Source organism: Amphiura filiformis, chromosome 3 (genome assembly GCF_039555335.1).
Source record: "Amphiura filiformis chromosome 3, Afil_fr2py, whole genome shotgun sequence".
NCBI classification, from domain to species: domain Eukaryota; kingdom Metazoa; phylum Echinodermata; class Ophiuroidea; order Amphilepidida; family Amphiuridae; genus Amphiura; species Amphiura filiformis.
The window spans coordinates 19,313,295-19,385,383 of record NC_092630.1 but is presented as its reverse complement, the minus strand read 5'-3'; the positions used below and the strand labels follow the sequence as shown (position 1 = coordinate 19,385,383).

Here is a 72,089-nt window from a genome sequence, read left to right as displayed (position 1 = left end):
TTTTAAGTCATGTTAGAGAAATATATTTGCTAGAAGTTTGGAGAATAGCTAAAATATTGGCTGGTTATTTTTCACACAGTGATGTTAACTAGGCAAGTGCCCATTCTTCCAACATACATCATTTGTAGAGGTCACGCGTCAATGGTGAGAGCACTGTGTATTGTGTATAGGAAAATGAACAGTAACTGCAGTATGACTGATTGGAAACATCGTTACAGTTGAGTTGTGTGCAAAAGCGAGCAACGGATCTTCCAGTGACATGGGTGTTTCATTCAGAGATTCAAAGATGGTTATAAACCACCTGTTCGACTACCGGGTTACATGTTGCTATAATGATCGGTCCTACACTTCAAGAAATCGGCTGCAGTTGCAGGCGCTGTTGCTATTAGTCGTCAAGGAATCAAAGATGATCAGGAAGGATTTTGATACAGATATCAGTTCAAATCAGATCATAGTGCAGTTATACTGCACAGCAAACATGATTCGACCTTTGCAGTACTTAAACCTGGTTAACAGGAAACTATACCAGCAAAATCAATCGATAAAGTCTAGTCTATCCTACACATTGAATGGTAGACTACACTTATGCCCAAATATGGCACTTGCCAATCAATAATCACCCACTTGAAATCCCCTGGCTCGCTGCAGTGACCAAAGTTATGAACAGATATGGGATTTGTTTTTGCTGTTATCTGTCAATAATATTGACCAGTTATTTTTCACACAGTATTGTTAACTAGGAAATGCCCTATACCTCTAACATACACAGTTTGTAGAGGTCACACCTCAATGGTGAGAGCACTGTGTATTGTGTATAGGAAAATGAACAGTAACTGCAGTATGTATCCTCAAATCACCAAATGGTAAGCTGTCAACACACTCCACACGTCATAGGGGCACGTGTCGAAAAACGGTTTGTGTCCTCAATCAAACCCGGTGCCCCAATCATAGCTAATCATGGTCGGCCCATATGTCACGCTACGACACTGACACTCCTGATCATGGGTAATGCAACATTCACCTGAAGCCGACAAGGGTTTAGATGAAACAATCACACGACTTACGAGGGAAGATATGTTACAGCAAATTGATGATGACCTCGATGGGCAAAATCTGCAAAATAACTTTACCTTGAAACTAATGGTTTTAGCGACCATTTTGAATTTCTTGAATTGTGAGAGTGTCACATTTAAAACTTTATTTAGTTTATATTTAAAGCATCCAAAAGGCAAAGTTTCTACAAAATACTTTAAAGTTGCCCGTTCAAAATCCCGTTTAAAATTTATTGAAAGTCCATAGTCTATTTTTAACATGGAATTTCGTGATTAATAAACTGGCAGATTCTAAAACCAGAATTGTTCAGTATTAAAGTGCCAATACAATTATGACATTATGATATGTTGCATTCAATAATATAAGCCTACGTACACTTATTTTTACTGTCACTAATATAATTATATAAACTTTTTCATAACAATTTTAAACTAGTATTTTGATGTAATAATTATCAGTATAATTTCGAGTTCAACTAAATGCTTTCATCATGATTAACATTAATAACATGCTTTTATCTATCAAAAATCGACTATGGCATAGTCTAACCAGTTTCTAGAACCATATCTACTGGCAGGACCTTCATTCACACTGCAGTTCATGTTTGGAATAGCCTGCCAGATGGAGTAGTCGGGGACATATCTGACAACGGCGCACCATCCTTCAAGAGAAGAGTGCATAAGCATCTTATTTCATGTGTCAGACGTGAACCACTGATTGGCCTGTGTGGTTGTCTTTTATAGTGCCTCTGTGTCACTCCTCATGGGCTATTGTTCACTCTAGCATTTTATTTAAAAAAAGGTGCAATTTGTTCAGCAGCCAGCTTTAATGCTCTGTTTGGGATTCTGTCAGGTCCAGTGGCCTTTGAGATGTCTACGTCTTTTAGCAGTTTCGTGATTCCATTCCCAGAAAATATCAGGCATGTCCAAGAATGGGCTTTGATGCATACTAGGAATATTATTGTCCTCCCTTGTAAAGACACATTGGAATTGATTGAATTGATTCGCTAAGGCTTCAGCTTTCCCTTGGTCGTCAGTCAGTCTGATTGTTAATCTTCAAGCTTTTAACACCAACATTATCTTTGTGACGGGTCTTGATGTATTTCCAAAATTCTTTGTTTCCTGCTTCAGAAATATCTGCGATATGTGCACGCTTGGCTTTCCTTAGTTCTTTGTTAACGTCAGTTTTGATCTTCTCGTATTTATCCCATCTTCCAACACGTCCAAGTTTCTTTGCTTTATTATAATACCTCTCTTTCCTCATGCAAAGTTTCAGGAGTCTTGTTATAAGCCATGGGACACGATGATTACTAGACACCATTTTCATTTTCATTAATCAAGCTGCACTTAAGAGTCTCTGAAGGTACACTAATTTTCCTTATCGGACTTGGACTCAGGTTGAGAATTCAGAAATATGTCTGCAAAGTCTTGGGCGTCCTTCTGAATTTTTCTTCAACCATTTTCTTCCACAGATGTATCTCTCTTGGTGGTTTTGGTGGAATGGGTGCCTTAATATTGAATTCAGCAACGACTGCACCATGATCAGACAACTTGAGTGCAGCTGGATATTCCTGACAAGTGACGGGTGCTTGTTGAAACAGAGATCTAAATAAAATGTTTTCAGTTCCATTTGCAGCATGCAGCACGATATGTGGGGAACATAACCATTTGTTCCAGTCCATGAGTCATCAGCTACGTTCATGATCTCTTGTTGCTGGGAATTGGTTGGAATGATCATGCAGTGGCGTAACCAGGGTTTGTAGCGCCCGGAGCAAGAAAAATTGAGGGTAAAATTCCGGGGTAAAATGTACGAGAAGGCATGTACATTCCAAAATTTCTGCGCGCGTATTAAAGTGTTCAATTTTGTAATCTCAAGCTACAAATCAACAAAACGTGTGCACTTTACAATTTGGGTGTAACACTATGAATCCAATGAGTAATAACTCCAGTAATTTTTAGCTAATGAGTTAATGACCATAGGGTAGGTCCTGGGGATGGGGATAAATCTCCCCCTTTTGATAGGGGGATGGTCCATACAATCATCCCCCAATGTTGACGCCTGTATATGGGTTTCTAACCAAAATGAACCCCATATTTGGTCATTTTAAAATAAAAAGTGCAAATTCCAGTTTTGTACTGTATTTCACCAGTTTAGCTTCAATATGGCAAACAATTTTGCGCGCTTCTCGCGCATTTGTACCATAAACTTATTTTGTCGGCAAAAGGTGCTGGATTCACTTGACTAAGAAATTTTATCCAACCCCAATGTCAAAAATAAATCTATGCCACTATTAATAATGATGAATATTTTTGGTTTCTTTTTTTAAGGACATGAAGGGGGGGATGAAAAAAAATTTAGACCATAAAAAGGGGGGATCAAAAAAATCCACCCTTTTTTATGGGGGATCAAAAAATTTTTGACGTCCGAGGTTCCAACTTTTCCAACCCTCCCCCACCAAAGTATTTATGAACACTCCCAATATCATGCTTATATAATTTTTCATATTATTTTTCTTTTTCAGAGGCATTTCAAGTTGTATCACAGATCTGTCAAACATTCTGGTCCCACGATGAAAACTAGTACAAACACGAAGGTTTGTCTGAGCACACGTGTTTTGATACAATGCAGTATTTTACTGCTTGGAAGTGCTATGGTGATACCAAGGCCTGGATCTCAGTGCTATTTTAACACAGAGCCGTTACTAGGGTCGATGGAAAGCCCGCGTTTGTGCGGTCAACGTTTGCCAGATATTTCAAGAAATCTTCCAGCTGTAACCCATAATATATCACAGTACTTCATTACTTGTGTCTGTGTAAGTAGAATTATGTTAAATTTAAAAATTAAAGTATACATGTGGATGTGCATATTTTAACTATAAGCTACTATATATTTACGGGTGTAACTCCGGGGGGGGTACTCAACTTTCGAAGAGACGGGTATGTGCCTACCGCAGTCGCGAAGTAGGGGCCTATCGGGTACAAAGCGTTATTTTAAAAAGGGGTCATTGGGTACAAACAAAATAAAAAGGGGTTCATTGGGTACAATATTTTGAAAAAAGGGGTCATCGAGTATAAGATTTTTAAAAAAGGGTCATCGGGTAGAAAATTTTGGAAAAATGGAGCAAAATTTTGAAAATTTCGGCATAATTTTGAAAAAATGGAGCAAAATTTGACAGTTTCGGCATTTTTTTGTTGCATTTTGATGATTTTGGTCATTGGGTAGCCGCAACTAAAAAAAAGGGGGGTCATCGGGTATGGCTTTTAAAAAAGGGGTCATCGGGTATAGTCGACTTCAAAAGGGGGCCTATTGACAGGCACATACCGTCACTTCCAAAGTTGAGTGCCCCCCCCCCCCCGGGGGTGTAACCTACAATCAAGGAAATAGTTGGCACACTTGCACTAAACAATAATGAAATGTGTGCCCTATCATAATATAGGAGTATCAAAATTGGAGAGGCGAGTGAAACATATATGCAGTATAATGAAGCACAGACTACCCCCTATATCTCACCCTTCCCCACTCCCCATCTTTCCATGTTGGAGGGTCTCACGGGCATGTTGACGGCATGGCTTGGTCCAACATTGAATTGGGGGAGCGGGGGCAGAGATATACCAAAAGATAGGCAAAGTGTGCCAACCTTTTTTTCCTGGTTTGTAGGTCCTGTAACGGGACCGAGCTTGCCCCTAATACTTTTGTAAACGACTGATGGAGAAGACTAGCCTTCTAAACATACAAGTGGTAGCGTAGTATCAAAGACTAGAATTCTCCCCAAGATATGTGGAATCAGTGATGCATGAAAGGAGAAGAAACAGGTAAAAATGAGACTTGACAATTCTGTTTTATATTTGCTTCTTTTGTTATATCTTGTAGGCCTAGGCCTATTGTTATTTTGCTCTCATATTTGTCTTATCACATCACAATTCATAAATACAAGTAAACACTGGTAAATACACAATCTCTGTTGGTGATCATGACGATATTTCCTTATTTCTGTTTTAAATCCAAATAAATTACCAATAAATGATGCAGAACAGTAGGCTACATACTATCTGCTTGAATAATCGAGAAGCATAAAAATACAATTTACTCAACAGAATCTCCCATCACATGACATAGTCATAGGCTAGGCCAAGGCCTAGTAGGCCGACTACAGAGTATAGTATCCATGTCTGTACACCTATACGAACTTGCCATGCAACAATGAATCTATAACAAATTACCGAGTTGCAAAACTTTTCGAGATAAAAACTCGAACGGTGGTGATGCAACTGCAAATTTCACTTTTGCAAACCTAATCATTCACCGAGTTACGCTGCATATTCACCTCACTTTTTTCAATCTTAGTGATTAAAGTCTAAAAATGAGCAAAAATACCTTTAAAAAATATCCAGGGACCTCAAAATATTGAGCATCAGTTACTATGTCTGCCTAACAACTACATCGCGTCAAACAAAACAAGAAATGTCTTTAAAAAAGACAATGCCTCCAAGATACCAATGGGCACCTTTTGTTATTAGTTAAGGAGACACTTATAATGCTAGCTTTAAGGTAACGCTATTGGATATAGATTTTTGTCCGATTGAAATATGTGAGCCTATTCTCTCCTGATTACAAGACTGAAAATTTTATTTTAATCGGATATTCGGTTACCAAAATATGGCCTGTCAAAATGGCTTTCTTTTATTTTTGTTATGCAATGTTGTCAGGTAGGCCTTATTTTCTAATTATATATGCAAGAGTTATACAAAGTAAAATGTTCAGATCGGCTACAAAATAAGATATGAAACCCATGGATGCCTTTGGCAAATTTCCATTTGCATAATTAATTTGGGCCCTAATCAACTTTTCTAATAAGTGGCCCTGATTAATTATGCAAATTGAAATTTGCCAAAACGCAACCGTAATTTTGTAGTATAGTGTGTGTTCTACCCATGTAGGCCTACCATGCCTCAGTGCCATAGCTCTTTTAATTGTATCTGATTATCTGAAATCTTTACTTTGCATAATTCATGCATGTAATTAGAAAATCATCTGGCAACTGGACTTCTCAAAATTATAGAAAATAAAAAGAAAGTTGTTGCCAATTTTTTGTTTTGGTTTCGCGCCATTTTGACAGGCCATATCTCAAGAACCGAATGTAATCTACAGGGCATAAGCTTTAACATTATTTAAATAGAAAGAAAATCTAAATTTGTGCATTAGCCAATAGGGCCACGGTCACCTAAAGCCATCTTGCAGATAATTCTGATGTATGAAATAAGACCTTCAAACTTTCAGATATGAAGAGTTCCAGATGCAGGCAGCCGTTTCTGTTTTTTAAAATATAGGCCTAAGTTGTATCAAGAGTCATTTCTTGTGGATTTTTTGACTGAAAATTACAATTGTAACGTTTCAGAGTAACAAATTTTCGTATCAGATTCTTTTATACTTGTTTATTACATTTTGTATTCAGGACTAAAATAATATTAATATTATTATATTTAGGGGGGTCTTTTCATAGGCCATTACTTTTTTGTATGTGTAATTGAATAAAAAATCAAAAACATTATTGTTTTGTTTTCTTTCCTTCATTTGTGCTTTGTTTTGCATCGAAAGGGCTTGTTTGTAAGAAGTATTGTGTGGGGATTGGGGAAAGATGATTCTTGCATTTTATTTTTATTTTTATCTTAACAAACAAAAAGCAAATTTCTCAGTCATAGTCTTGAAACGGTCATGGGTATGCATACAAAAATATTGCAACAGTACTCAGTAGAATGTAAAAAACTGACATACATACCACCAACATGACCAACCACGCATGGGAAGCAAATACTTTAAAACGAATTATTCCGAATTATATCAACGCAATAAAATTGCAATACTTTAGTACATGTATTTGAACAGCAATGAAGCCGGCCATAGGCGCGGCTAGGCGCATCATAGTTGAACACGGCACAGCACATACATCTCGTATGCAGAGAAATCAAATAGCTAGCCGGTCTTTTCAATCCCATCATTTCAACCTATTATTATGATGTAGACACGCATGCACGATGATTGCGGCCTAGTCGAGCCTAGCATGCATGCCAGTCGGCCTGCTGACTCACCGCGTATTAAATGACACAAAAATACCTCAAATTTTGCACAAAACAATCCATGATGTCAAATTATCACATCCAAAGTGTCGCCATGAACGTCAGCTTCAACTTCTCCAGCCAAAGTTTTTGCATTGATAATCAGGTTTCATGTAATCATGAAATTAAACCTTGTTTAATGTGTTTTCCCATTGCCACACACAGCATAACGGTTGTCCGACCTGATTTCTACGATATTGCTGATGTGATGAGGTTTACAACCCATAATTAAATACCGAATTAAAAATACTAGTTTGCGTCTGACGTCATGACAAAGGCGCGCCGTGATTGGTTGCTGACCTGCGCAGTATGGCATTTTTGGTCTGGTTGACAGGACGGCATACGCAAGCTAGTCTTTTTAATTCGGTCTTCAATTATACAACATATGAGTTTGAAAAAATTCTAATGCATAATTCATGAGCTTGATAGACTCGCACCATTGGCGCCACGTGCTAGGTGTTTCTAGAATCCCTATAGAATAAGATTAATTTTAATGCTAATTTATTGCACATGCTGAGGAAGCGTGATTACCTTTTTGAACATTCGGAAATGGCGATAGGCGAATTTATGTATGGCGCAAAGTGGTGGGGGATATATATTGGGCTCTCGATATTGGGCGGAAATTAGAGTACTTGTCAGAATATAAATTTGTACAATCGGCCTACATGCCGCGCAATGTGCGGCATTTTAGGTGTAAATTTGAAATCATACTACCTCCTGGCGGAGGCAGAAAAATCTTGCGTCTTCGCGTACCAACACGCCGCGTCAAATAAAAAAGCGCGTATCATTTAGTCAACACGCTGCCTCTAAAGCAAGTGGGAATAATAAACACGGAAAATCAAAATGAGTGAGAAGAGTGCATGGGTGCCATGGGTTGGCGAAATTATTTAACAATCCGCGATGCACGGGTGACCATCAAATTTTGCGAACATGGCAAAAATACAAATTCATAGCCGTTATAAATTTTTTGAGCATTGGACCTACTTATGCTAACTTATAATTTTCTGTTTCACATTCACAAATGTTTTAGCAGTTGACTAGGAAGAAATACTAAAACCATGATTTATACTAGGGACAAATAAGAGGCCGAGCGGATAAGAGGGAAAAGAGGGATGTGGGCTAAAGGGAGAACAGTGGAAAGAACAAGGAGGATAGGGGACAACACGGGGGGTGTGTGGTAACAAAGAAAAAGTTGATCAAAATGAATTAAATGAAACGACTGATCAATCGGTAACAAATTAGGGAGTTGGTAAAATTGTTCACAATAAAAACTCGGAGGGTGGTGATGCATTCGTAAAATTGCATTTATTTACGAACCGCGAAAGACGGGTGACCACTAGTGCACACAAAACATTACTGGTCGAACACGATAGGATTTCGGTTAATAATAAATAGACGGTTTTCTGATAGCGCTCTCATAGGTCTTTGAACCTGTCTGCAGCCCTCTAGCTTTTGATTCAACAAGTTACTTTTGAGGGGGGGCGGTGTACAACCTTCAAGTAATTATTTTGTGTAAGCTAACCATAAGCCTATTCATAACCCTAATCCTAACCCTAACTCTAACCCTCATCCTAACCCTAAACTAAGCCCAACCAATCAATGACAGTGGCTGTTTCAAGTCTATAAGTCTCCATGCATGATCGCCTGTCGAATTCGACTACCTGCCTCGACCGGAGACTAAGTTCAAACCCCGGGCCTATTGGGTAGCCGTGTTAAGGCGCCTAAGACTGAAATCCTATCGTATTCGACCAGTAATGCGGCGGCGACAAGAATGGAAGAAGATGGCTATGCCGGTCAGCATCATCTTGTTTGCATTTTGGCAACCAGTGTTTATCTGTTATCGATGATGGATCGATTGATAATCGATAATCAATATTCAGTCAATATAATCAATATCAATCAAGATTAGGTCTACTATTCAAATAGCATTAAAAATGATGTGGAGGGGGGTGATTTTCAAATCAGGCTTTTTCCTTACGTACTGTCTATTTGTATGGAGGTGTCAATCAACAATCGATAATCGATAATCAATAATCGATAATCAATAATCGATTATCAATAATCAATTATCAATATCAATCATGATTGGGCCGCTATTCAAATAGCATTAAAAATGATGTGGAGGGGGGGGGTGATTTTCAAATCAGGCTTTTTCCTTACGTACTGTCTATTTGTATGGAGGTGTCAATCAACAATCGATAATCAATAATCGATAATCAATAATCGATTATCAATAATCAATTATCAATATCAATCATGATTGGGCCCGCTATTCAAATAGCATTAAAAATGATTGGGGTGATTTTCAAATCATACCTTTTCCTTACGTAGGCCTACTGGCTATTTGTATGGAGGTGTCAATCAATAATTGATTATCGAAAATCAATAATCGATTATCGATTATCAATAATCGATTATCAGTAATCGATTATCAATCAAGATAATCTCAATTTTCAGAATGCTAAAGAAATAATTTTGAAAAAAAATATTGAAAAAAAACTTGAACTTTTTAAAAATTTCTAAAGTTCCCATTTTCACCTTCATGCGTATAAAATGAACATTTTGTGCAAAATTTTGTTCAAATATTTGTTCTGAACTCGAAAATTGCAGGGCTTGTATGGAGCACATTCCAGTGTTGAAAAAGGGTCAATGCCAGTTTCAATTATATCAATCTCCATGACAACACCCACGTGATCGCAGATTTTCAAGGGTGAAATACATTCGGTTTAGGAGAAACATCAAATTGAAGTTTGCATATAATACAGCATTGAATAGGGATTTCTTTCATAAAATTGCGATTATCTCCAAAACTGTGTCAACAACAAGCAATGAATTTTTGTTAAATTTATTTTTTGAAAGCGTAATATGTGGTTCTTAACTTAAAAAAAAAAAAAAAAAAAAAAGGAAAGAAAATAGAGCTTTGACAAGCGGATAATTTGTTACATTAGAATCCTATGAACACATGATTAGTAATTAAAACGATCAAAATGAAACAAAAGAGGAGAGAAAGGGCCCGCTATGTGGGCCTAGCATGATCTTCTCTGTATATCATTACTGGTCGAACACGATAGGATTTCGGTTAATAATAAATAGACGGTTTTCTGATAGCGCTCTCATAGGTCTTTGAACCTGTCTGCAGCCCTCTAGCTTTTGATTCAACAAGTTACTTTTGGGGGGGGGGGCGGTGTACAACCTTCAAGTAATTATTTTGTGTAAGCTAACCATAAGCCTATTCATAACCCTAACCCTAACCCTAACTCTAACCCTCATCCTAACCCTAAACTAAGCCTAACCAATCAATGACAGTGGCTGTTTCAAGTCTATAAGTCTCCATGCATGATCGCCTGTCGAATTCGACTACCTGCCTCGACCGGAGACTAAGTTCAAACCCCGGGCCTATTGGGTAGCCGTGTTAAGGCGCCTAAGACTGAAATCCTATCGTATTCGACCAGTAATGATACAGTGCATAATTTTCCATTGGACTTGTGCATGTGTGCGGCAAGTCACTTGCACAATAGGCATAGGCGCTAGGCCAAAACACCGGAGTGCATAACCACCCTGGTGTTGCCAGTGCCACTATTGTGGTAGCCAAGCTGCCCCTAGCTCAATCTGAGCTCCAGAGTAGGGCGTATTTGCTTTGGTTGGCAGTGCTTACCTTCAAACTGAGTGAAGGTTTGGGTGGACTCCGAGAAAAATAGGTAGAGAAGCGAGTCTCTGCAAACTGCCTATACCGTGCTATACAGCGGTTGAAGACATGCAATTCGCAAGCGTCATCGCCGGCCAAGTCTTACTACGAACGTGTAATGAGAAGATACCATAGAGTCCTACATATAGAGATCTGAGGAAGAGACGGTCCGAATTGACCTAGTGACCTATAATTTATTCGAGTATCACATTTTTAGAGTATAAGTCCGCCCACCGCTGTCAATCATTCTAATGAACAAATAAACAAGCTCTGACAATGACGTAGCTCCTAATTATAAATGAAAGAATCACATTGTACATGTACTGTCTGCTGTACCATATGTCTTCCAACAAGTGCCGGAGTGTCGCGGGCCTGGTGGACTATTGTCCACCAAGCAATCTGATTAATTTGCGTCGTGCACGGCCTTTTATACTCTCCTGAACGCGTTCATGGAACCTTTTGGCGGCTGCGTTCAAAGCGTAAGCTCCGTTACTATGGATATCGCGCAGTCACTCCGCGTCAGGCGCTCAATTTCGAACAGATTTTGAACATGACGAAATTTAATAACTAGAACTGCTAGTGTTTTTAAATCAGGAATCAAACTGATGACCCCCTTTTTTACCATGTAAAACATAAAAATACTCAAAAATATCTTTAAATTCTACATCCTTAAACAATTACATCTTAAATAATCCAAAGTTTGATCAACAAAAGTCGTTTTTAAGGAAATTTACAATTTTTTAGGAAAACTTGTTTACGTCTCCAGACGACTGATGGCCGGGAAGTTTCAAAATGACAAATCTAAAATTCTTTGAAACAACACATGAAAAACCTGAATTTTGTCCTGAATATTTATTCATAGACGGTATGTAATACCTTATTGTTTTCCTGACAAAATTATTTACACAATATTATAAGATCTCTGTACAACTTCTAGCCGAATAGTGAAATTTTGAAGCCAAATTCGCACGTACGACATGACAAATTTCTCTGCCGTATTTTCAACCCACGGCAAAAACTGACGATCGACAGGTAAACAAATCCAAATATTTACAAAAATATACCTTGTGCAGAGTCATGCAATCATTTTTAAATGCATAATAACGATCAAAAACTACCACGAACACGTGAGCATCGTGACTTTTCTCTAAATATGAATTTGACAAGAGCTAAATTTTCGTATTTCTGCAATGGACAAACACACAGGAGGTAAGCTTAAAAACAGGCCAAAAATCTGAAATCGCATTTTGGCTCTCCGTTTCAGTCCCCACCCGGGGGTCCCCATTGCAAAATGGTTATTAACTGTGGCCTACCAGGGCGTACCCAGGCCGCTTCTACCCGAGTTAATGTGAATTTTGCCGCCCCCGCGCCCCTTAAGGGATCTAAAATGAGCGTTTATTGAGTTTCGACAGTATTTTTTGTGGGACATGAGAGCACCTCAGACCTATCAATTGCATTCTGAATACGAAGCATGTCTTTCTGATATCAAATAATTCATTTTTGAAAATCACAATATAATACAAATTTTATGACAAATTATAAAAATTTGATATTTTTCAAATTTTTGATATATAGCAGTCCTCGAAGTAAATTATATAAATCTAATGATATATTCTTAAAGTGTATGTAGCAGGGAGGAAAATTGAAAATTTTGACCTTTCATTTTGAAGATATGGATTTTTTCCCAAAAAGACCTTATTTTTGTTTGGTGTTTTGGGAAAAAAATCCATATCTTCAATACGAAAGGTCAAAATTTTCAATTGATCGTCGGCTTTTTATCCCACCTACATACACTTTAAGTATAAATCATCAGATTTATAAAGTTTACTTCAAGTACTGTTAAATATCAAAAATATCAATTTTAATGATTTGCCATAAAATGTGTATTAAATTGCGAATTTCAAAAATCAAAAATATTTGATATCAGAATGACATTCTTCGTATTCAGAATGCAATTCGATATGTCTGATGTGCTCCAATGTCCCAAAATAAATACTGTCCAAACGTTCATACCCCAGCCCTTAAACAGCTCGAAAGGGTTGGCTTAAATTTTTCGATGGTTTGAAGAAGTAAAAGGCAAAGAAAAAAGGGATTGACATTCTAATTGGGACACATTGTAAGCTATTGTACAATAGAGAAACATTTATACCGAATGTTCCATTCAGACTCCCGCGATCCCGGGAGTTCAGACTCCACATCACAGCGCTATGCGGGCACTGCGATACTTTTCTTAGGCTACTCATAGTTACCGTGATCCGTGATTGACCCCATCTGTGGTGTTTACTAAGCTGAATTGGGTCACAGATTCTCAACACAGGAGAATCTGTGATTGGGTGCTCCTCGGAAAAAACATAGCAGACGACGGCCAATCTCAGTGCACGTGCGCCCCCATTCATTGTTTTGATTGCGAAATATGCTTTCGGTCAAAGGTTGAAATCAACATGGCTAACGTTCTGAGCAGGTTCTGAGCTGTTCTGGTAGACGCTTTCGCGGCCCGGCTACTGACGGCTATTCTGTTTCAGTGGTTGGTAAATCTAGTTAAACAACAATATTCCAATCGATTAGAAGGGTGGAATTAAACGTTTTGGTCGGAGACTTTGCGCAGAAACTGTGTGATGAATTCCAACACGGATATTTTGTGCAAAGAGCAGGGGCGTCGCTAGACCAAATATGATTCGGGGGTGTAGACAGGGCTGTCAACTCTCACGCATTGGCCGTGAGTCTCACGCATTTGGTCATATTCTCACGGTCTCACGCCAAGGTAGTATAATCTCACGCCTAGGTAGTAAATCTCACGCAAAGAGCTGTCAAATGAGTAAAATCTCACGCATCGTAAATTAATTTTGTTGTCCCTACCCCACCCCCCAAGCGCCGTGGCTCAAATATAAATCATGGGTCAAAATGAACATTGTAGTCGGCAAAAATATCATTCCACTCCGGTACGGCAGTGTCTCACGCCCGGGTATCACGCCTAGCAATTCTAAAAAGTTGACAGCCGGGTGTAGAGTATGTTTTGCCGACTGAAATATTTTGTGAATTGTAGACCCAAATTTGTTTTGTCCCCCACCCAACCCCACCCACCCTCTAGCGGCGGCCCTGGCAAAGAGTCGAGGCAGCGAGGGACGGATTTGACTTGCGGTGGCTTGCGGTCCCCGACCGACATGCAATTGATCGAGCCAATGTAAACCATACATACCGCCATCTGGTATGCAGTTTTGAAGAAGTACAAAGAGTATTATATTTAAGACTCATAGGCAGTGGGTACTTCTAACACAACTAAGAGGAAAAAAACTCGTTCAACATTGTTCAAAATTTAAAACAGTTCCTAACAAAAATCCCTACCTACAGTACGGTAAGTACCTACCCTATTTTTTTGCCTAATGTAGGCTATTGTTATGGGAGCACACTACTAAATAATCGCCCCATTGAAACACGTGTAAAAACGCCGGTTTTCTTTGCTCGTTTTGAGGCCTTTTGGGCGCTTTGAGATATTTTATGATACTCAGTCGATTTCAAATAGTTTCCCTTTTTTACTTTCTCCTGTTTGCAAATAGCTCCCCCTATTTGACTTTCCCCCATTTCCAATAGTTTCAATATGACATACTTAAAGCCATATTATAACATTTTCATTCAAACTAGATAAGTATTTCTTTGCCATAAAATGTTAGCTTTTATTATCAGATATGTCCCCTTTTAATTTTGAGCCAAACAACCGAGGTAAAGCAAAGAAAATTGGAATTTACTACCAGCGCCGATGTCGCCAATGTGTATCACTCCGTCGGTTGTGTTACGGTACTATCCTTTGATGTGTATATCCGTCCCGCACGCAATGCACATACTGTGTTGTCAATATCGTGTACCCGTTCGACTAATATTTCCATCGTAATAATAAAACGCCGAATCCGGCGTTTTATTCAAAATCTCGGATTTTGACAAAACTACAGCACCTATAGTCTTTATTTTTTCAGGGTATGTTAGTTTAATAAAGTACAATATAATCATGTAAAAAAACAGAATTTTGAAAAACTATTGAGGGCGTTCTCCTCAGCAAATGTTATAATATGGCTTTAAGTTTATAAGTTAACTCGTATAAATGTTTATTTTTCATGTAGCAATACAGCCATACGGATGGCGAAGATTGCGATGAATATTTTCGCCACACCAATAGCAGCTGTATTCAGGAGTCGGACGAGGTAGATGTTTTAAATATTTCTTTTCCTTACGTAATGGCGCTATACAACTTCGTCAATTTCTAATTGGGAGTGCTTATAAATTTGCCTCAATCCTGTATTTCTCTTTAAACCACTTGATAGACAATGCCATAGTCGATTTTTCCCGCCATGCGGGTATAATACTGAATTGACACTCAATTTAGGTGTAATTTATCTTGGGTCGAAGCTCTATCATGGAAAGTTTGCTATATCTTTATAAATATAATGATCAGCTATGTTCGATTGTTCTAGATTTGGGTTTTAGCGTTTTATATTTGAAAGAACTAATGTGTAATTGCAATATTGAAACAAACCAAAATTGGGTGCTATGACGTACGAGATTGGGCTACAAGGGTGCATTTTACCAAGTTAGCAATAGGGAATTGCTTCATTTTGCATATGCATGAGTTTCTTGTGATAACCTTCAAAATGTGGTTATTTTCAGAAAAAAGGATGAGGTTTTTCAAGAGTTTAGGTAGATATGAAATGTGCTGAATAAGTTTTTTGTTTATGGATGAAATTTGCTGTAATCAACGAAATCTGGCGAATGGCTCATTTTCAGTCCAGATTGACACCCAACAATATTCAAATTGGTTAAATTTTGACCAAAATAGGATATTTTCTTTTGAATTAATACTTGTCCAATTGTTTTCCACCTATTCCATTATGTTTCAATATTTCGCACCCGGTTAGTTGTACCAAACATTCAAATTTACTAGCATTCAAAGTACTTGCAATGTAAAATTATGAAACACGATCTGCATCCATGGCGTTGTCTTTTTAAAGACATTTCTTGTTGATATTAAAATTAAAAAAATATATTATTAATCATATTAATGAACAGACTGAGAGGTCACTTAGTTCTTCAGGTTGTCCTGCCAAGAGGTCAATATCATCAGCGAATCGCAAGTTGGTAACCCTTCGTCCTCCTGAAATTATACTGATGTTTATCACAAAGTATTCAATAAATTCAATAAATCCAGGATGTCGACGTAACACAGTTCTCTATGATCTTACCACAGATTGTCAACGCATCTCTCCCTGCCATTAATGCGTGTTTCGAGGAAGTTAGAGGATATGAAACTTTCTTCAGACACTTCATTGGAGGATATGGAAACAAACGTCTGAGTCTCCAGGATGAATTGGCACCCGCTACCCCTTTTCAATCTGTCCTTAACTTAACTACCCTGCAGCTCCTCTCCATCCACAGTCAATTCTACGGTGACGAACAGGATTACTCGTCGAGTTCTTCGGAAGAAGAACCGCCAGAATTCCAGGTAAATGAATTTATGTGAATGTGCATGATGATTTCAAATAGCTAAGCCTATTCGCTGTCGTAGTTCACGTTATAATATGACTGTTGCTAGGTCAACTGGATCATGATTTCTTTGTTACGAACCACTGATCGAAATGATCACAATACAAAGCCTATATGGCATATCAAAAGTCTATTCATTTAACCATTGCAGTGATTGCACAGGCTACAATTATTTGCCTATTATATTGCGATTGTTAGCCCTCTGGCTCTAAGGCTGCGATCACATAGAAGTATACGGTATACGATATTCATTATACGCTCGGTATTCGGTATACGCTATAGGGCACGGCGGGTCACATAGAGTAGCACGCGTGCCCTACTCGGTCTTTTGGAGCCGATCAAATGGACCGAAGCTGAGAAGCTACATAGACAAAACAAAGAGAAAGAAAATGGAATGGGTACGACAGCACTTTATAGTGCGACCACTGTTGGTCTTTGGGTAGCCGCAACTAAAACCAAAATGGGGAGGGGGTCATCGGGTATTACTTTTAAAAAAAGTGGTCCTCGGGTATACAACTTCAAAACAGGGGGCCTATTGACAGGCACATACCGTCACGTCCAAAGTTGAGCGACCCTTCCCCGGGGTTTTTATTGGTACAAAATGGTACATTCCAACGGTATACGCTGCACGAAAATCGAACACGTACGATTCCCATACTATACGCTGGTGTGACGGCCTTTTCGTCGATTGTATAATAGGTAGGCCTACATATGAAGGCATGTGATGAAATTGCAATAAAATCAGGGGCTTCGGAAGATGTTAAATATTGGGGGGGGGGGCGCAATGGTACTTGGCTCAAATTATTGGAGCTTATTGGGGGCCGGGCCCAATTTCCATAGCCACCAAAATTATTGGGGGGGGCGGGCAGGGCCGGATTTACCATAGGGCCAGATGGGCCCATGGCCCCAAATTTTGGGGGCCCCCAAAATTGCCCTGTGCAGTGTGCATCTTCCATTTAAGCCGAAAAACACCAGTTTTGGGCCAAAATATTATACAAGAAGTGCCACATTTTGCGCGCTTCGCGCGCTCTGGCCTATTGAAAAGCAAAATTCAGCTTCAATTTGGGCTAAAACAGTCTTAAATTGAAATTTGTCACGCACTTCGCGCGCAAATGTCCTAGTAAAATCTGGCCCTGTAAATCCGGCCCTGGGGGCGGGCCCCCGGGCCCCCTGGTTCCGGAGCCACAGAAAATGAATAGGCGTACAAAGGAGCTATTGGTTCTAACTTACTATTTTCTACGTCAATTGTTTATGTACACCCCCCCAACCCACAAATTACAGGTGCCACATCCGAACAGGACGGTATACTCTGCACGAAAATCGAACACGTACGATTCCCATACCGTATTCACTCGATAGTTAGCACATGTGCTTCCTATCGAGGGCTTTTGAAAACGTGCAAAAACGAAAAAAAATGAACAGCGCCATCCACAAAAGTGACAAAAGTGTAAAGGGTTTTGAGCAAATCATCGATACACATAGCTATATACGAACAATTAAACCTACGAATTTGTGTGTTAACTACATTAGCTCAGTTAGTAAAGCGACATACTTTGAATCATCTTAAGAAGAGCGAACTGAGCAGGAGTTCGAGGCTCGTTATAAACTTTTCCGTTGCTTTATTTTTATTTTGGGGTTTGAGCTTTTCTTGATCAATTTAATCTTTGTTTTTCATTTTGTTTCTTTATTGTTTTTTATTTGCTTTATTTTGTTTTGTTTTGTTTTTGCTTTTCTTTTCTCCTTTTTTTTTTTTTTTCTATTCATACTGGGGTCATGGGTTATTTATTCAAAACATACCTATATACGAACAATTCAACCTGCAAATGTATGTTTGAACCCCATTAGCTCAGTTTGGAAAACGCCGGACTTCGAGACTCGATGAAGTTCAAATCTGTTCACTATTTCACTATTTAGATTTTTTCTCTGCCATGTTTGTTTTACAGGTCTTTTTTTTAACTACGAATATAGGCCTACATTTGACAATTCTTGAAGGTTTTTGTGGGCTTTTTATTTATTTATTTATTTATTTTTTCCAAAGGAACAATTAGAGATCAGTTATATTAAAACTGGGGTGGTTACATAACTCCTTCGTAACTGGATCACGCACCTTTTTGAAGGCAAATAAATACGCTCATTTCGTTCTAATAGACAAAGTGATAATCGGATTACACGTAACACTTCGCTGGCGAATAATTGGATCAACTTTAAAGGCCGGTTTACACGATGCAATTTTCCATGCAATTGCCTGTTGCACAGACCTTGGAAAAAGATTGCACCGTGTATTTTGGATTTGCAAGGAATTAATCCCCCGTGCATCAGGCAATTAATCCCCCAAGCAACAGGCAAAAAGGTAGAGACCTGCTCTACTTTCAAGGCCTGTTGCATGCAATCTAACCTCCTTCAGCCAATCAGCTGAATGAACACCAGCTGGTCGCTGCATTCATTTGGGAAATGTAGGGACCAACTTGATTCACCAACATTGTAGGCTACATTGTAGGCCTATGCTGTTGCTGTCAAATAAAACATCATGGCCAATTCCAAAGCAACACCTATGGCACGGAAATTCCTTCTCCGCCTCTTCTTCAGGATAAGTTGTATAGATATACACAGGACGGCGATATTTTGCTGTCTGGACAGCACAGGTGCCATTTTGATATGATTATGAAAATTTAACCACTAAATATGTTTTGAGTATATCCCCAAATCTATGACCACGCTCATGGAATTGCATGGCCACATATTGCTTCGTGTATTTCGATCAATTGCACAGCTTCATGGTCAGTGAGCACATAATCTCACCCACTAAGTAATGGGCCTTGCAATGGAAATTTCATCGTGTAAAGCCACCTTAAAATTTCACCCCTACATGTACATCCAATTTCATGCATTTCTACACCCATGCATGCTACACCTCAATGGCAGACATAGCTGCTGGGACACAATAGAACAATAAATGGCGTTGAATACCATAGACTTTGTGTTGCGATCATATCGATCGTGGTGAAGAACTCAAAAGCGTGATCCAGCTGACAGTGATAATCGGATTACACGTAACATTTCCCTTGCGAATTGTTACGCATAGTCGTGCTAAAAGTCGGTCGATACATGTTGAACTCAGCACAATTCAGAAATACGCGTTTTTGCTTTGAAAATTCTCGGTCAAATAAAAACTTTTTTTTTTTCAGTAATGTTGAATAAAAATGTTGAATAAAAACATAGTTCTTGGATATACATTTGAAAAAAATCCCGGTGTTAAAATTAGGCACGAAATTGTTTCCTGTTTGATTTTGATAGGACTCAGCTTCACCTAGACTGCGGAACTTAGTCCTCAATGATAGTCAGTCATTTATCTTTTGGTCGTTATTATGACTATCATGACATCTCCGAGGAGCAATTTCAGACAATTGCTTGGGATTACTGGGGCAGAGGTTAATTGAATCCTTTCATGACCACTGATGCATAGTCAAGTCTGACAAGGACACTCGGCACGAATTGAAAGACCATGTCACTCTCGACAAAAGAATGCATGCATGTCAAAGGTCATACGACACCAATTGGTGTTTGTTATGCTCATCGAAATATCTGGTTCCCTTCATTGTAATGTCCTTCCATACTTCTCCAACCCACATGGTGATCAGAATTCGTCTTTGGCTTGCTTTTATGTCATTGTTGGCGTATTTTTGGCCATTTAATCAGATTATTGTCAAGCTATTGATCAGATTATCTTTTCGACCTTCGATTGTATGCGAGTTGCGCCGAGTGCGCTATGTTTGAATTTTATTATTTACTCATGTTGCCCTACTAAATATAAAAAAAACATCAAAATATTCCAATATCTTTTTAAGTTATGTAAAATTGTGTAAAATGTCTATCCTTTGTCGAACACAATTTCTGTGTAGCATGGAAAATCATTTACATAGGATTTTGAAGACAAAATGTGATAATTTTGTGGAGATACAGAATGCTAGAACAAACAAAATTATATTTTTTCTGGAATGTGTACACCGTACGCTTGGTATTCCTACTGATTTCGATACTGAAATAATTCTTAAGATGATGTTCTTTGAAGATTTATGTTGGCATTTCTAGAGTCTGTCATTATAGGCAAACATGTAGGCTCATTTCGCAATGTACAAGACAAGCCACGCGCTGTGTTGTAACTGTGCTTGGATTCGTACCAGGGTCTATTGATCAACGTATTATTCATGCTTGCTCAACTGAGGATAATTTGTAAACCAGCAACTCGCATGGTACAATGGGTGGAAGCCGTTTACAGTCCCTCCATATAGAGGCCTTGCATGTGATGTATCATCCCGTAAATATGGCGGACTACTCAAATGCATTCAATAAAAGCATGATTGCAATCTACCGTGACAGTTCGTCTCACACACATAACCCTGCACTACGATCAAATAGGTTGATGACAACATTTGATTGAATGGACTGCACTCCGCTATAACTACAGTGAAGGACACCGGTTCAAATCCTTTGTCTGGAGCCAATCGATAATTTCATGCAGGGCCTCTATACAAGGTCCCTGATTCAATAAAGCACACAATGTAACAGGCACAATTGAATCGGAGCGGGATTTTACATGTTACACAATGAGCGTGTTTATAGTGGTGTACGGTATTTATACGGTATCCTTATACGCATATGGGATTAGGCTGGAATGTGACCTATCCGTTATCTCGGCTGTTTACAGTGGCGAACAATAGCGCTATTCTGAATCCGAAGTGGTTGAACTCAGCGTGTTCGAGGTCACCGCAATGCAATGTGGGAGACACAAATATGTTGCCAGTTTCAAATAGTGTGCCGTCGAAACGATACCGGCCTACTTTTAAAACATTATTGCTACAGTACCGTACCATATTTGTTGGTGATGTGTTATTACAGTGACAAATTTGAGCACGGAGAGTTATATGACCCTGCTCCACTTCCTTGAATAACGGTATCGTTAATCCCTGTCTGTTTATAGTGGCCGTATACGGAATGAATATACTGCAATATCCATCGATTTCGAAGGATATCAGTTCCGTATAATATGTGCGGCAAATAGCGCTATTGGCCTGTTTATAGTGGCGACCAATACCGTATAAGATGTACTTATACGCTAAATACCGGATAATCTGGCTCACTATAAACACGCTCAGAGAGCGTGTTTATAGTGAGACAATCTTTCCGTTATTTAGCTAAACTACCGCGCAGTCTAGATTTGCAATGGTTAGTAAAACATAAACAAATATAGACTGCGTGGCAGTCCAGCTAAATACCGCATAATCTGGCTCACTATAAACACGCTCTTTGTTTTTTTATTTTATAATTTTTCGTATTGCACAAAATCATAAAAGTATAATGGATAAGGTTAAAATTATTAAATGCAAAAGATTTCTTTGCGGTTAAAAAGCATGTCCATATCACGTTTAAGTCGCAGTTATTGTGTCCTTCTTGATGTAAAACGAAGTCAGTATTTTGAAATAGACTGCGGAACTCAGTCTTCAATGATAGTCATTTGATAGAAGGAACCATCATCAGAGCCTTTGAAAATATGGAATTTCTGTAGCGTGTAATGGCAAAGAGGACCATGACCACCTCATTTTAACATTGAGGGCATACCCAACTACATTGTTGAATAAACAGCCCATGACCCCAGTATGAATTATGAATAGAACAAAAAAGAAAGAAGAAAAAGAAAAGAAAAAACAAAACAAAATAAAGGAAATAAGAAACAATAAAGAAACAAAATGAAAAACAAAGCAAAAAAAGATTAAATTTATCAAGAAAAGCTCAAACCCCAAAATAAAAATTAATCAACGGAAAAGTTTATAACGAGCCTCGAACTCCTGCTCAGTTCGCTCTTCTTAAGATGATTCAAATTCTGTCGCTTTACCAACTGAGCTAATGTAGTTAACACACAAATTTGTAGGTTTAATTGTTCGTATATAGCTATGTGTATCGATGATTTGCTCAAAACCCTTTACACTTTTGTCGCTTTTGTGGATGGCGCTGTTCATTTTTTTTCGTTTTTGCACGTTTTCAAAAGCCCTCGATAGGAAGCACATGTGCTAACTATCGAGTGAATACGGTATATTACTATACTATACGCTGGTATACGGCCTTTTCGAATAGTGCCCTCTGATGTGACCCGGTAGTATGAAATTACGTTGTTCGATTTCAGCTATACGAGTGCACCTGCAAAACGTGCACCGTATAGCCGAATAGTATACGTCTATGTGATCGCAGCCTAAGGGTGAGATATTACAACTACATGTCGCAAGCCGGGATCGTTAGCAGAAGACAGCATACAAATGTTAACTGTCTATGAGTGTGATGGTCGAAATATAATCACGAGGTGAAAGATGGAACAATATTCTTTCACCGAGTGATTAGGCCTAGACATTTCGACCATTACACGAATTAAAGACAGTTAATATTTGTTTTATATCACTCATACATCAATTCTACTTAAAAATACTATTTAAGATGGGGAATACATTTTTCATCAACATAACACCATGTTTTACCGTGACATACTTCACACCGGGAGCAGGGAGCACGGTGGTCGAGCGGAACGGGCATCGACTCATAATCGGAAGGTTGCGGGTTCGAGCCCCGGCAAGGCCATAATGTTGTGCCCTTGAGTAAGGCACTTTATCTCGATTACTCCTCTCCACCCAGGTGTATAAATGGGTACCGGCATTCTTAAATGCTGGGAAGGTAACAGACTCGCTGTGGAGGAGGTGTAGCGATCCCCTATAGCAACATTACATGGAGGAGTCTGGCCCAATCGCCAATGAAAGAGAGATGGGCACTCCGATCACTGTTTATACAGAATCGTCTCCTTTACCTTTACCTTTACTTCACACCAAGTGTAGTAGTAGTATCACCCACAGCAACGACTATGATAGAGACAATTTAAGTATTTCCAAACTGGATCGGTCGGGGCCCATGGAAAAAACTACCGCGTCCCCCCTTTCAAAAGGATGGGGTCGGAAAGTGTGCTACTGGAGGAGAGAAAGATAATGGAACAATGAATGGAAATGGCAGTGTAGCCAAAGCCAAAATAAGAGTTGCCAAGAAAGATATTACAATCGGTACATGGAATGTGAGGACGCTCAATGCTCTAGGGAAAGTTGAACAACTTGATCATGAAATGAGGAGGTATAGATGGTCTGTGCTAGGCTTAGCCGAAGTAAGATGGACAGGGATTGGTGAGACTACCACAAAATGATGGGCACACATTATGGTATAGTGGAGAGGACAAACGTCATGAGAGAGGTGTAGGTTTCTTGGTGCACCGAGACATAGCGAGATCAGTGTTGGAATGCAGGCCAATATCAAGCCGTTTTATCATACTGAGGTTGGCAGGACAACATCTCAATCATCCAGGCATATGCACCTACAAGTACGGCATCAGATCAAGAAATGGACATGTTTTACCAGCAACTTCATGGCATAATCAGATAATGACAACAATTCCTAAGAAAGATATCTTGATCGAAATTGGTGACTGGAATGCAAAAGTAGGACCAGATGCATATCCAACATGGCAGGGTACTGCTGGCAATTTGGACTGGGAGTGACAAAAGACAAGGGTCACAACCTGCTTGAGTTTGCAAAGATTTACGACCTTGTCCTGACCAATACCTTGCATCCACAGAAAGAATCAAGAAAAGCTACATGGCACTCACCAGATGGCAAAGTCCACAACAAGATCGTTTCCGGGCTCTGACATCGGAAGTGACCATGACTTGGTGATGACATCAGTAAGAGTAAAACTGAAGAAGTTGAGGAAAGAGAAGTCACCTAGAGTTAAGTTTGATCTAGAAAAGCTCAAGGATCCTGACATTGCTACTGAATTTGAGGCTAAGATTGGAGGCAGATTTGCTCCGCTTATAGCAGCCAACTTGGATATCGAGAGTGTTAACAACCAGTTGAATGAAAACTTCATTGACACAGCACAAGAGGTGTTGGGCAAAGTAAGAAAGAAGAAACAGGCATGGATGACAGATGATGTGTTACAGTTATGTGACAGGCGCAGGGAGGTGAAGAAGAGGCGTTTCATAAGTGACATCGAACATACCAACTACAGCAGAATTAACAGGGAAGTAAAGAAAGCATCTAAAGAAGCAAAGAACAGTGGATCCATGATCAGTGTGATACAATCAACACCAATATGGAGCGTAACAACACTGCAGTAGTTTTTCAAACCATTAGAGACCTTACCTGACATCTTTTGACTGAGAAGAAGGAAATATCCAACAGATGGAAGGAATATTGTGAGGAACTCTACAACTATAACCTAACACCAGATCATAACCTGTTAAATAGGCTGAAGGCAATGGCAAACACAGAGCAAGAGGAAGATCCACCTATCCTCACCTCTGAGGTTGAAGAGGCCGTAAGAAACATGAAAGATGGGAAGTCACCAGGTATTGATAATGTTCCGGCAGAGATGCTGAAAAGCGGTGGCCAAACAACAATCGAGGCTTACACAAAACTCTGCAATGAGGTATGGACATCAGGAATTTGGCCATCCTCATGGACACGGTCGATCATCATTCCTCTCCCGAAGAAGGGCAACCTTAAATCTTGCAACAACTATCGCACCATCAGTTTGATCAGTCATCCGAGCAAGATACTTCTCCGAATCATTCTTAATAGACTTCGACCTCAAGCAGAGAGAATCATAGCAGAAGAACAGGCAGGATTCAGAAAAGGGCGCAGCACAGTGGAACAAATCTTCAATCTGAGAATTCTGAGTGAGAAATTCCGCACAGATCAAAAGCCACTTCTCCACAACTTCATTGATTTAAAAAAAGCATTTGGCCGTGTTTGGCAAGAAGCAATGTTTGAAATCCTAAGAAAGTTCAACATCAGTAATGGAATTGTAAATGCAATTGAAGCATTGTACACTGCATCTAAGAGTACTGTACTGCTGGGAGATGAAATCAGTGAGTGGTTTCGTACCCGAGTTGGAGTCCGACAAGGTTGTCTACTGTCACCAACCATCTTTAACATCTTCCTTGAGTATATCATGATGGAAGCTCTTGATGGATTCGAGGGAACAGTCAGTATCGGAGGGCGAAGGGTTACCAACTTGCGATTCGCTGATGATATTGACCTCTTGGCAGGACAACCTGAAGAACTAAGTGACCTCACAAGAAGGCTAGATGACAGTGCAAGGCGACTTGGCATGGAAATCAGCGCTGCAAAGAGCAAGGTCTTGAAGATGGGGTCTGATGGAATAGTAGAAGTTCAGGTTGGAGGGGAAGAACTTGAAACAGTTACACAATTCAAATACCTTGGTGCAACCATCACAGATGATGCCAAATCAGTGCAAGAAATCAAAATCAGAATTGCTGTAGCGACATCATCACTAGCCAATCTGAAACCCATTTGGAGAGACAAGAACATCTCAATGGCAGCAAGAATGAGCCTCCTGAGAGCATTGGTAATTTCCGTTTTCCTGTATGGGTGTGAAACCTGGACGCTTAATGCCGAGATGGAAAAGAGGATTAACGCGTTTGAGATGAACTGCATGAGCAGGCTCCTCCAGGCCCACTACTCTACGCATACTACCAACAAACAAGTAAGGGCAATGATGGAAAGTTTCATTGGAGAGCATGAACACCTGATCTCCATTGTGAAAAGAAGACAACTCCAGTGGTTTGGCCATGTGATCAGATGGAAGAACAGTCTAGCAAACACCATTCTGCAGGGAAGTACAGATGGGGGAAGGAAGAGAGGAAGACCAAAGAAGACGTGGATTGATAACATCAAAGACTGGACTGGATTGAACTTTGACCAGCTCATACGATCAGCTGAGGACAGAGAACTTTGGAAATTATGCATCTCTAAAGCCATCACTACGTCGCCCCAACGGCCTCCTAGCTATGGAACATAGTGTGTGTGTGTGGGGGTGTGGGGGGGGGGGGTGTGATCAGCCGTCTAACCTTATGGGAGAGATATTACCATTATGTGAAACACTAAATCGTGTTCATATAGTCAGAGAGTAGGCCTACATCCAGGATAAGAAAAACATACGCCTAATGTCAAGTTTGCTGATGTTGTTTAATAACATGAAATGAAGCAGAGCTGAGTGGTTTACATGTGAGCATAGGTATCGGGATGCAGGCCTAGGTGTAGGGTGAATGGGTGATTACGAGTGTAGCCTATTACCATTTACGTGAAACATTAATCGTATTCATAGTACATTCAGGATCTGGAAAACGTACTCTATCATGAAGTTTGTTGTTTCATGATATAATGAAATGATGTAGAGCTGAGAGGTTACCCGAGTTGTGCTTGTGGTGCATGGTTTGGGGTGAGTGGGTGATTTAAAAATACTACGAGTGTAGCTAGCCGTCTGTTAATGCTTGATAATAGTAGGTCTATATTAGGCCTATGGGGTTTGCATTAGGGTTAGTAGAGTTCCGGATATTTTACATTTAGGCTTGGGACTGAGACTATGGGTAGTGTTCAACCACACAAATTGGTTGAATTTGAACATGTTGAATACTGCCGTATAACGATATCAATATCTAATGAATTAGCTACAACCATGACAACGTCTATACATACTTGCGTCATCGCGTGTAGAGTGCCGGTCATACAGCGTCATACTACTGTTTTCCCACTGTTTTAAGCATCATTCGAATGTTGCACAGAGTTTTTCATTGAATAGGCTTTTACAATAATTATTTCTATTCTTTTTAAAGATATTGGAAAGTGATAACGACGTTCTTGACCTTGTAGCCACAATGCTTAGAGAATGGTCCGATGTCATCAGTGCGTTGTTTCGAAAACTTCGTTGCCGTTCACAAACAGAGAATGATAATCTCAACTGCTCACCAATTGCAGATGTGTGCTGAGTAAAAAGATATGTATGATATTTAATAATTGGTTGTTCTCGACTGCTTACAGTGTAGTAAGCCATTCATAATGTTAGTACTATGAAGAGACGGGTGTATTTATCATAAGTGCAATAATTTAGTAAACTATACATTACGCTCAAACTATACATTACGCTCAAAAACACGGTTTCTCCCAGGTTTCTTTCTTTTATTGTGACTGCATAATAATTGCCATACACTAGAAGAAGTTTTGGATGAGAAAACGGACATTTTGATGAGAAACGGCCAAAATGGTGAGAATTAAAATTTTCGCATTCTTTTGGATGAGAAAATAATAATGTTTATTTTGAGCTCAGCGGGGATTAGCAATTCTCACCAGTTTTAATAAGACAATAATGATTGACACACACACCAGGAAGTTTCTCATCCAAAAGAATGAGAAAATTTAAATTCTCACCATTTTGGCCGTTTCTCATCAAAATGTCCGTTTTTTCATCCAAAACCTCCTCTAGTGTAAACGAATGGCTTAAGACAGGTCGTTACTATAATAAGAGTTAAAGTTGTATAATATCCATGAACACAGAAAAGCAATACACAGCATGTAGATTTTTAATACAGTCATGTGTCTAGGGCAAACTTGCAAAATATTGTGTAAATAAATTTCAATTCAATAAATTCATTTCTAAGCAATACTTAACATTAAGCATGGCCCATAAGATCTCACACCACCAAATCATAGTTCCATAGAGATATGTGCTAAATGCCTTAAGAAAACGTCATTTTTTTCTTCACAGCAGCGACTCAATTCTTAGCGACAGCTATGATGGTTGAAATGGGCCCTTGCCTGATCCCTCCGGCTGGGAAAAAGTAGGTTTACCGTCAATATTTTTACGACTGGCCCTCAAAGTCTATGGTGTCTAGGAATTACCTAATTTATATGCTTAAAATCATTAGATATTACTTGACAATACTATTTGGTGGTGTGAAATCATAAGTACAACACACATTCTATGGGTTTTAAGATATATTTGAAGTCATACTGAAGCTACAATCCAGGAAAAAAATAGTTGGCACACTTGCACTAAACAATGAAAATGCGTGCCCTATCAAAATTGGTGAGACGAGTGAAACATGCATGCAATACGGTATGTGAAGTACAGACTCCACCCTATATATCTCACCTTCTCCACTCCCCATCTTTCAATGTTGGAGGGTCTCACGGACCTGTTGACAACATGGCTTGGTCCAACATTGAATTGGGGGAGCGGGGCAGAGATATACCAAAAGATAGGCAAAGTGTGCCAACCTTTTTTCCTGGATTGTAGTTTGAAGTCAAATTCTTAGTTATAAGTACAGAAACAATATCATTGGAAGCACGATAGTAGTTAAAATCATGTTATATAATGTGTACGGTATATCATATTTAGACACGAACGTTGTCTTGTGGAAGAAGTGTTCTCTGATGTGCCGTACACGCTTAGAAAAAAGGGTTATAAGTAGAACCTTAAATGTTTCTTGAGCTGTCCTGTATGTGGAACCTTAAATGGCAGGTTCTACAAAGAACAGAAAAGGGTTCTGGAAAGGTTAGAAAGAACCATTTTAGACCTGAAAATGGTTTTGGAAAGGGCAGAAAGAACCATTTTGGGGTTCTGTTCTTTAATTTTTCAGGAACCCTTATCTCTAGAGGGTTCTACATACAGGACAGCCAAGAACCCTTTTTTCTAAGAATGTATGGTATGCATAGCAATGTTGCTTTTAAAGACAATCATGTATTCAAGCCATAATGTGGGATTTGTTCCACAGCGACGCCCTCAATCTTTCTCGAATTTCTACTTTTTGCATAATTGTATTGCCCAATCATGTACTAAAATACCATGTGAAAAACTAAGCCGGAAGTTTAATTACAGTAAAAAAATTATAATAAAACCGGGGGATTCCTTGTTTTATTCGCTAATTCTCCCATAGAGCTCCACAGTTAAAGGCCCATTTAGTGATAATGTTTAATAGTACTATGAAGAGACGGGTGTATTTATCATAAGTGCAATAATTTAGTAAACTATACATTACGCTCAAATTTCGGTGACATAGTCACGTATTATGCACAATAAAGACAAACGTGGCTTTCGAATCGGAAACTAGGTTATCAAATCTCAATTCGAAAAACTGTGTTTTATGTCTCCACCGCGAGGTACATGTATACTGTTTTTGCAATAGAGACATTGCGATTTCCAAACGTAGACATCGGACGTACGTAGATCTATTCAAAACCACTCTCCTGTATCGATGCGAGGTCACGTATTTAGCTATTTTTGAAGATATTCCACGTGCGTAATCGACGTAGATACATCGTTGAAAATTCACAAAATTTGTCCATTTCCCAATATATTAAAGACAGTCAAAGATAATGAACATATGAAGGAAAGTCATAATTATTATTATGATCCTTTTTGTTTGTAACAAATCATTATAATAAAGGTACAGCGATGTGTTAAAATGGACTAAATTTAAACGCAATATTCACACGCAGAGATTGCCCATTGAAATGTGTGTGATACTTTGCGTTAAAAAAATTAAAAATGCGATTTCCATTTTGGATTCCAACGTAGAATAAAAACGCAGATGCTACGTTGAAATATGCTGATTTTACCTCACGGCTAAGTCCATGCAACGCGCCCAATTTTCAGGACGAAAAAGTCTCATTTTGAAAGTAAAGTCATGATGTATGTATGTAGTGATCTTTAATCTACCAAAATATATGTTTTGGGGCAACTATAATATTTTGGGGAGCACAAAAAACAATTACGTTTAATCAGCATGTAGGTCAAAATTTTAATCAAAATCAAAAGCGGTCTGTTTGAATTTAGGCATAGTCTCAGGTCACTGTTATTTTTTCAATCATTATGCCCTCTATCGACCTAGCTTAGAAGCTGTTAGATATTGAGCAAATATTATAGTCTATATTCTGACTTTCTTGTTTTCCATCGTGACGAATGAGCACAATCCAGTCTGGAACAGAGACTAGCCATATTCAACACCGTATTAACGTACGCACAAACGTACGCGAAAACGTACGTGCCACGTGCTGCGTTTGAAAAATCGCAATGTCTCTATTATGTCCGTACCTCCGTACTTCCGTCCATCCATCCCTCCGGATGCTGTATCTAATAAAAATTTGTCTCTTATGAACAGTTCAAATCCTATTGCAACCAAATTTGGGTCATAGCTGCACTATGGCAACCCACATCTATTGGTGGTAGTCAAGGTCATATGCTGAAGTCAAAGGTCATTTGTAGTGAACTTGTAAAATACCATTATTTAAGACTTTGGTTAAAATGTGGTCTCGTATAAACAGTTAAAATCGTATTGTAACCAAACTTGGATCATAGCTACATTGTGGGTACCATCTTGTGTTGGTTGTATCCAAGGTCATTTGACGTCAACTTGTAAATGAAAATTTTGTCTCATATGTACAGTTCTAATCCTATTGAAACCAAAATTGGGTCATAGCTGCACTATGGGAATCCTCATCTATTAGGGAGGTTCAAGGTCATTTGAGGTCAACTTGTAACTACCATTATTTAAGACTGTTGGTTATTATAAATAATATATTTCCCAATTAAAATTGTGTGGAGGTATCCCAAGCGACGTCTTGCGTCGAAACCGCGACATATGTAGTTAATTTGTAATCGAGAAACCGTGTTTTTCGTTCGAAAAACACGGGTTCTCTCAGGTTTCTTTCTTTTATTGTGACTGCATAATAATTGCCATAAACGAATGGCTAAAGACAGGTCGTTATTATAATAAGAGTTTATAAGTTGTATATAAATATCCATGTACACATAAAAGCAATACACAGCATGTAAATTTTTAATACAGTCATGTGTCTAGGGCAAACTTGCAAAATCTTGTGTAAATAAGTTTCAATTCAATAAATTAATTTCTAAGCAATACTTAACATTAAGCATGGCCCATAAGATCTCACACCACCAAATCATAGTCCCATAGATATGTGCTAAATTTGCCTTAAGAAAACGTCATTTTTTCTTCACAGCAGCGACTCAATTCTTAGCGACAGCTATGGTGGTTGAAATCGGCCCTTGCCTGATCCCTCCGGCTGGGAAAAAACAGGTTGACCGTCATTATTTATTACGACTGGCCCTCAAAGTCTATGGTGTCTGGGAATTACCTAATTTATATGCAAAATCATGCTAGTGTTTCTGTAAAGAAAAAGGCTGCTTAAAATCATTAGAAATTACTTGACAATACTATTTGGTGGTGTGAAATCATAAGTACAACACACATTCTACAGGTTGTAAGATATATTTGAAGTCATACTGAAGCTACAATCCAGGAAAAAAATAGTTGGCACATTTGCACTAAATAATGGAAATGCGTGCCCTATCAAAATTGGTGAGATGAGTGAAACATGCATGCAATATTATGTGAAGTACAGACTCCCCTTATATCTGACCCTTCCCCACTCCCCATCTTTCAATGTTGGAGGGTCTCACGGACCTGTTAACAACATGGCTTGGTCCAACATTGAATTGGGGGAGCGGGGGCAGAGATATACAAAAAAACAGGCAAAGTATGCCAACCTTTTTTTCCTGGATTGGAGTTTGAAGTCAAATTCTTAGTTATAAGAACCACTATTATTGGAAGCGCTATAGTAGTTAAAGTCATGTTATAATGTGAATAATTCATATTTAGACACTAACGTTGTCTTGTGAAAGAAGTGTTCTCTGATGTACTGTACACGCTTAGAAAAAAAGGATTATATAAAGTTGAACCTAATTAATGTTTCTTGAGCTGTCCTGTATGTGGAACCTTAAATGGCAGGTTCTACAAAGAACAGAAAAAGGTTCTGGAAAGGTTAGAAAGAACCATTTTAGACCTGAAAATGGTTTTGGAAAGGGCAGAAAGAACCATTTTGGGGTTCTTTAGATTTTCAAGAACCCTTAGCTCTTGAGGGTTCTACATACAGGACAGCCAAGAACCTCTTTTTTCTAAGAATATATGGTATGTATAGTGATGTTGCTTTTAAAGACAATCATGTATTAAAGCCATAATGTGGGATTTGTTCCACAGCGACGTTGTTATTTGCCCGGGGGGGGGGGTCACTCACATAATGGAGCTACTCATGCTTGTTAATCAATTCCAAAACAGGACCCTAAGTGGCGTAATCAGTGCCGGTTAATTTGCTACCCTAAACGGCGTAACTCTACATATTTCAAACCCTTAATGGCGTGATTAAATAAAATCACCCCCTAAATGGCGTTTTAACCAAAACTGTACCCTAAATGACTTATTATCCAATATTTTGTGTAAATGAACGATCATGTTACTCATTTTAATCTTTTATGTCTGGAATGGCTTTATTTCAGTATTTTTCTCTTCAAAAGTTTACGCTATACACTGAAAGTCAACAAGATTAATACCGTATTCTTTCACAAGACTGTATACTAGTATATCTAAGTCGGTCAAAGGAATATCAAAACATACTTTGCATCCCGGGCTTGGTGCCCAGCCCCAGGGTTCACAAATTTGCTCTCAAATAACCGGGTCCACTTTTTTATACTGGACCCATTCAGATCCCATTTAGTTAAAATTTGTTTGTTCCAATTTGATTTTTGTGGGTCTAAATTGCACTTATGGGCATCTGACTTTAGAAACACCCGGAAATGTATTTTAGTACTGGTGTGCACGATAGATATTGAAGTATGCCGAATTCGACACCCAAAACTTACTAAAGGTCCCCAAAGGTGAGCCAAATTACTGGGTAAAAGACGACTTACCGCGATCGACCTGCTTCATAAAGAACTACAATTACTACCTAATAATATGCACTACTAATCATCTAATTATTTGGTTATTTTGTTATTTTTGCTCAGTTGAAAATTCAACTACCGCGAAAAGATGTTTTCGCGATGAAGGAAATAGTTCGGCTGCAAACTATTGTTTTATTTGGTTAGATGGTTTTGCCAGTTAAAGTGTTTTTCTTTGCTGATTATTAATCTATAGGTGGTACAAAATGAGATTATGAGGGATGTAGAAATGTCACCCCTGGGCAATTCAAGATTTCCAAGGTCAAAGTTTATACAGGGGTCAAAATTCAAAATTGCACAATTTTTTTTAAAAACCCCATACCAAAATGTTCCTCTGATCCTAAGGATTCAGAAAAAGTATAGTTTGACCCACCTCCGATTTATCCTTTCGGATTTATAAGCCAAAAGGTCAAAGGTTAACTTTAAAGAAGCACAGGAGCTGAAAGAGATACAATGCTCCAATTTGGATGAAAATGGTCTTAAATTGTTGGCAGTGTTATCTCAATCGAATAAAGAATAGTTATAACCAACTGTAATTACTCGTTACCTAGGTAAGCATTCAGAGAAGTATCAGTAGGTCAACATCAGTAGGACTCAATTGAAAATGACCTATTTTGATGTGTTACCAAGGCAACAAGTCATTCTAGGTAGTTTAAACTATTCATTATTCGAGTTGTGGTACAGAAAGACCAATTTGAGACCATTTTCATCAAAATTGGAGCATTTTTTCAATTTCAACCCCTGTGGGAGTTCTCTATTTAACCTTTGACTTTTTTACTCATAACTCCACAACGATAAGTCGTAGATATGTGAAACTATATATTTTCTGAATCCTTATGACAAGAGGAATAATTTGACATATGTTTGGACAAAATTGGACAAGTTTATAATTTTGACCCCTGTATAAACTTTGACCTTGAATATCTCGAATTGCCCCGGGGTGACAATTTTACATCCCTCGGAATCTCATTTTGTACTACCCACAGAACAGTAATCCAGAAACAAAAACACTTTAACTGGCAAAACCAACCTACCTTGGTCTGCCACCGGACTAAAATGACCATGTTTTGTTGACATTTATTGTAACATAATATTTGCACGATCCAAATTTTTTTTGCAAGTCAACCTCTTCTACAGTTCCTCTTGTATCGCTGATCAAATATAATGTGCATGAAATAGCAATGGGGTGTACCCACACTATGCATTATGTTGCAGCGATTTTTAGTAATTGTATGTAATTTATGAATGAAAAGTTATTTAAAAATATGCTGGGAGCCGGGTTATCGCACAATGGCGATGGGAATTTTTCAACTGAAGGGCCAGAAATAACACCCTAAATGGCGATGATCGATGCTCAAAATAGAGGTTACGGTTCGCTATCTCTAAGGTTCGCTATCTCTAAGGTTCGCTATCTCTAAGGTTCGTTATCACTAATTACGAAAAAGGTTCGCTATACCTAAGGTTCGATATCACTAATTTTGAAAAAGGTTCGGTATTTCTAAGGTTCGATATCACTAATTTTAAATAAGGTTCGCTATCTCTAATTTTAAATAAGGTCCGCTATCACTTATTTATGGAAGGTTCGCTATCTCTAAGGTTCGCTGTCACTAATTTAAAATAAGGTCCGCTATCTCTAATTTTAACAATCCCGGTATTCACTAAGGTTCGCTATCTCTAATTTTAAATAAGGTCCGCTATCTCTAAGGTTCGCTATCTCTAAGGTTCGCTATCTCTAAGGTTCGCTATCACTAACTTCAAATAAGGTTCGCTATCTCTAATTTTAAATAAGGTTCGCTATCTCTAATTTTAAATAAGGTTCGCTATCTCTAATTTCAAATAAGGTTCGCTATAGCGGTCCTTATTTAAAATTAGAGATAGTGGACCTTATTTAAGATTAGTGATAACGAACCTTAGGTATAGCGAACCTTAATCGAAATTAGTGATAGCGAACCTTAGAGATAGCGAACCTTAATTAATTAGGGATAGCGAACCTGAAACAAAATTAGTGATAGCGAACCTTAGGTATAGCGGACCTTTATTGGAATTAGTGATAACGAACCTTAGAGATAGCGAACCTTCAATAAATTAGTGATAGCGGACCTTATTCAAAATTAGTGATAGCGAACCTTATTTTAAATTAGTGATAGCGAACCTTATTTATAATTAGTGATATCGAACCTTAGAACTAGCGAACCTTATTCTAAATTAGTGATATCGAACCTTAGAAGTAGCGGACCTTTTTTAGGTATAGCGAACCCTTTTCTCTATTAGAGATAGCGGGATTCTGATCTCCATAGACTTTACACGTTAGTGATAGCGAACCTTAGAGATAGCGAACCTTAGAGATAGCGGACCTTAGAGATAGCGGGATGTCACCAAAATAGATACCCTTTATGTCGAAATACTGGGAAATCAACCCCTTATTTGCAAAAACGTCGTCGACGCCTGATGGCCAAAATCCGACCCTTTTTCGACGTTTTTATTAACGCGGATGCGTAGTCTCCATGATATGTGAGTGACCCCCCGGGGTTATTTGCCAATGTTTATTTTAAGATGTGGAGGCATTTTAGATTCGACCCCTAGTGACCGTTAGAGGTCACGAAGGGCCACACAAGGGTAAAATTTTGAAAATGCTCCAAACTGGTCAACAGATACACCAAATTATTTGTCTGATCACAAGGATTTCAAAAATGTATAGTTTGCGCTATCTCCGACTTATGGTTACAGAGTTATTCTACAAAAACCCCATTTTTGGGTAAAAACATCACATTTTTGGTTGTACAGGGGTAAAAATTTCAACTTGCTCCGATTTTGCCCAAATTTGTGGCAAATTGTTTGTCTTGACATAAGAATCAAGAAACAGTATAATACTTAGCATCTAAAATGTACTCTTTACTTCTTATTTGCAATGGAAGTCAATGGTCAACAGGGCCCTATGGCCAACTAAAGGCATTTGACATTTTAACCTCTATCACAGTAGGTTAACACAGTAGATACGCAAAACTACTAGTATTCTTTATATGATTCGTGTCAGCTAAACGGACAATTTGCCACCATTTTTGTCAAAATCGGATTAAGTTGAAATTTTTACCCCTGTACAACCAAAATGTGTTATTTTTACCCCAAAAATGAGGTTTTGTAGAATAACTCTGTAACGATAGGTTGTAGATAGCACAAACTATATATTTTTGAAATCTTTGTGATCAGATAAATAAATTGATGTATCTGTCAACAAGATTGTAGCATTTTCACATTTTTACCCCTGTATGACCTTTCGTGACCTCTAGGGGTCAACTCTAAAATGCCATGTATTTAATGTGTGGACACTCTCATGCTTTCAAGTGCACAATGGTTAAGCTTAGCAGCTGTACTAAGTACAGCAAAAATTACGTTGCCTTTTGTAACTTTCTCTGTCATATCTATTAGGCATATCACCTCAAAAACAAGGGCAGCAGAAACACGTTATTTAATGTTTCTACATGAATGAGCAGATTGTTGAAGTCAAAGGTGTTCGATCTGATCTTGTGCAGCTCTCCTGCGGTGTTCCTCAGGGAAGCTTACACGGTCCCTTGCTATAGTAACGATATGGTTACTTCGGTTAACAACAAACTTCTCCTGTATGCAGATGATAGCGTAATCATTTCATCTGATACAAATCAAGATGTGGTTGCTCGTGACCTGAGCTTGGACTTACAATCATGTAATAACTGGCTTATCAACAACAAGCTTTCTTTGCATGTGGGCAAAACTGAACTGATTTTATTTGTTTATTTGGATCTCGTAAACAGCTCAAATAAGCCGGCAATTTTCATGTTTTCTATAATTAATAATTCAACCAGTCTCCTATTTAAAATACCTTAAGGTTTTAATTTATCAACATTTGTCAGGTCAAGTTATGGTTGAGTTTGTCATTAAGAAAGCTACTGGCAGGCTGAAATTTCGCAAACACTTCGCAAAATCTTTGTTCAGCCTTATTACAGTGCCACTTAAAATACCATCAACAAAAACTGCAAATTTTCCAAAATAAAATGATTCGCTACATCATGCATTTGGGTCCCAGAGATCATGTTGGTCAGGATCAATTTGAATCAAACTGGCTAGATATTCAAAACAGGTCCAGGCAGTTAAGGCTCAACCACATGTTTAACATCTTCCACAGTTCCACTCTCTTGGTCCATCATATTTAACCAATTCTTTACCAAAATTTCTGATATCCATTCACATGCAACCAGATCTAGCTCCTTTCAACTTCCACATACCAAGGATTGGTACATATGCCAAATGCTCATTGTTTTACTAGGCTACATTGGATTGGAATAATTTGTCTTTTCAAATTAAATCTATTTCTGATAAATGTACTTTTAAGAAGCACCTTGCTAGAAATGCCAGGGTGATCCATGAGTTGGCTGACATTGTTTAACTTTTGGTCCCTCTTGTTTTGTTGTTGTTTTGTTATTTTCCTCCTGTTTGTTGTTTGTGGGACCCCATTGGAAATAAGTTTGCACTGTAGCCAGATTTTATGGGTCATCCTGACATCTCGACATTTAGGTGTCTGATTATGTTGTTTCCTAGCTTGTTTTATCTTGTTTTCTATTGTATTTTGTTATGTCAGTCGATTTGTCAAATAAACATGAAATTAAATTAAATTAAATGAGACATATTTTGTAGATATTCACAGAAAATTGCCTGACGATCGGTATTTCTGAGCGAAAGAGAAGCACTTTTCACTAACGCTATGGATTATCTAGACCCTGTTAAATTCGGGCATAGAAACAGTGGTGAAATAACGCTCCAGCGTCACTCTCTCTTTAATTATACTCCTCCAGATTTCAGATTTAGGTTGAAACATATTTTGTAGATATTCACAGAAAATTACCTGACGATCGGTATTGCTGAGCGAAAGAGAAACACTTTTACTCTCGCTATGGAATATCTAGACCCAGTAAAATTATATTCCAGCACACGAGGTAAATTTTCGGTGGTTTGTTGTGCTACACTAACACTTGTTAACTGGGTTACGTTCACAAAAAAGTGTACAAATATTGAAAATGTTGTCTTTCTGATATTTTGTGAGTTATTACACAGATTTCTCTAAATTATTGTTCTTGAAAGTGAAAGACACAAAGCTATATTTTTATTCCCCGTTTTATTCACGTAGAGGCGTCAACCCCCAAGTAATTGCACAACACTGACCATGCTGCTAGAAGTATACGCCGTAGAAGTGACGTAGTAAATCGGATTAACTACCATAACAATAGATGAATACAATTTTGACTATACCGCCCTGCACTACAACGTTCACGCGGTACCGATGCATTGAACCATAGATGTCAAAGAAAGGCTGATCACTCGCACCTGTAAGATAAGTATCTTTGAAAAGAGTGGTATTGTATTCAATCTATGTTTGCTGACATACACAGGTGATTAGTGCAATCTGCTTGTAGTGCAGGGCGGTCTAATCAAAAATTGTATTCATCTATTGCTATGGTTGTCAATCCGATTATGACGTCACTTCTACGGCGTATTCACAATGGACTAGGTCCGAAATCTCTTTGTTAAAAGCCACCAAGCGTAAACTGTCTCATTTGCATTACAAAGATCATACTGAAGCAAACCCCGTAGTCTTTGTTGCAATCAGTCAGGAGGGTGAAAGTGCATAGGAACAATGCCGGAAACTACGTCACGCTATTGTTCGACCTAGGCTACATCAATTTTAACGCATGCGTGTTCGTCAATACAGCTTTAGACTCCCGCACCTTCGCAACACGGTACGTGGAGTGACTGGAATCACACTGACGGCGGAGGAGAATACTAGCTGGTCAAACAGTTTAATTCTATCAAGCATATGATACCTGAACAATCATCGTCATTTGATCTATTTACTACAGAATATATTGTATACTCAAAATATAATTTTAAAATAGTAAACCTGTTAACTTATATATTTTGTGTACTAAAATATAAGGACACGTGAATAAAATCATGTAGAAGACAAAATGGCCGCTAATCCGCCTATTGTCTAGACCTAGGCTACATCTTCCGGTTTCGTCACGTGATTCCAGATGCCTATCCCGACATTCATTATTCCTGAATCAGTTGCTTAATAAGACTACACAGTTGCAACCAAGGCCTTGTGGTCATTTGAACAAATATTAAAATCTGACTTTTATCGATTCAGATTTAGCTATGTTTTATTTGGCAAAACAGGCGAATGTTATTTTACTCCCAAAATATTGGTGCTGTATTTTCCGAAATAGGGAGTAAATATGGCTTACCACTCTCTCGGAATTCACCCAGTTTTGTAATTTGATATAATTATTACCCTGGAATTATTATTGTCAACTTAAACATGTTCAGTTAACTAAACTGTATTTTCACGTTAATTGATGTAATTAGTTCACTGTCATATCTTTTGCACGTATTTGCTTTTCTCTGTTTCCGATGCGCTGAATTTTGGTTTTGTTGTGACCTCACCCGCAACTTAAAGGCCCATTCAGTGATTTGCTCATCCGGATGATCGTAAAAATCATCAAAATTCAGATTTTGGTACCTTTGTAATTGGCATAGATGTGCTAACATAGCCTGCTAGTGGTTCGGTCGAAAGCCGTGTATTTTAGACAAAATAAAGCATTTGCATGATTCTGGACTTTTGATACTGACAGTACAAAAAGTCCGACTCGAGATCGAAGGAAGCTCACTCTCCACGTACCAACACGCGTTGCGTATTGTTTCTACTACTTATTACATCACTAGCTACTATTTTAAACAAAATACACAATTTTAACTGTTTTTCATATTTGAATTGACCGTTAGTTTGCCTCGGTGATCTTTAATTGCTTATTTTGTTTTCTACTACAAAATTGTAGCTTAAAAGCGTCTGTTTTAAATCAATTTAGACTCTACTTCACAGTGTTAGAAACACTGGACTAGGAAGTTTTTCCAGTCGATTGGTGGCGCACTGTACGAAAATCTCGATTTTCTCAGAGTTGAAGTAGAAAACCTTTCTAAAACTTATGTTTTTTGACTAATTTGTCGATGTATTCAGGGGAAAAGTGGTTTAATGAAATTCTGTAGACTTATTCTTTATTTCTAAGCAACTCTGACAAATTTCCATTTTTTTTAATGTTCCTGTGAAATCACTGAAAGGGCCTTTAATATATAATATAAACAGGTAATTGAGCCAAAAAGATAAAGAAACATAAGAGGACATCAGTACTTAAAATTAACATTGGGGTGAAATAACCAAATTCTACATCTTACTGTATAATTTATCAAAGGAAATAAAAGGTTGATTGATATTTTTAAGTAAACATAATAACAGTAAGAAAGTTAATGAATCATGTCAAATATCGAAGAGTAAATATTTTGTATTAGTTTTATTCCCACACCTACTATATTGAATTGCATAAAGAAATTGTTGCAAGTTCCTTATGAATTTCCCAACATTTTTCTCAAGTTTTCTTTTCCTTGTGATTCACCCATAAAGGGTTAACTCACATTCTCAATAAAAATAGGGTAATATTGCACAATCTATTTGCCCACCGTAAAAATGCAATTTCCCGCAATAGTCTACTAATACCATAGATACTAAAAATAAAAAAAAATTAGTATCTATGCTAATACACACAAATCTCTTAAATCAGTGTAATAGACGAACCTCTCTTGGAAGGCATAAATAAAAAATTGGAATGAACTCACTTCATATTATGAGCGACCCTGATGCTAGCACAGCTGGTTTATGGACATCACTGCACGATATAACTTTATCGGAAATCACGGTAAGATTAATGTGACAATTTTTTACTTCGTTTACTGCGTTTGAAAATAATAATGAAAATCGTATTTTTTGTTAATCATATACCGTGAATGTCAAATGCACCCGTCCCCGTTCTTGTAATATCGAGCTTAACAATGTTCCTTAAGGGCTCGGATAGCACATAAGAGTACATCAAACATATCGAATTGCATTCTGAAAACGAGGGATGTCCTTCTGATATCAAATAATTTTGATTTTTTTGAAATTCGCGGTATAATAAGCTATTAAATACAAATTTTATGGCAAATTATTAAACATGTTAAATATCTATATTTTTGTTTTTTCACAGTCCTCGAAGTAAACTTAATCAATCTAATGATATGTAAAGTATATGTCGCTGGGAGGAAAAGCCGACGATCATTTGGAAATTTCGACCTTTCGTATTGAATATATACATTTTCCCCAAAAGACCTAAAAGTGCTCTCATGTCCCAGAAAAAATACTGTGCAAACATTGCTATCCAAGCCCTTGATATATTCAATTAACTTATTCAATAACATGTTTCTAAATCAGTGGCGTAGATTCCTTTTTGACATGGGGGGATGGGGTTGGAAACATTTTCTTGAAGTATAGTGAATTTTGGCGAAAGAATAAGTTTTTGTAAAAATGTTGGCATTTTGAAGCTAAACTGTTGAAATATGGTGCAAAAGTGAAATAAATTCGCGAGAAGCGCGCAAAAATTTGCACTTTTGGGGCTAAAATGGCCAAATAAGAGGTTAATTTGGTCAGAAATCCACATACAGGCGTCAACATTGGGGTTGATTGTATGGGCCATCCCCTGGCAAAATATTGGGGTGGGTTTCCCCTCCCCCACCCCCGGGATCTACGCCTATGTTTTAAATATTATCAGATCCGACAAGTTTTAAACTTCCACGTGACAAACCTGATGGTAAACTCTTAATTCTTTACCAATTTGGTCTTCAGCTGTAAAACTTCAGGTATCGTTATACTTAGGATCGACTCATTTAGTGCAATGGGTACGATTGTTCCACTTGATCATCGCATGCGCTGCAGCGATGTATTATTCGATCAAAGACTATTATACACTAAATGTATTAGTTTCTTTATTCGACGAATCATATCCATCATATCGGGTTGTCCCACGGAGCTATCATATTCGTGGAGGCGCAATAGATTATGTAACGCATTGTAACTTTGTGCCGATTAGATTTTCCGCCAAGCTATTCATCGAGAGGTACCTTTTGTTCAGGACAAAAGAGTTCCGCCATTAAATCGGTAACTAACCTGACATCGTATTAACGCTTTATCAGGCAGGCTTCTATCAATAAGTGATCAAAAGAATGTCATGTGAAAGCGCCCACTTGAGTGAGAGGTACCTACTTATCCTTATTCAACCCAAGGGTGTGACTGAGTGTTCGCCTGCACACAAAATCACACTTCACCGTCGGAGTACAATTATGTACCACCCACCTTTATTTAGGCGCCTCATTTAAATCAATTCAATAGAGTTTCTGATCGATTACCCGTAACAACGTGCCATGGCTGCTATGTATATAGGTCTATCTTCTTCTTCTTCTTCCTTATAAGTGCCTCCCTCATATGTATGAGTATTATCGCACTGCGTACAGACAAGCTGTACTTATTTTTTACTCTGGAACCTAGAGTAGAATGAGTGTATTTTTGAAGTACAGTCAACAGTACCGGGATGATCCCCTGCTCTTTTCGAATAGCCTGTGACGTTCTTTAACGTGCACACTACATTACGTCGGTCGCAACACATAGTGGCGTACGTGAAGGACAAAATAAGTTTCCGATCAAAACGTTTTTGAAGGATATGCTACTAATAACGGTGTCAATACTTCTCCATTGTTATCCCTCAGTGGCCCGATTGCATTTGAAATTGAAGTTTAAGGTTCAAACTATTAAACTGTATCTTTAATAGTTCAAAATGAATAATTTTTATAGGATAATAGCTAGCTCTAAACCTATACGCCACTATGTGAAACGGAAAATTTGAAAACTTACTCTACGCCACTATGTGTTTCGAGCGACGAGAAAATATGCATGTACACGGGACCGACAGCTTAAAGTGCCCTCCGAAGCACTAAGCAAGTAGAGTGAAGTGCCTTGCTCAAGGACACAAAGAGCCAGTCGAGCTCAGGCGGACCTGGGATTCGAACCCTTGACCCTTGGATTCACAGTCCAACGCCTTAACCGTTGAGTGAGAGGTACCTATTGTCCTTATTCAACCCAAGGGTGTGACTATAATTAACTCCTTCGCAGTAGGCATATGTTGTTATCATGGTTATAGGCCTGTTCAATAAAGTCAAATGGGTTTCTTAATCACGAATATCCATTTTAAAAGCCAATAGGGGCAATTGAGGTAGTGAAGGAGGGGTCGAGGGGTGAAAAGAGGAAAAGCGGATGAGTGATCGAGATTGCAGGGAGGGGAGGAAGACAAAAAGAAAAAAAGGCGGAGAAGGAGAGAGGGAGAAGGAGAATGATGGAGTGACAGGTCCCTCAAGATAAATCCCCCCAATATTTTGCCAGGGGTGGTCCATACAATCACCCCCCCCATGTTGACGCCTGCGTATGGGTTTCTGTCGAGATCAACCTCATATTTGACCAAGTTAGCCACAAAAAAGCCATTTTTTAGTGCTTCGCGCGAATTTATTCCACTTTTGTCCCGTATTTCACCAGTTTAGTTTCAATTGGCCTATGGTAAAAATTTTCGCGCGCATTTGTACCATAAGGTACGGGTACTGGATTCACTATACCGGGTAGGTCTTCAAAAAAAATCCCACCCCAATGTCAAAAAAAATTCTACGCCACTGCTAAAGTGTAGGCATAAGAAAGAATAAGTGCAGAGAAAGGAAAAAATAAAGAAAATAATTGTTATTATTATAGAAACTAAGCATATAACAGCACTAGGCAGCCCCTCAATGATGCCAAAACCTTTATGCGTTACGTAATTAAAACACCTGGAGTATTTCACACCTGCCAAACACAAGTCACCCAATTTCGATAACTGGACGTTGAATGTACACTCTCATGAATATTAATTGGCAACATTATGTCAGCGCTCAAATCGGACACAATAGAACATTCATAACTTCATTAATATACGCGAAACCTGTGATCCAATCAAAAGAAATTGATTGCCTGACCGCGCACTAATTGCGAGGTCATTAATTAGAGGTTAATAACTGCGCATCGGTTATTTGGAGGGCATTGTGAAATGTTTAGATTTTTCACAATGCCCGACATATTACCGATGCAAAGTTATTAACCTCATTCATAACCGTCACTTTAATCTCTTCACCTTACAAAATAACACCAAATTTTGCTCAAAAGTTTATAAAAATAGATGATTTTACATCTTCCCTTTCCAAAAATCGATCAGGCTAAAACAGAACGACCAATAACAAAAGTGCGTATCAGAATCTGTGCAAATATGGTACCGCGCAATCCAAATACGGCAGCCAGCGCGCGCGCAGTTTGTTGGACGCACAATACGGCGAACGCGGAAGTCAATTGTGTGCGACATTGGAACAATTACGCATTTTGCGGAACAATCGCACGCATCGCGTTTATTAATGAGGTTATGAATAACTCACAATGACTCCTGACGCGCTACAATGACTTCTGCGCGCGCATGCGTGTATAAAGCTAAGCGTTATTGCAACGCACGCGCCTACGCGATGCCGCCGCGTTTCTGTGATTGGTAGCTCTTGTTGTATGCTGGAGGCTTTAGCCTGATCAATTTTTGGAAAGGGAAAATCATCTATTTTATCAACTTTTGAGCTAAATTTTGTGTTATTTTGTAAGGTGAAGAGATATTTACGGGATGATACGTCACATGCAAGGCCTCTATAGAAATATCGATTATTTCTGCTGGTTATATTAGAAATGAAGCACTGGTTGGACATTTTGGGAGTCGCAAGTGGAAAAAGGTGAAATCAAAACGGATATTCTGACAAAACTATAATATATAGACCCACACGATGTGCCTTACAGAGCGACTTATATTAGTTTGAAATGCTAAAACATGAATTCCGCAAAAAGCTCGCGGGCGAAATTTAGGTGTATAAAAATCAAAAATCTTACAGTAAAATACACAATTTCATGCCTAATTTCAACACCAGGATTTTTAAAAAAATGTATATCCAAGCACTATGTTTTTAACTGACATTACTGAAGGAAAAAAATTATATTTGACCGAAAAAATTAATTTCAAAGCAAAAAGGTGTATTTCAGAATTATGCTGATTTCAACATGTATGATTTATAAATCATGTATGATTTATAAATCCAAAATTTATTTATTATTATTTATTATGCATCGATCGACTTTTTGCGCGACTATGCATAACAAAAGAAGCTGTGACCAGCGTTCAGAGTGATATGGGTTTATACAATTGACAATTGTGATTTTACCCTTTCGTTGTTAACTAAACATATCTGGAGATTAAAAAAAGCAAATTGAACAGAACAAATGGTATTTGAGAGCTAAGCCTGTGCCCTTGACGTAGATGTAAACATTGTGTCACAACGGTATTTTTAATTGCCAAAGAGGGCGCTTTTCACTTGCACAATTTTTTTGAGACAGGCTGTATACTACTTTTCAAGTGATGGGGTGGAAAGCGAGGTTTTTTTTCATGATGCCAAAAAAGGGGATCATTGGGTGAGAAGACAATTGACAGCAAAAAATTGGCCCAAAATACAAACATTTTCGAAAAAGGAGTCTAAATTGAGTACAATGTCGAAAAATGTTTGGGGAAAATTACAAAATTCTGGTCATTTTAGAGAGAAAAGGAGGTAATTGGGTGAGAGGGAATTTAAACAAAATGTTGCCAATGTGCCCGCACATCCCCGCCACCCATTTTTAGTGAATGCTCCCCACCCCAAACAAGACAGCAATATAGAAACACTTAGTTAAAGTCATAATGTACGATCTTATAATATGATTTGGTTAATTTTTTCAAACCTGATTTTTTGGCATATTTGTAATGTTTACACATGTCACAACTTGCACCTAAATGGAATTAGCCAAATTTGTTGTGTTTGTAGGTAAACAGAGTAAAGTTCGACATAAAGTCATAATTCAAGAAATTATGACTTTATGTCCGCCCATAGAACTGCGTGTAAAATAACAAGCAGTGTTTCTTTCACGTTACCTCGTTATTTCAGCTCAAAATGGACAGAAACCATTCCCGATCATTATTATTTCAGCATTTTGAGTATATAATGACAAATTTAAAATTTGAAGGAAATCGTACATTAAGCCTTTAATATAATTAAAGCTTTTATAAAAAAATATTTTACTCTTAATTTTAGGCCAACAATTAGTTAAAATCGCTCATATCATCAGAGAGTATACGTCATACGTATGCATGAATTAATCTTTTTGCAACAACATCGATTGGGCATGAAACATGAAATATACGATACGTTTCAAATTGGTTAACTGAAGTTTACATACTACAAACAACTTTCACATCCGTATATAGAAACCTACTACTATACTGACCAAAAGACCTTCAATATATGCTGAATAAGCTTATTGTTTGTAATACTTTCCAATCGTAACACGAGGACATTTTGTACAGCATAAAATAATATTGATAAAATTATGCAATTCCTCTTCAACACGAGGAAGAGCTTTGACCAAAGACCTTCAATGTGTTGAAGGTCTTTCCTCCACGAGGATGAAATAGTAAGATAAAAGATCATAATTTGCAACACAATTCATTTCGTGATATTTGCAACATAATCCTACCCCGGGAATCCTACGAAAGGGATTGTACCCTCGCTCCCTCCCTAGGTTTTTGAGCCAGCATACACCCAAATCGTAGACTGTCAGTGTATGTTGGGCAAACATTTTTGCAAGTTATTTTGCGCCACCCTTAGGGGCCCCCTCCAAACGATGAAAGTCAAACTTTTCGCGCGACGCGCGCATTGTAGCACAACATCATTTGGAAGATCAAATTAAGATCGGTATTCATCTTCATTATAACCCAAATTAATTAGTGGTATGCCCTATTTTTGTTATTAAAACGTTGTTGTACCCTTTATATAACCCGACATTTACACCATTGTGTTCGGGTGTTTGAGGTAAGGTGGCATATTTATTGCATCCGGGTATTGCACTACTTACACTTTTTATTAAAAACAAACGAATGGCAGATGAAGTTGGTAACAGAACTTCCTTAATGTTAGCTGCTCTGGTTACTATATAGGACACAATTTTAGGATTGGGGGATTAACATCATTGACATTGATAAAAATACTATGTTTGTGAATAACATTTGATATCCGCGTTGTTTTGTCTCCATGCATGTGAGCTATAGATCCTGAAATGGACAGGATGCATGTGTAACGGGGGCTGACCTTATTCAAGGCAATGGTTAAAGCACGTGAGAGTCTGACTGTAACGCGTATACTACAAGATTCCTATCTTTACCGTTGCCAAGGTATCTAACTGGAACAGACAGGGTACCTACATAGTACTGGTACTATGTGGTACTATACTGGTACTCCCCTGGTACTGCACAGTACCAGCCAAGTACCTTAGTGACGGTGTACCTGTTCAGGCGGCCCAATAGAAATTTTGTAATATAATTTATGTTGTACACATTTGAGTCAGCAAGGACATTTAGAGAGAAAAAGAGGGCAGTGATTTGTAGTGCGCTACGCACAAGCACAACGCTAAGACGTTGATCCACAAGCCTCAGCACACTTAACAAGAGAAACTGTAGCAGGATGAAACGAGTGCGTGCTAGCCATGCGCTTCAATGGAAAAAGTTCAAGTTTTGAAATATTTTCTCAAAATATCAAGAGCTATCATAAGAACCGCTGAAGCAATACTAGGCTTGTTTGTACTCATTTTAATGCATTTTTCATGGTGATTCCAAATATGGTCATGAAAATTTACATTTCTGAAATTTTTGAATTTTTACAAAAAATTTGAAATTTGTCGTCTGCAGTCGACACCCGCGTGAAGAGAGTTAAGCAAAATAGATTCGCATTTTCTCATATTTACATTGCATTAATGCTGTTGAATATTATTTTAATAGGCTGCAATATTCTGAAACTCGACACTAAGCCTTCGAATCCTATGATAGCGGCCAGGAAATAATTAAACAAAAAAGAAGATGAATATTTTTGGCCATCTCTTAATAGAAAATTATTTTATCGACCAAGAACTTAATGTTTACAGATTGACATACGTATAGCGTTTCTAGAATAATTTTGATTTCGTTCAAAGATAAAAGTAACAGCAGTAGTTTCACATTAATTTTTGGTATCCTACAACATAATCAGGAGAATGTTGTGCGAAGAAAACAATCAACATTTTCATTCAAAAAAAATAGAGCAGCATCGACAGTGATGTGTGCAATGAATCACTATTTTGTCAAAAAAAGTGCAATAACACATCCGTTAAATTATATCATTCTTATACACGCAATTTCGAAAATAAATAATATCTCATTATTCGCTAAAATAATATAGCCTTGATTATGCATCAAGAAGTCCGGTATAAATGTAAACACCTATATAGATTCTACCAAAATAGCCTTTTGTATTTTTGCTTTCTTTACCATTTCTGGGTATTTTTTTTCGGGCTATATATGAAATATGGGCAGGGGAGATGAAATTAGCCATTATTTCTGATATACGCTCGTAGCTCGGTATCATTCGAGGCCTTCAAACTATGTTCACGCTCTTTCATTTGCAGTACTGCTATTCCTTATATTGTTTCCCACAGAGCAAGCGTTTATTCACACGACTCTCATCCAAAGGAGCATTATTCTAGGATGAACTGGCTACAGACTACCACCTTAATTGGGCTACTGTATTCTATTTATTCCATCCAATCCAACTTTGCAATGAGTATTCATCAAATGAGTATTCCACAGAACCACTCCCATTCTGAGGAAAGTATCCATGGTGTTGGAAGAAGAGATGCACAATCTCATACACCCCACGCTATCGTGTGCAATCATTCCTTACAGATACCACCCGATTACATTCTTGATGTTTCACATGAAATTGAAAATGTATTCTTCAATGCTGTTTGCGTAAGTTATTGTTTCCTGAATTGATAATGAAATAAAGTAATCCGTCCATCCGTTCGTTCGTTGTGTGAAACTGACACCACGTTGAATAATGGGTCAAAGTAATATTAACATAATTATAAAGGGTAAAGACAGGTTTACTTACCAGTTTGGATTCCGGAAAAACAAAAGTATGTAGCCTACTACATATCTAGAAGCGTGTAGAATGATTTTCATGTGAGCGCTTACGGTAAAGATGTTGTTCTTTTTTGTATGTAACTGATCATTTAATGTATGATGTATATAGGTGAGACGTATTCGTATTCAGTGATTTATTCAGTGATATTTCAAACAGTTATTGAAGTTTGATGGTACAATCTTTGTAATAGAATTAGGAGAATAACTGTAAATCTGAGATGAGTAGCTTGAAAATAATTTGGGCCCAATTCAATTTTATTAATTGTAATTCGTGGTTTGTGCCCTCTTCCTTCCAGCAAGTTGGAGCCGATGGTGGTCGAGATTGTGACAAGTATTCTTCGTTACCGCTGGATAGTAATAACTGTGTACAGCAACCAAATCAGGTATGTGGGCAATAATGTAACATTGTGCATTGGAGCTGAAGTGAATCGGAAACTTAAAGGGGCATTTCGTGATCCACAGCCTCATCCCCCCAAAAAAAAAAAAAAAGTTGAGATTTTTATATCGCTGGAAACCTCTGGCTACATAATGTTTATGTACAAAATATTTCTTGCAGATTAATTCGTTTTGCAAAGATATCGTGAAATCTGAATTTCGTTCTGGTGCACCAGAACGAAATTACAACGCATTGTCTATGGAGCAGTGTAATACACATAATCATGCATAACTCGCAAACGCAAAATCGGAATCAACTGAAATTTTGGGAATATGCTTTTTTCGTGGATATGTACTGAAATATGTCATAAAAAGAGGATGCTAGGATCACGAAACACTCCTTTAAAAGTCGAGTACATACGTGGTTGCAATGCTTGTGTACTTTTGTATCCAGTTTAACATTGGTTTTTTTTATATCCATTTCTGATGCGTGTTGCCCGAAGAACGAAGAACGCGTCTTTGTAATGAAATTTTAGGATACAATTTTTGGTAATAGAAGATAAGACAACCATAATAAAACCTTAATTCGTTTTGACGTTTTTACAAAAACGAAGATTTTGGAAAAGTCTTCTTTCTTCGTTTTAGCATTTACGATATGTAATCTAACTAGTATTTTTATGTTTTCTAAACATTACATTCAATGACATTGTAATGTTAATAGAGTTTGAAATATAAACATTCACACATAACTATTTATGTTCGTAGTGTCGCAACTACTGCATTCCCTTTCAACCTTAACACGAATCCCTAAGAATACATTCAATTTCTTTCACTTTACCTTTCATTTTGTGAAAACAATTAGGTTTCTGGTATCTATTGATATTTGAAAAACATACAATCAGTTATTTGAAGTTCTAATAAGCCTATCTGTGCATTGTACGAGTTCACGGTAGTTGTGACTCGGATGCAGAGATTGCAGAGGCATTGTTAATATTTTCCCGCTATCGTGAAACTTTCGGTAATTCTACCTTTAATTTTGTTAAATCAATCACCTTTCCGGTATCTATCGACAAAAATGATCGAGTAGCTTCGAAAAGGTTGCTAAAGATTTGTTTTCACAAAGAACCTTAAAATGAGAATTTTGTGTATGCAGGTTTGATTAGGCATAGTAGTGGAATGAAAATGATTTTAAATCACCTTTCATATTGAAATGGCCAGCTTGAACATTGGAGTCCGGGATGGGGGGTCTCCATGGTTGAAGGTGTACGGGGATGTATCACGGTTTGGGGGTACCTTTTCAGCGATAATGGTATATGAATGGGTGGGTTTTCAATGATAACCAATGCGGAATTCGGCGAATTTGTGCAAAAGTGCCCTTAAAAGGAATTCGGCTGCTTTTTGCGAAGAATTGGTATACTGATGGGTTGTAAAGCAGCAAAAAAGTAGGTACATAGAAAGTCAGCACCCGAAAGTCTGCGTGGTACGTCTCTGTAGAAAAAGATATTGAAGACCCCCCCCGTCTCTTCAATGACTAGTATTTATTGCGTAATGATCCTTTATTACATTCATTCATTAATTTTGTATAATGTACCAGTCTTGTCCACAATCACCGAAAACGAATTGGTAAAAATTATTTTGAAACAACCTGTACTATTATTTGTAGGAGTAGAGGGGGTGGGCGAGGGCTGTGATCAGTCATATAAACGGGTATTCGCAATATTTGCACAAGGGAACTATGGAAATGTCTAACAGTGAGTTGTCTGTTCTTTAGGACATAGACGCTTCATTCTCTGCCATCAATAACTGTTTTGAAACACTCCAAGGATTTCGACACCTCCTGCGTGATATAAATCGTAGCCTTTTTCAGTTTGTTGACCAAGTGAAACCAATATATGAGGACCGATTTAAAGAAATCATCGACATAAAACTACCTGAATTATACAGCGGAATATTTGGCGAGGCAACTGATTCATCGAGCTTTCTCAATAGCTATTCTTCACAGGTTAGTATCGAGGCTATTATAAAAGGCAGATAGACCTACTCAACGCACTGCAGGGTTTATTGTTCTATTGTGTCCGATTAGAGCGCTGACATGTTGGAAAATGAGAGTGTACATTCAACGTCCAGTTTTCGAAATTGGGTGACTTTTGTTTGGCATGTGTGAAATACATCTGACTGGGTGTTTTAATTACCTAACGCATAAAGGTTTTGGCATCATTTAATGGATGCCTAATGCTGATATGTGTGTAGTTTCTATTATAATAATAATTTTTTTCTTTATTCATTCTTTTTTTTTCCTTTCACTGCACTTATTCTTTCTTATGCCTACCTTCAGTTGCCTATCACTCCCTCGCTTCTCCCTCTCTCCTCTTCTCCCCCTTTTCCTTTCTTTTTCTTTTTGTCTTCATCCCCTCCCCTCCAATCTCGATCGCCCATCCGCTTCTCCTCTTTTCACACCTCGACCCCTCCACTCCCTCATTTACCCATGGCTTTTAAAATGGATATTTGTGATATTAAGAAACCCATTTGACTTTATTGAATAGGCCTGTAACCATGATAACAATATATACTGCGAAAATATAAAGTGACACAGATATAGACATGATAGACACGGACCTATATGTGACTCCTCGCCACAACTGAGCCCGGATGTCGCCAATCATCATTTTTGAGATATTCAACCAAAATATTCTGCTTGAAATTAGCTTTAAAATGATGTATATCATGTCTATAGTACTTGACATTTAAGTAGTGAAAAATCAATAAAACAGTCAATAAATCCTTTCTTTCCTATTGTTTATTGTTAAGTTCGATGGAGCATATCTCAATAGTGGCACTGGCGACATCCGGGCTCAGTTGTGGCGAAGAGTCACATATATATATATAGTACCTGTCAGCCATGCCGGGTTGTTACGGGTAATCGATCATCAACTCTATTCAATTTATTTAAATGATGCGCCTAAATTAAGGTGGGCGGTAAACAACTGTACATCGACGGTAAAGTGTGCTTTTGTGTGCTGGCGAAGGTTCAAATACGCCCGTGGGCTGTATGAGAACAAAAGGTACTTCTCGCTCAAGTGGGTGCTTTCACGTGACTTTCTTTTGATCACTTATTGACAGTAGCCTGCCTACTAAAGCGTTAATACGCTGTCAGGTCAGTTAACGATTTAATGGCGGAACCCTTTTGCCCTGAACAAAAAGGTACCTCTCGATGAATAGCTTGTCGGCAAATCAAATCGGTACAAAGGAACAATACGTTACGTAATCTTATGCATCTCCAGGTTATATATCGATTCTCCTTGGACGTACTCATGAATTTCTACAGTGTAGTATTTTTATAGTATGGTGGTTGGAGAAAAAAGGAAGTTTCAGAATGTTACGATATTCTAGACGTTCATTCCAATTTTATTGTCTGGTCATAACAAAAAAAGAAAATGTATATTGACTCAACCTACATGACCTATGGCACTTCTGTGTCCTGTAATGGGTGAAGATTACCCCCGGAGATTACCGAGCCCACGTGGCCTCTTGTTATTATTTTGGCTCTCTAATTATGAACCAGGTATCATGCTTTGTAAGCAATACATTTTAAAGTATTTCCACGGCCACATAAGATGGAATTTAGGGGATTTGGAATATGTTATTTTGCAAGTGAGTCTAATGACACCAAAATGCTTCATTGCCATCCAAACGACAATACGAGTACTATACTCATACGGAAAACTTCAAATATGTACAGTTTGTACAATTAATCTTTTAATATAAATTAATCTTTTAATGTCACCGGAATATATGAAATATTCGCAATTAGTACTCCTCTAAGCGTGGTCGGCTAAACAAGAATTCTGCCTCTAACTTTGATCGAAAGTGACTTTATCTATGCCTATCAGAGTTTCCTCTTCCTTCATGTTCATATCTCTTTTTTTTTCTAAATTTGAAAGAGGGAATACAAGGTCGCCATCGTTACATCCAATCCCGGGCATCCAATGGACTCTGGGCACTCTTGGGTAATCTGCTCAGAATAGACATTCCATGTGCTTTTATAAATGCGCACGTGACCTATGGGCACGACATGTTGCAGAAGTTATTCCTTGTTATTGCGTTAACTAAGAAGTTGTTTCTTCCCAGTAAAACATTCAATACATAACAATGGGTCAATTTGATTTTTATAAATTACTTTAATTGCAGAAGTCACAGATCATGTCAGATTGCCAATGCCCTAATATGGAGATCTCCCAATATGCTTCCACTGACTCATTGGGAACTCAATTGGATGGAAGCTCTTCTGCAACTTCAGAATATCAGGTATAGAAATCGATACATATTATTACGCAGGCTTGGATCATATCAATTGACCATTTCCATTTCGGCCGATCCCGATACCCTTTCCGAAAGTAAACCAACTGAAGGCAGCGGACAAACCTGACGTCACATGCCTGTCGCTGGTTTAGGCATACAATAGGGGACGACAGGCCCGTAGCCAGGATTTTTGTGTAAGTTCCTGGAGAACTGACACCTTCTAATACAGGTTTGACGATCAAGTGACAAATCGAATCTGTGACGTCAATATTGATACCGATAATTAAATTACATACCCATTGGCATTTTGGCTGTTCCGTTTAATTTACATACCCCCTCTGAAAAAATGGCTGTTCCATCCGCTGAGAAATCAGCATTACCCTGTGCACTTAGCATGCTTAGTCCATGAATTGATCCTGATTTGCATTGTCGTATAGAGTTATTTTTTATACACAACAGGGATGTTACCATTGTTTAACTAAATGAAGCATATTTTGCTTTTATCTTTCATGCCTTTATTAATTATAAATTAGGTGATTTAATTAATATAATTCTTTGTTTTAGCGATCCTGGGGTAATTAAACAGACAAACAAAAACATGGGTCAAAATCCTTCAATTTCTGTGAAAATTGAACAAAAAGTACCCAAATCCCTACATTTTATATCTCCCTGTGTTTTAGACAAATTTTAAACGTCACATTTAAAATCATTTAAAATGACTTATAAATTGCCTTATGCTATAATGGGGTCTTATACATTTGTATTGTGTGAACTTTTAAATGCCTTTGGCTTCCAAGTTAGTTTCTCGGAGCTGGTGAGGTATATTGGGGTGTAACTTGGTAGGGTGGTGGTAAGTGGCTGCCCTAAAACTCTATTTTTCAAAATCCATACTCTCACTTGGGGGACGATATGCCATATTGATTGTTTTTTTCCCGCAGCCTTTGCATAAATGCTAATTAATTATGCAAATATGCAAATTAGGGGGCGGCTTCACTATATAATACATTAGAACATATTAGGAACACTTTGACCAAGTTTCAGGGCAAAAGTATGCAAAATAAAAGTACCCTGAACATTTATGCATGGATTTTTAGCAAAATAATATGTTAATGAGCTTCTCCAGTCATTTTAGCTCATTAACTATATTGATTATTGATAAAAACAATAAGATATAAAGAAAATATAAATTGATATGTTTTGAAAACCGTATGTCCGATCTCCTTCAAACAAAAGGCATATTGATAAGTGTACTTTGCTCTACTCAATTAATCTGTTTAAAACATGATTAGAGCACTTTCATACTGCCTCCAATACCACCTTTTAAACAATATCAACAGCCCTTGATTAACCCTAAGAAAAAACGAGTAATTTATGCTGTTTAAAGCAAAAAATCGTATCAGGGCAAAAATGTTAACCAATTCTCTCCTAAACAGCGTTTTCTTATAGCATTTTTAGATCAACGTGATGTTTATAGTCGTAATGTGGGGCTGGTATGTCTTGTACTAGGACGGGAAATTTTGCAGTCTGGCTCGCAAGACATAGTGGTGTATGAGCCATTTTTAACAAAATGAGATAAGATCAGTTTCATAATCTATGTATAAAGCTCTACATTCTGACAAACTTTCATGACATGCATGTCATTAATTAATTAAGTATTATCACTGATTAGGTTTGGCGTATCTCACTCAATGGAATTATTGTGTACAACATTCCCCTTGTTTTGGGCGACATAGTGGCGTATCAGTGACGCCACTATATGTCGTAAATATGTGACCACTATTTTGGTATATCGCAATGCAAAAATACATGGAACAATGCAAAAATATATGGAATAATATTCTTTCTAAACTATTATTTGACATACTGGCGTATCACATGTCCTATGTCAATTTTGAATGGAGAATAATTATTCAAAAAATTAGACATACTGGCGGGGGGATAAGTTTAATGACTAATTACAATTAATTGGTGAATGACAACAATGTATTTTATACATTAAATGTAACTTCAATATTTATATTCTCATATCCATTCAAGAAAAGGGGACATTTTAATCCAGGCAATGTATGACAAACGGTTAAAAGTTGCAAAAACTTCAGATGCAATTATCTCAAAATGGCCATTTTCATGATACGCCACTATGTCTTGCGAGCGACGAATTGTTTGGCCAAATTGTCTACAAAATAAAATAAGTACAGCCGTTTAAAGAAAAATATTTAGAAAATTGGATTAACTATTAGTCGTATGTGATAAAACAAGCAAACACATGAAGTAAACATACAAACAAACACGCACAATTTGTGTTTTCATTTTTATCATCGAAATGTCTACTTTATGGTGGAGAAAACAACGATTTCGAGTATAAAAAGTCTGCACTAATGTCCCTTAAGGTTGTGCTACACCTCATTTGTGACTATTTTTGCATTTTTTAAACTGTTGTGATTTGGTAGTTCATTGCGAATGGTAGTGAGGTTTGGCAAAAATTGCATTGATCATTTCATAGCGAGTGGATTCAAATATCACTGATATACTTTATTTGGTTCTTCAGTTAGAGAAGATTAACAACAACACTTTTGTAAAAACGTACATAGCTCATTCACAACAATGCAACAATAAATCAAGCAAGTTTTCAAAGTATATGATTTGTAGAATGAACTTTTGCAAAACATCAAAGTGTTATTTTTCAATAATATATTAATTTAGATAATGAAATTTGTTTTGGCTGCTTCGACCAACAATATCTCTACCCTTAAATTTCTTTTTACTACGACCAACACTTGAACACAATTACATTTTTGTGCACACTTTACTCTCAAACAGATACTCGCGAACGGAACTGATGAAGATGTTAAAGACTACATCGCCACTGTACTCAGAGAATGGAGTGACATCGTGAATGCTTTATGGAGGAAACTGAAATGCAGATCTTCAAATCCCAAAGACAAAGAAAACTTAAAATGTTTTGAAACTTGTTAGAAGGATCAGACAAAATTCTATTAATGTCTTATAGAGATTACAAAGATAAGCTAAAGCTTTAGAAAAGCAAAGGTATAATTTTCTGAGACAAAGTTCTCTCTGTTTAATTATTTCCTATACGATATTGACCAAGATGTTGATATTCTGACGATGGTCTAAACTCCAAAGTATACTCAATGAGTAAAACACTTACGTAAGCTGTTAAAAGCTACATGATATACATAAAGATAGATAGAAATGCTACATGTATGTAAGCAACACAACTATTGTAATGTATAAATATTATGATGAAAGTTTAGTCAGTTTCGCCGTCGAGCCATGATTAAATGAGGAAGTAGGCAGTGGCGGCGCTACGGGGGAGGGGGTGGGCAAGGGGAATTTTATCCCCACAGTTTACCCCCCACTTTTGAGCCCAAATCCCCCAAATTACGTGAATTTCCACTTTTTGCGGCAATTTTGCGCAAAATTTGTCGACCCCCCCTGAAATTCACTATGCCCCCCCCCCACCCGGAAAAAATTCATGGTGCCGCCACTGGAAGTAGGAAAAGTGATCCGGCCAGAGCATTGAACCCAGGACCTGTCGTTTACGAGACCAGCGCTTTAAATACTTGGCCAAGGGAGCTTTTACTTGGCCAAGGGAGCTTTGTGATTAGGCATACTGGGAATTCAACCTATAAACGGTCATTCAACCCTACCTGCTTCGTGCAAGTCATCTCATAATGGCTAGCCATTATGAGATTACTTGCACGAAGCAGGTAGGGTTGAATGACCGTTTATAGGTTGAATTCCCAGTCTGCCTAATATTGAAGCTCCTGTGGCCAAGTCGTAAACCAGAGGTCCTAGGTTCAATTCGCGGGCGGGATCACTTTTCCTATTTCCTCCTTTAAAGTTCCATTCAGTGATCCCAGCAAAAGTGTAAACAATTACAATTGTTTATAAATTGCTTAAGAGTGAAGGATAAGTCATTCATATTGTCATTTGGTATTTTCAAAATGCAAAATTTTGAAAAAAAACCCGAAGAAAACAGCAGTATTGATTAAGTTGAAGCCCCATTCTAATACATGTAGCTAATGTATATACTACAGATTCATGCAAAATGCCTTATTTTGTCTTAAGGGGGTACTACACCCATTGATTTTTTTTTGCATTTTTTTGCATTTTGTGAAGAAATTACAAAAAAAAATTGGACAAAGTGGTATGCAAAATGAAGGGGCAAATCTTCTCGTTTTATTGGTGGCATCGGTATCAACGTAGCTTACATGCTTTTAAAAGTAGAAGCCAAAAGGTGGTACATCACTGATGATTTGAATTCACTTCATTTTGGAAAGCTTAATATCAACGGATTTCGTTAAAATTTTGGATATGTGTTGCTAACACGTTTGGGAAATAAAGTTGATATGTAAAATGGGAATAAGTGGTTCCTGATTTCTTTTATGACTTCATGAACTTGGTGCTCCACAACTATCAAAAAAGGAACTGGTTAAAATGCTTCTATTTTCAATGTTGAGCTATATTTTGTATTTTTAACTTGCGACATTATTTCACTGAAACTTAATTAAGCCATAGGTAACAGGTTACCACAACCATACTACAGCAATGTTGAAAAAATTGTATTTCTTGTCACCTATACCACCATATTGGGTAGTTTTCCGTAAGCTTAGCTTTTGTGATTTTGGTAACTATTTTATATTTATTTGTGAAATCCATCTCAACTAGGCATTCTAAATTGTACTCACCATTTACATCCCAAGGTATATTAGTATATCCACCTTGCACTTCTCGATATATATCAAGTTAAAGACAGAATATCAAAATTATTCCTCATTATGATACATTTTGTATCACAGACTCTCACATGTGTATTCAAAATTGATGCTTAAATTTGACCTGAACCAATTGACCTATAACCTGACATACGGTGACCTAATAGCCTTTTCTTCTCCTAACAACACATCAATAACAACATCAATATCAAATTGACTAATGACTATGCATCTATTGTGTAAGTGTTTATTTAATTTATTCAGTGTTATATATTTTGCAAGCACCACTAGATTTTCTATAGAGAGTATAACAAAGGATTTAATGTATTCTATTCATGTACCCTACTTGAACATGTTGAAAAGAATAAATTATGGTTTGTTATGAAACACGCATCTGAGTTACCAGGATACGGTAAACAAAAAATATATAGGGCTAAATGACTTACTATACAATGGTTTAAAAACACCTTTTTTATTTATTTAAAAAAAAAAAATTATTTCACATGATCCGTGCATATATCGCCTCGCTATAAATGAAAAAATATTTTTTAGACCAATCAAACCAATATATGGGTGTAGTACGCCCTTAAATACACGGCTTTCGGCGGAACCACTAGCAGGCTATGTTAGCACATCTGTTTGCTTATTCCCGTTGAAAAAGGTCACAGTTTTTTAGTATAAATATTTATTTGACAAGGAACTACCTATAGTAACGGTACAACATATTAAGGGGGAAAATATTTTTTAACATCGTGTAGGAAGAAAATTACCATTGCACCCTTCAGGTGCAAAATAAATAAATTATGTATCGTATTTATATAATGAACATATTATTTTAGCTAGGATATTCACTGGCAGAGTAGGGTGGTGTGAATCAAACTAAACTCAATAAAAACTATTTTCTAAGAATTAAACAAGTCACCTGTCTTATCACACAATGTTGATACCTCTTTACATATGATAGCGATGACATCCTGGCTGAATTAAATTAATCAGAAAAAGAGATAATAAAATGACAAATTGAGTAAAAATATGACAGTCTGCTTCCTTAAGGGGGTACTACACCCCTAAATAAATTTGTGTCTAGTTTTGCATTTTTCTCAAAAACCAATAACACACAGGTAACAAAAGTTATGTATATTATAGGGGCAAGGAATCCAATTACTACACTGGAATTTCAGTGACCCAAGACAAGCAGTTCGTTATTTATGATAAAAATAAGGTACCGCTAGGATGTACCTCATTTCCTATCATATATACTGAACCGCTTGTCGTAAGTCACTGAAATTTCAGTGTAGTAATTGGAATCCTTGCCCCAATAATATACATAACTTTTGTTACCAGTATGTTATTAGTTTTTGAGAAAAATGCAAAAATAGTCACAAATTTGCCACAGGGGTGTAGTACCCCCTTAATGTTATAAACGGCAAAATGTAATGAAATATTCACTGTATTATTTTGTCATTATGTTCAATGCAACATGTATAATTTTTCTACGAATATTATATTTTAAGTAAATTTGTATAGCTGTAAGAAAACAACGTATGTCAGTGTTGTCTTTGTTTATTCGTTCATTCGTTGCATGTTTGTTTTAACGATTGTTGTTTGTACAGTGTATTTTTTAAGCCAAGAGATGCAATCCTTACCTGGAACAATGCAAAAAATATATGGAATAATATTCTTTCTATTAAAGATGTCCATAAACTTATGTTAGTGGATCAACAAGAGTTGTGGGTTGTTATAAATTCACATGTACAAATATAACAACATTTTACTCATAGTTAGACTATCTTTTGAATAAAGTGCTCAATCCCAAAAGGGAGAGCGTATAAAAATTTTAAAGAACAGACCTTCCAGAATAGGTAGTCGTTACTCTGAGTTTCATGCCTAAAAGGCAATCGTCAGACGACACGATGAAATGCTTTGGGTGGACTACCATCTCTTAGGAATGTGAAAGAATATACATTCCATGGTGTCAGACAGCCAAAGTCTAGTCCACGGAGAAGCATTTCAGACGACGTAATAACAACATTGTACTCATAGTTAGACTATCTTTTGAATAAAGTGCTCAATCCCAAAAGGGAGAGCGTATAAAAATTACATGTACAAATATATACATATCTATACTATTTATCTATATTTATCTATGATATTATAATAATCCATTAGACTTTGTACCTTTCTTTGATTTTTTGTATTGTTTGTGGCTAATTCGAAATTAATTGATTGGTTGATATGTTTGTAAATACATTTGGGTGGTCACAAAGGAACATTGAACAATTTTAACATTTTTTATTCAAAAAAGGGATATTTGGCAAAATTTGCTACTTTTTTGGAAAAAGTATGCAACTTTGTGACTCATGTTTAATACTGTTAATAGAGGTTATCCACTTTACTCATGTGTGACTTCTAATAAAAGGCGCTGGTTCCCGTAGTATTTCTCATTCATACCAATTCAATGCACAACCTCAGAGTTACCTGCATGACTTTGGCGGGCTATTTTGAAACAGTCATGGTTGCACATGCAGATACTTCTTTTGAAAGTCGTAAACAAGGTATAGCAGTCGCTGATAGGATATGCAGCTTATAGAACACGGATAACCTCTATACTGTTATTTTGTGGTGTAAATGAGAAGAGTAAATGTAGAATTTACAAGAGGTTTTACTTAATAAAATGTTACAAATATATTTGTTGATGTTCTCAGGGTGTGTTTCATTTTTGTTATGTTCGTCACGTCCTGCCCGTCGCATCCTTTCCGTCCTGACCGTCACACTTTCAAATAGGTGCACTCAGTGTTATTGCTGGCTCATATATGCAGATGATGTGGTTTATATCAAAGTTCACTCGGATACAGCCTAGCTTTTGCACCTATTCACTTTAAAAAACGGCGGTAAATGATGTCTTGTCCGTCAATGTGTGGATTGATGAGAAAGTTTTAATTTTTTCCAACAAAATGTTTTTGATTTATGCGATTTTTTGTCTTCTCAAATTCCCATTGAATTACTACAGAGAAGGGTTTTTGGCTCTTTTTTTTTTAGCCAAACTTTTGAAAACAAAGATTTTATTAAATCTGATTTTTCTCTGCTTTATAGCAGTTGTATATAAAAGATTTAAAGGATGACTCCGGCAATCACAACATTGTGCCTTATATGATAGAAAATTAATTATCAAGCAGGAATCACGTGGTTTTATTTGAAACAAACTCATGTTGACCATAAAAACGAATAAAAACATCCGTCTCTCAACACGCGATATTCAAAATTCCCGGGCACAGAAATTGTCCAGTCATTGCACTTACCGTCGTTTTATCTTTTCAGTTTCTGTTTCCGTAACCGTAATAGTTTTTGTAAGTCATTGTTATTCTGAAGTGGTAGTCTCCCAGGTGTGGCCAATCTTTTATTCTAGCCTTTTGTTAGTTACTGAAAATTTGAAGCTCGTGAATTTCAGTTTTCGTTTTGGTAAGTTATATAGATTTTTTACATAAAACCTTGAGATGTGCGGTTGGGTGCTAATCTAGACAAAAGAAGAGTCTAAATTTTACGGTCCTAAATTCGCGGTAAATTGTACGGCTTCAATTGACTTGTGTTTGGTGTATATGGCTCGTAAAAATTGTCTTGCATTGAAATATATACTAACCATTTGCCAAGTTATAAGCGAAAGTTTTTCATATTGGCGATGAAACGAGCGTCTAAAATAGTCAAATATCTCCCAATGAGGCGCGTACAAGTGGTGATTTGGTAATCATGTTTTATATTGAAATACAACAAAAGAATTGCATTGGAGCAAAGATAATGTATTCTATTCATTCGTATCACTGGCAAGCTAATCTGATAATTGGTTGGGTCTATATGCAAGGCTCAGGTTTATTTTAAATGTTTATTTTTGCAGAGCTTATTTTCAGTCATGGATCATACTGATAAATTTCGCAAGGGACGGAGAGGGAGGGAGGAGAGTGTAGTTCTCGATAGTGGCCAAGTCAGTGAAGAAAGGGTGAGGAAGAAAGAGAGGAGAGGGAGAGACTGAAAGACTAGAAAGAGAAGAACTCGAGAGGAGAGAGTAGGGACTGGGGAGGGAGGTGGGAGACTGATCATGGGGGGGGGGGGCAAGAGGAAGCAAAATAGGGATATAGACATTGATGGAAGGGCGACACTGTGGCCATGCACACGTGCTTTGGGGTTCGACAGGCTCATAAGCGGACCTTTTGTGATTTTAGGGCTTATTTGCAACGTTTTTACAGAAAAAAGTGGACTTTGTCATTCGGATTGGCATGCATTTTGTCAAATTAATATAGATTTACCAATGTTAAAGACGAGAGGGCGCTAGGCCATTAAAACCACTGGTGTTAACATAATCTGTTCTCTCCCGATTTTATTGACATAAGCAATCACCTCTATTGAAATAAGCTGATTGGTACTTCAGAGTTAACAATGAAGTCAGATTACAGTAACTTACTGAATCCCTTGCGTTTTCGTATCTGAACAAAAGACTTACGGAAACTGAAAAGATAAAAAGACCCTTAGACAAATTCGGCGCGGGAATTTTGAATATCGCGTGTTAAGAGCCGACTGTTTTTATTCGTTTTTATGTTCAATACGAGTTTGTTTTAAATAAAACCATGTGATTCGTGCTTGATAATTATTTCTCTAACATATAAGGCACAATGTTATGATTGCCGGAGACCCCCTTTAAGTTTCATTTTGCTGCCAATATATCACATAATACAAAGTAACTGCGTATACGCGCACTGATGTTAATGAGTCTAAATCACAGCTTGTATTGAAACAAGCAAATTGAACAGAACAAACGGCATTTGAGAGCTAAGACTGCGCCCTTGTGTCAAAACGGTATTCTGTAATTGCCAAAGAGGCGGGCACTTTTCACTTGCACAATTTGTGCAGATGATGGTGGATGCGATATCGTCATTTTGACGTCGCCATTGGATTAACACATAATCATGAAATCTTCACAAACAATTCTAAATTTGTTATGTGGTGTCAAAGTAAAATTATCTTACTCTAAAACCGTTGGGGTACGACAATGTACCACACTGTAAGTATGTTATTTTTCAATTTATAACTGCTAACCGTATAATTTGAATGGGGCTGTCAGCCTTGTATTTTCGCCAGCCTCGAACGTCACGTGTTGCGTGTCCTATGCCGCCTGAATTTGTGTTTGAGACAGGCTGTATAATTAAAAGGAATGTTGGTACTTTTTGTGTTTTCTAATTTTTTCTAGAAACCCAAATTCTAGGATTTTATTAGCCAACAGGGAAGGCGCTATGATTACCAAACTTTCAGGGGTGGTAAATAAGATTAATATCTAAATTCTCTCGCCAGCTTTTTCCAATTCAAAGTTTTTCTATTTTAAGTTACACTTTATCCATTTACATATTCATGACATTTAGCATAAAACTACGATTTGTATTAGTTTGTGTACAATTGATAGATTTTCATATCTGACCTTTTCGGTCACTGTACTCCTTTTGTTTGTTAGCTTCACGAAATATTTTACTATATATCGGGATCAATACACGGGTGGCAGACCCAAATCATAATTTTCAGTAAGTGAGCCCTCATTATAATAATTATACCAAGATAATTATGTTGCATTCAATAACATACGTATACTTAACTTTTACTGTCATTAATTATATAAGCATTTTTATGACCATTTATTGAATATTTATTCAGTGTAATTTCAAGTTTCACACCTGCCTAATGACTACGTGAAACGGACCTGATTTTACTAGACGTGATCATGAGAGCTCTTCGTTCGAATGTAGGTGAGCTGTCCAATCTGTGCCATGAACTAAAGTCATCCATTATTGTTATCGTGGAAACCTTTTTGGATGCTGCTGTGAACGATGGTGCTAACTGCATAACTATACCAGGATACACCCTCAGCTGAGGAGAGACGGACCTACATCCAACAGAAGGATTGCCATCTATTGCCTGGAGCGTATCGCCATATTTCATGACAGTGCTAGCTCTTGATCCAGAAGACATGGAGCTGACGTGGTTCTCGGTAACAATGAAGTCACTGAAAATACTCTTTGCTGCTGTCTATAGACCACCTAGTGCTAACAGTGATATAATCAGCTATCTGAACTCCACCACCTTGTCAAAGCATTTTGAAACAGTAGTTCTTCTTGACGACTTCAATGCCACAATAAGGAATGGCTTGGCAGCCGTACAACAGATGCTGCTGGACGCCACATACTTGAGATGTGTAATGCTCTTGGCCTAACACAATTTGTCAAAGAACCTACCTGGGAAGACCAGATTCTTGACTTGGTCATCACTGATCTAGATGCCACTTGTACAGTACATGCTAGGCTCGGTACCTCAGACCGTGGTCTATTTCATTTTAAAGATAAACCCCGGGGATAAACCTTACAAGCGCAAAGTGTGGCAGTACTATAAGGATGACTACTGGGGAATGAGCCGTTTTCTTGCATCTGCAGAATGGTCTCTTGCACTTCAATCTGATGACCCAGAAGAAGCTTGCAGCAACATCACCACTATTATCAGTGATGCAATGTAGATTTCCATACCAGCGAAGCTTGTTTTCAAGAAGACTGATGACAAGACATGGTTTGATGACCACTGCAAACGAACAGCAACCAAGAAGCGTCGCTTATTCCGAAAGCTAAAAAAGAAAAACACCAAGACAAACAAGAATAATTTTACCAAAGTTAGAAAGGAGCACAATCATGCAGAAAAGGTAGCCAGACCAGAAGTAGTTATGACAGCCTCAGCAGCAAGAAATGGTGGAACACTGTTAACTGTCACTTGAGCTTTGCTTCTCCACCGGGCTTCTCCAAGGGAGTTTACCCAAGCCAATTGAAGACTGCATCTGTCACAAGAGATATTCTATATTCGAAATCTAATCAATCTATATATGTACCGCCCATCTCTCTGCATCATCAGCAAGGTCATGGAGGCTGTTGTACAGAACAAACTTCGGCAGTACCTCTTTGGAAACAAACATGTATCATATAGACAGTTTGGATTTAGGCCACACCACAGCACAACTGACATCCTCACCATTCTGACCCAATAGTGGTCCAACTCCCTTGACAGAGGCAACGAGGTGCGCATGATTGCTCTGAACATCAAAGGAGCATTTGACAAGATCTGGTATAATAACCTTTGCCTGAAACCCATAGCAAAAGGAATATCCGGCAAGCTGCTCGCCTGGATTAGGAGCTACCTGACAGATTATAATAACATAGATAAGTACTTCCTTCATCAATACATTAGTTCCACATGGGTCGATATTGGGCCCACCTTTGTTCTCTGTCTTCATTGATGGCCTAGGTGATGAGTATGAAAACCAACTTTACCTCTATGCAGATGATTCCACCTTGTTTTATGAGATTACATCTAGAGACAACCCTGAAGCTGTTAATGCTAGCCCGAACAGAGACCTGGAGAAAATGAGGATCTGGGCAGACAGATGGAAGGTGACCTTCGAGCCATTGAAATGTAAGGCAATGACAATATCAAGAAAGATGAATCCAACCAAGCTAGATCTAATAGAGAGGAAGGCCCTCCGAATCATAGGCGTGAGCGAAGAGGAAGCAAGAACACAGCTGAACATCACATCTCTCCATCAAAGACCCCGGGCAAAGACGTCCTCTACAAAAGGCACACCAGCTTGTGCCCACCAGATCTGAAGGCACTGCTACCAATACCTTTTGTAATCAGAAGAGCTACCCGCTCCAGTTTGCCCATGCCTTGCCACGCTCTCAGTCACAGTACGTACTAGTTTCTAGAACCATATCTACTGGCAGGACCTTCATCCACACTGCAACTCATGTTTGGAATAGCCTACCAGCTGGAGTAGTCGGAGACATATCTGACATCGGCGAACCATCCTTCAAGAGCAAAGTGCATAAGCATCTTATTACTCGTGTCTGATGCTTTACTGTACCCGGGTACTGTACCCCCTTCACTCTTGTTGTTCCTGTTCCTAACCTGCTGCGAAGCAATGATTGGCCCATGTTGTTGTCTTTTATAGTGCCTAGGTATCTATAGCAGTGTTCTTGACCTGCGTCACTCCTCGTGGGCTATTGTTCACTCTAGTATTTTATATAATATAAAAAAACGGCTCCCCCTTTCAAAATTGATGACATCATTGAATACGAACAGCAACCATATACTACTTCTACTTACGGCATATTGCTACTACTTCTCATTAAATTCATAAATATGAAATGTGAAATATACGATACATTTCAAATTCGTTATCTGAAGTTAACCCAAAAACAACTTTCATATCCGATTTGGCCTTGGTATAGAAACCTACTTATGACTTCCCCGGCTCCCAACGTAAAACAAGGTCAATTTTTTACAGCTTAAGTTTTGTACTTTTCCCCTCCTAAAAACCTTTTATTATGAAGGTCATCTACAGCAATTCCGTGACCGTGGAGAGCGAGGGTTTGTTTCTCTCTACAGTCTATGGTTTCTCAATGCATTTCTATTAAGGTTAGGGAGCGATCGTTATTTATGGCGGGGGAGGAATGGGTAAATTTAGGGGGAACACGAAATTTTTTGTGGTCTTGAGGGGGGAACCTGAAATTTTAGTTGAACCATGAGGGGGATTGTTAAATTTTAAATGGAGAAAATTGGGAAAACAAGGGGAATGCGAAAATTTTGAGCGGACGCGAGGGGGGAATGCGAAATTTTTGTCGATATTTTTGCCAAAACACCCATTCCCCCCTGCCGTAAATAACGATCGGTCCCTTAATTAGCGGGGATGTCCCTCGCAAAAGTGTGGACGTAATCCACATATCAATTTGTAAACGCTTTTTAGCAAAGTCATAGTTCATTGAATTTACAACCGTATGACAAAACAGGCGAAAATAGGGAGCGATTCCGAATAGGGTGCAATACTGCCCTACCCCAACCCTAAACCCTAACCCTAAACTCCGTAAACGAGGACTGGACTCAAGTCTAGCAAGTTGCACCCTATTCGGTAATTGTACCCCGAATTTACCTGGGCCAGGCCAAAAGGGGCAAATATTGGGAGGTCCCAAACTGACTTTGAGGAAGGCACGTGTACTCAAGAAGCCAAGTTTGGTTTTCAAATTGGAGGCCTACTGTAAGATCGACAGTGGTGGTAGAAGCATTGCAAAATAGAGGGAGATAATCATATTTTGTTCCGATCTTACTAGGATATTTGCGCGCGAAATAAATTTATTTATCTCAGACCATTTTAGCCCCCAAAAAAAAAAAAAAAGGTGGATTTTGCTATGTGATGGGCTAGTATGGTATGCGCGAAGCGTGGAAATTTTGCAATTTTACCATATTTTGGTCCAAAACATGGTGTTGTCGGGCTAAAAGGAACATGCACAGGACAATTTTGCCGGGCCCCTCTGGCCCAATGGTAAATCCGGCCCTGCTAAAAGGGCCCGCACTGTTTCTTGTCCATGGCCCCTGTTTTTTAATGTTGCAAATTTACCCCTACGTTCTGGATTTTTAACAATTTCAAAATCATACCTCAATACACCCTGTAATACATTTTGTACTAGGATTTGCTGAGTTTTTTTTTTTGATACGCTTCTGGAATAGAGGGTGTTGCTCATCTCTACTACTTGCTGCATTACGACGGATCTGGCAGCGCTATATCAAATAGTATGTAAAGGCTGTCTGTCAATCTTCTTAGCATGGGCTGATCGTTCCCAAACTGGGCATGCATACTCTACAGACGAGTAGCAACCATATTGGCAACTAAGGCAATAATTGATCGTAGAGTATCTGGGCTGGCACCATGTGAATAACAGAAAATTGAGTGTCCATTTGCGCATTTGCCCACCCAGTAAATTCAACTTGCCCATTGCCCAGAAATGCCCATCCAGTAAATTATTTTGCCCACAAAAAATTGGGCACCATTATAATTATCATAATTACAACCATGATCACCTGAAAAGTGATCTGTCTTTTCCATAACCCATAACATTTGCCAATTTATTCAGTAATCAGTTACAACTTCGAAGCTAAAATTGTATCAGACAATAGGCTCTGCACAGTAGTATAGGAAGCTAAATTTCTCAACATTATGTTGACATAATTATTATTTTTTTGACAATATATTTATTTCAAAAATAAATTTGAAATCTGGAATGAGCTGTTTATTCTAAATTAATAGATTTGAAACGTTAAACATGATTTGTAATTTTTATTGCTAGCCTTTCAGCATGCTAATTTGAAAAAAAAAGTTCATAGTATCTATTGTGATAATAATTTCCAATAAGCAGAAAATGGAAAGAATACATTTTTTTATTGTTATTATTTTTTGTACGTACCGTTAGACTGTGATTTCACCTGGGTCTCTTATTTTGTGCAATACTGGGGCCAATGTATTTCTTTAATATAAGAATTGGCAAAGAAAACATTTTAATTATATAGTTGGGAGATATATGTTAAATATGTTAAATATATCATTTCCTGGTTTGGGCGAGAAATATCATTAAATACCGGGAAAATACTTAAAAACATTGAAAATAGTAGTGAATATCAGACTTGTACCCGAGTCCAGCTTGTCCGAGTCCGAGCCGAGCCGAGTCCATTTGTATCCGAGTCCGAGCCAAGTCCGAGTCCTTTTGTGTCCGAGTCCGGACTCGAGTGCAAGTCCGGGGTGCCGAGGCCGAGCCAAGTCCGAGTCCAACAAAAATAAGACCTGAGTCCGGCTCGAGTCCGGACTCGGTCAGAGTCCATGACCGGAGGTGGGGGGGTCATTCAACTTGAATGTGACATGTATTTGCCTACTGGCATTGCTTAGTAGGAATTTGTATAAAAATGGGTCATTGGGTATAACAAAATGAAAAAGCATGGGTAATTGGGTATAACATTTTGAAAGATGGGGGTCATTTTGTATAAAATTTTGAAAAAATGGTCTTTATTCCAATGGAGCAAAATTTTATATTTTGTTTCTAATTTGAAAATTTACAATACAAATTTGCTGAAAAAGGACAATTTCAAAGTTTCCGCATAATTTTAAGGCATTTTGATGATAAAATGGCAGAAAGAGAAGGTCATTGGTCAAAGGTCACTCACTACACCACACCACACACCGCTCTCCCTATACACACCCACCCTACCAAACCCCACCCCACCCCACACAGTTGACATTTCAAAGACTCCACCCAGGTCAACCAACCAACCAACCAACCGTACACATAGTACACACAATACTTCAAAGACCCATACCCATGAGCAGCTACATGTAACTCCTGAAGGTAAAAACTACATGTATCAGACCACCTGTATCAGACAGCAGTCATGTGGGGGTATTTGTGTGTGTGTGGAACCATAGATACTATGGTGGAACTCAGGACTAGAGAAATGTCACTAGGCTGTGTGAAGCATAAAGATGTGTAAATGAATTGCAAATTTGCAATGTATTCAAATACATTTTTAGAGGGAGGCTCCCTATTATTGTAAACATTTTTATCCATTTTGACACCCAAATTTGGCAACCTCCCTATTTCTGGCAAATGTTGTGCCCTTGAAGTTGCATGTAATTTTGAAGGTCTCCCTATTTTTGTTTGAATCCTCTCTATTTTCTGAATGTTAATGTTGGCATCTCTGCATCATCATCGTCATCATCTTTATCATCATCATCATAATAATAATCATACTAACAGCAATTCACCTTTAATTCTAAATATCTTTTCAAAATTGTCCCACACAAATGTGCTGTGAGTAGTGAGCACACACAAACTACAGAGACCGTAGCCCTGTCATGGACCTACCAATTTACTGAGTGCATGGGAGCTGAGATGTAGGGTCCAGTGAATGTGCATGTTTTTCTCTTAAATTTTAATGGATTGGAAAGTTCCATGCAAAAACTCTTAGATATTTTTTTATAGTCCAAATATTCAAATTATGCATTTAATTAATTATCAATTAATTCATTACTAAATTAATGATAACAATAATAATTATGATTCTGCTAAGTGACAGATAAATCTGCATAATTTGCTGGATATGTAGGATATATGACAGATCACATATTTGACAGCCCCCAGTTAATTTGGAAAATGTTCAAATAAGTAAAGTCAACAAATTTGAGATCTATTTTGACATTTTTAGATTTATCATTTCACATTTTACATGGATTTAATTGGACTGGAGCCAAGTCCGAGTCCAACAAAAAGTGGACTCGAGTCCGGACTCGAACGATACATCTCTGGTGAATATTAGTATGCCAAATACAGGTGAGGTTGGGTAATACTTTATATTTTATTCGTGTTTTAAGACACTTTTGAAAATGCCACTCAGCCAAAGCCAAGAGTCGCTGAAGACGAACACGAATCTTGACAATATCGCGACATATTCCATTTCTCTAATCTGTAACATTGTCTATAGTTCCAAAGTTCAAAACATTATTTCACTACAAAGTTAATAAATGAAAAAATATTACAATGCTCCTCTACCAAAAATGATCTTACTGATTTCACTATGCTGAAATAAATTAGTAATCGTTTGAGATGCACTTTTTTATTACCCCGCATTTTCCATGCGCGTCTGTTCACGCAAACGACTTAAGCTAATCGTAGATCCATCCTTTGCACTCATTTTAGTGAAAACCCTGGGGTAAGACCGACCATCAAAAATGACCATGTTGATGAGGCCCAACATAGGTTTCTACTGTAAAATCCTTGATTTTCATTTCGCTCTTATAAAGTTATTCATATTTAGGAGAAAATTCGGTGAAAGTCGCATGTTCCTATAGTTTTTGACCAATTTAATTTGCCTATACTTTTGTACTTCGTCAGAATTTCACATCTTGTCGTCATAGCAACATTATGTGGGAAATATTTGTACTTATTTTGGTATCACTGGATAGAGGAGACCCATAGCTATAGCAAATAGTACCAAATATGATATGATGTTTATAATTGAAAATTAGGGGTTGAGGTTGATACATGAATGTTATCGTAAGTCTGAGTAAACTAAATCATTCAGACTCATTACCATGATTACCATGATTACGTGAATCATAACTCCAAACTGTTATTTTTTCTAAACAAAAATGAAAAACTGCATTCCTGCAAAAGGTCCAAGATTGGGAAAAACCACAAAGGCTTCTCGATTGTGCATATGGAAAGCCCACACCTGTGTCTTTGATGGGTTTGCACGGATTTGATTCTCTTCGTAGTAGGGTGTCAGTTCGTTGAGAGCATTTGTGACCCGGGATTTGTGAGTCTTTCTTCAACAGCAGTGAAGTCACTGTCTTGGGCAGCTACACCAAGACCATCTGCATGAGGCGGCATGTACTTTCATTTCTTGGTTGGTCGTTTGTGTAGTTTGTGTAGATATTGGAAAAACGCTTCTCCTCGGTAGACCATTACTGGGTTTTCGCGGTCTGCTCTTCTTACCACCCAGTTCAACGAAGAAGTACCTGTTCTCAATTAAGCATATTTGTAACAGTTCTGTTGGATGGATGTCCTTTGGTAAGCTCCAGGATCTTGTGTAGAAGGCATCTGCGGTTAACTGTGTCGTAAGCAGCTGAGAGATCAAACTAGAAATAGTTTGATTTTAATCAAGAAACCTAATGAATCTATTCAACGAAAA

At 37.8% G+C, this 72,089-nt stretch overlaps 1 long non-coding RNA gene across 1 annotated transcript; it reads left to right on the top strand.

The window, feature by feature from the left end:
• The first annotated feature begins 14,953 nt into the window (after positions 1-14,953).
• Positions 14,954-27,992, top strand: LOC140148173 (uncharacterized). Its single transcript, XR_011858452.1, has 3 exons — positions 14,954-15,044; positions 16,085-16,339; positions 27,102-27,992. It is a non-coding gene; the product is annotated as an uncharacterized lncRNA (long non-coding RNA).
• The last annotated feature ends 44,097 nt before the right edge of the window (positions 27,993-72,089 follow it).